The 72,089-nt window shown below is 46.4% G+C and overlaps 1 protein-coding gene across 2 annotated transcripts; it reads left to right on the top strand.

The window, feature by feature from the left end:
- The first annotated feature begins 41,972 nt into the window (after positions 1-41,972).
- CHST13 (carbohydrate sulfotransferase 13) lies at positions 41,973-69,550 on the top strand. 2 transcript variants are annotated; one of them, XM_066597030.1, is made up of 3 exons: positions 41,973-42,136; positions 65,586-65,665; positions 68,219-69,550. In XM_066597030.1, the coding sequence occupies exons 1-3, from the start codon at positions 42,049-42,051 to the stop codon at positions 69,062-69,064; spliced, it is 1,014 nt and encodes a 337-aa protein (XP_066453127.1). In that variant the 5' UTR covers positions 41,973-42,048; the 3' UTR covers positions 69,065-69,550. The 2 variants fall into 2 exon arrangements, with proteins under 2 accessions (XP_066453127.1, XP_066453128.1); XM_066597031.1 differs by lacking the exon at positions 41,973-42,136 and adding an exon at positions 58,830-58,918.
- Positions 69,551-72,089: the final 2,539 nt, after the last annotated feature.

Below are 72,089 nucleotides of genomic sequence, written 5' to 3'. Positions count from 1 at the left end.
TTTACGCTGTATGATCGGCCAAGACAAGTGAGGGCAGGTAGATGACAACTGCTCAGAACAATTCTTGGATTAAAAAGTAAATTTTTGACGACCATATCCAGGAAGGATATTTACACTAATACTGCCAAATCTATGTATAAGAATATAACTACTATAATAGTACTCTCTATGTACAAGAATATATCTACTATAATAGTGCCCCCTATATACAACAATATACTATAATACTGACCCCTATGTACAAGAATAGAACTACTATAATACTGCCTCTATTTACAAGAATGGAGCTGCTATAACACTGCTCCTATGTACAAGAATATATCCGCTATAATACTGCCCCCTATGTACAGGAATAGAACTACTATAATACTGCCCCACTATGCACAAGAATATAACTACTATAATACTGCCCCCTATGTACAAGAATACAACTACTATCATACTGCCCCCTATGTACAAGAATACAACTACTATAATATTGCCCCCTATGTACAAGAATACAACTACTATAATATTGCCCCCTATGTACAAGAATATAACTACTATAATACTGCTCCCCATGTGCAGGAATATAACTACTATAATACTGCCCCTATATGTACAAGAATATAACTACTATAATACAACTCCTATGTACAAGAATATAACTACTATAATACTGCCACCTGCGTACAAGAATATAACTATTATAATACTGCCCCCTATGTACAAGAATATAACTACTATAATACTGCTCCCTATGTACAAGAATATAACTACTATAATATTGCCCCCTATGTACAAGAATATAACTACTATAATACTGCTCCCCATGTACAGGAATATAACTACTATAATACTGCCCCTATATGTACAAGAATATAACTACTATAATACAGCTCCTATGTACAAGAATATAACTACTATAATACTGCCCCCTGTGTACAAGAATATAACTACTATAATACTGCCAACTATGTACAAGAATATAACTACTATAATACTGCCTCCTATGTACAAGAATATAACTACTATAATACTGTCCTCCTATGTACAAGAATATAACTACTACTATATTGCCCCCTATGTACAAGAATATAACTACTATAATACTACCCATATGTACAAGAATATAACTACTATAATACTGCTCCTATGTGCAAGAATATAACTACTATAATACTGTTCCCTATATACAATAATATAACTACTATAATACTACTTCCTATGTACAAGAATATAACTACTATAATACTGTCTCCTATGTACAAGAATATACTGTAACTACTATAATACTGCTCCCTATGTACAAGAATATAACTACTGTAATACTGCTCCCCTGTGTACAAGAATATAACTACTGTAATACTGCCCCCTATGTACAAGAATATAACTACTATAACACTGCTCCTATGTACAAGAATATAACTACTACAATACTGCCCCCTGTGTACAAGAATATAACTACTACAATACTGCTCCTATGTACAAGAATATAACTACTATAATACTGTCTCCTATGTACAAAAATATAACTACTATAATACTGCCCCCTATGTACAAGAATATAACTACTATAATACTGTCCTTTATGAAGACTACATATTCCAATACAGGCATTGTCAGTAACATCCCTCCCCCAGAAGTTGCCAGAATGGAATTAAATTTTCTCTGTATGATTGTAACGTTGATATACATAGCTGATTACAATAGCAGAGCAAAAGGATCATTTATTGTAGAAAACTGACCCCTTGAAGGGAGGCTATAGTACCCTGCTGTACCACCTCTTGCTCAGATAATATGTGATACAGGTGGGCATGGAGGCATAAAGGTTCTGTATAATATCCTGTGGCATATCGCTCCACGTTTGCTATAATTGAGCCTGTAGAGCGTGTAAACTCTCAGGCTATCAAAGTTGGCATCCCACATGCTCCCATAAATGTTCTATTGCCAATAAATCTGGCGACCGGGCAGCCACGGAAATGTGACAATGTTGTGGGGACATTCCTGAACCCCCTTTTGTGTGCGGCCGGGCATTATCCTGCCGGAGAATACCTCTTGGAAGCCGTCATGAGGGGAAAACATGTGACTGCAGGATGTCCTGAACATATCGCTGAGCTGTCATTGTTCCTCGTACCTCGTACCTAGGGGTCACCAACTGTCATATGCGATGGCCCCCCAGACCATCACACCAGCAGAGGGCAGTGTGCCGCTCCACAGCAAAGGCAGGATCGAGGGGCCCACTAATAGGTCTCCAGAGACGAACATGACAGACACAGTGGCCTGTAACGACAAAGCAGTTGGAACTTTTCGTGCTTGTTGGACAATCAGATGATCCGCTCTGCTGCTGGTCTGTTGAGGACATCCTGAGCCCGGTCGCCTTTTGAGCATGCCTTCACTCATCCACTGATCCCAACACCTCCTAACAGTCTGGTCAGAACAGCCCAGATGGGGGGCAATTCATCGATACAACCATCCAGCTTCTCATATCCCAATAATGCGCCCCTCTCAGACTCTGGTAACTGGGTGAGTCATCTAGTGGCCAACAAGCTCTACCCAAGAGGAGGAAGAGGCCACTACACACAAGGAGCCTCTGAGAGCCTTTTATAGGCCAAGGGGGGGAACCACTTTTAGGGCCTCAGGTGACAAAACCGTTCATCTAATCACCCCACATCTCTAAACACTTACATATCAGCCTGAGATGTAACTGCATGCCGAGTTTTGCAGCAAAACAACTTTAGGCTTTATTCCCACGAGTGTATATCGGCCGCGCTGTCACGCCTGGCCAATATATATGCTGCCCATCTAATACATTGGTTTACAATGCATCAGTTTACATGAGCGTATTACCATGGCGTAAAAGCGCCCGGCCGGCCAAGATAGCGCATATGAGCATTTCGGCAGGGCGCTTTCATGACAACCAGGAAAGATAGTTCAGGGACTATCTTCCTGGCCAAAATAAGTCGCCTGCTGCATAGACTCCTGTGGGAGCCAATGATAGCTACCAGAGAAGGGAGGGAGTTTAGCCGCGTGTTTGCTAAACTCCCACCTCATTCTCTCGGCTCCTTGCTGGCTGTTTGCATTGGGAGAGCGCAGAACGGGCGGGAGCTAGTTGCTAAGCTCCCGCCCTGTTCCACCCCTTCATTTTGGTGGCAGCCGAGATGGGCCAGGAGCTTAGTACACCGGCTTCCCCCTTCCTTCCCTTACAGAGAGCCGGTGAGTGAGTGGAAAGGGGGAAGACAGTCTAGCAGAGCTATCTTGACTCTTCTGTCCTCTGCTGGTGAATACAGATATTAGATTTACACTTTAAGAAACCAAAGATACCGTATTTCCTCCTAATACATCAGAAATCCCTATATTGAGTTGTTTATGTCTTTGCTTCAGACATCAGGTGGATTCATATGTGCAGTCCTGTCTCTGGAGATTTACGCTTTCACAACTGCTGGTATATATCACAGATAGCGCCAACGGAACAAAGCGTCTAGTGCCACAAAAAAAAACAATTAAAACAATTCATCTTTGAGGCTGCAAAGAAGGGAGCATTTTCGCCCAAAACATGTAGCTTTTCTCTTCGTGGCATACATCACGTGGCGTACATGCTCAACAGGAGTCCATTGCCCAGGACCTTCGCCAATCAGCGGTTTGCTGGGCTAATGCAGTCTTGCACTGAACTGATTTCTGCAGGAAAAAGACAGCTCCATTCTTATTGCAGTGGCTAGGCTTGGTATTGCAGGAAAAGTTTTCATTAAAAAGAATAGCCTGTAGCACCAAATGTGGCCACCGCCGTGAGAATGTAGCTGTCTGCTTTCTACAGAAACCAGCTCAGTGCACAGGCACACCAGCCCAGAGAACAGCTGATTGGGGAGGATCCCTGGCAATGGAACTTTGCCAGTCTACTGTTGATAACTTATCCTGAAGATAGGCCATCCATAGTTTAAAACCGAATAACCCCTTTAAGGTCATAATTCAAATGCTTTTAATTTATCCTTGCATGACCTTATGCAGGTGAGCTGACTTACACTACCAGTCAAAAGTTTTAGAACATCTCAACTTTTCCAGTTATTTTTTTACCACGGTTCAAGTCCAGCAACTACCATGAAATGATGGTTCAAAAGTAAGTTCAAAACTGGAGGAAACTCTGACAGGAAGAGGTCTGGCAGACCAAAGGCCACTACAATTTGGTGATGGCATCTCACAACACAAAATTTTCAAGCACAGCTTAAGGGCTCTTTCAAAAGAGAGTATATGTTTTTATGTTCACACTGCCGCACCATCTATTTGCATTTTCTGGTCCATTCACACAGCTGGGTGCAATGTTTTTAGCGAAAAAAAAAAAAAGATGCACCCTGGAAAGCCCACACTCGGCATAAATCCACGGAATGACTTCCAATGCCTATATAGAGACACCTGTAAGCTTTTTGCAGCCTTGGATGCTGCTAACCTGCCTCCCCCTCCCTTTTTTCCAGCACCCATAATAATAATAATTTTTATTTAGAAAGCGACAACAAATTCCGCAGCGCTAGGAGTTTATGGGAGCCGCTACAGTATATCAGTCAATAGATAGAACAAGAACTATCTTTTTGCCCACCGTATATTTGCCGGTGCGTATTTCAGTCGCGTATGTTTAATTTTTAACGGTGCAACATTTTTACGCACCGTATATTCATCTGTGTGAACGAATGCATTGGAACCTAATGCCTCAGATGCTCGCATATGTCGGTCGGGCGTGAAAACGTGGCTTGTGTGAATAAAGCCTAAGGTTGCCTTCACACAAGCGTTTTATTGTGACTATTTTGCCGCAATAAAGCACCTGCCAAAAATCACAACCATCTGAAGCATTGGATACCAATGGCATTGTTCAGATAGGCAATTCTTTTCTGCGTAAAATCAGCAGGACGGAAAAGTTAGCGCATACAGAGCGCATTCCAGCCGTCCACTTTTACGCCAGACGGAAAAGATAGGTCTTGACCTATCTTTAACTGGATTCCTATAGACTCCTATGGAAGCTGCCAGAAAAGAGAGTTTGCATTGCTTATGTCCCTCCCTTTGCCAGCAACTCCCATAGGTTGGGGAGGGAGGGAGTTTAGCACACTAGCTCTCCTAAGCTCCCGTCCCTTCCCCTCCTTTTGTTGACAACCAGGAAGGGGCGGAGAGGGGAAGGGAGTTTAGCAGAGCTGAACTCTCTCCCCCCAGTTGAAGGAGGGGAACTCTCTCCTCCCGCAGCCCAGCCATCTGAATGGGCGTGAAAACTTGGTTGCAGCTGCCTCTTGTTCATGCAATTTTCAGTCACGATGCGGGCAGCCGAAGATCGCAGCGCCCATGTGAAAGAGCCCTAATGCAGCAAAAAATAAGTTTCCATTTGAAGACTTCTCTCTGCAGGTCTAGAGTAAAACAAAAAAAAAGACTTGCCTGGGCCAAGTAGCACTTCCAGTGGATTAGTGGATAGTGGAAGAAGGTCTTGTGAACTGATGAATCAGAGTGTGACATCTCTGGTGCATCACGCTGGGTTTTTGTATGCTGTTGAGTAGGTGAAAGGACAGTTCCTGAGTATGTGACACCAACTGTCAAACATGGAGGAGGAAGGTGATAGTCTACGGCTCCTTTGCTGGACCCAGAGTTGGCAACTTGCACAGGGCGACTGGCACACTGGACAAAAAAGGCTATCGCAGCATATTCATATGCCATGCAATACCCTCTGGTGTTCGCCTAGTTGGTCAGGGGTTCATAGTACAACAAGACAATGATCCAAAACATACTTCTAGGTTATGTCAGAACTACTTAAGAAGGAAGAAGCTGATAGGCTTCAAAGAATAGAATGGCCTGCACAGTCTCCAGACTTAAACCCTGTTCAGCTTGTTTTGGATGAACTGGACAGAAGGGTGAAAACTAGAGATGAGCGAACGTACTCGTCCGAGCTTGATGCTCGGGCGAATATTAGGGTGTTCGGGATGCTCGTTACTCGTAACGAGTACCACGCGATGTTCGGGTTACTTTCACTTTCATCTCTGAGACGTTAGCGCGCTTTTCTGGCCAATTGAAAGACAGGGAAGGCATTACAACTTCCCCCTGTGATGTTCCAGCCCTATACCACCCCCCTGCTGTGAGTGGCTGGGGAGATCAGGTGTCACCCGAGTATAAAAGTCGGCTCGCCTCAGATGGGTTGTGACAGAGATCAGGGACAGTGGTATCGTGTTGGAGCTGCTGTAGGGAGAGTGTTAGGAGTTAGTGTAGGCTTCAAGAACCCCAACGGTCCTTCCTAGGGCCACATCTAACCGTGTGCAGGACTGTGGAGGCTGCCTTTTGCAGTGGTGCACATTTTTTTTTTTTCCAAATCGGCAGTGCAGAGCATTGCGCCCTGCAGTAATACTACAGGGACAGAAGTGGTGGTTAGGGAGGGAGAGTGTTAGGAGTTAGTGTAGGCTTCAAGAACCCCAACGGTCCTTCTTAGGGCCACATCTAACCGTGTGCAGTACTGTGGAGGCTGCTGTTAGCAGTGTTGCACTTTTTTTTTCTTTTCCAAATCGGCCGTGCAGAGCATTGCGCCCTGCAGTAATACTCCAGGGACAGAATTGTGTAGGCAGGGCCAGAAGACATATTTTATTGATTGAATATAGTCAGTGAGCCTTTCCTTTAAAAAAAAAAAGGGCAAAAATTCTATTTGGCCTGCAGGCTTGCGCCAATTTATTTCCTGGCTGGGAAATCAATGCTCTGCTGCAGTTAATAACACTGCAACACTGCAGTTCTGTGACACACAGCAGGGCCACACAACACATTTATTATTGATTGAATATGGTCAGTGGGCCTTTCCTTTTAAAAAAAAGGGCAAAAATTCTATTTGGCCTGCCTCTGACAGTCCTCAGCGTTCTGGGTACGTGTGTGCTGGGTGGAGAACGTAAAAAAAATCATACGCAGCCAGTTAAGTTTAACAGCAGGCTTGCGCCAATTTATTTCCTGGCTGGGAAATCACTGCTCTGCTGTAGTTAATAACTGTGCAACACTGCAGTTCTGTGACACACTGCAGGGCCACAACACATTTATTATTGATTGAATATACGTAGTGGGCCTTTCCTTTAAAAAAAAAGGGCAACTTTTCTATTTGGCCTGCCTCTGACAGTCCTCAGCGTTCTGGGTACGTGTGTGCTGGGTGGAGAACGTAACAAAAATCATACGTAGCCAGCTAAGTTTAACAGCAGGCTTGCGCCAATTTATTTCCTGGCTGGGAAATCACCGCTCTGCTGTAGTTAATAACTGTGCAACACTGCAGTTCTGTGACACACTGCAGGGCCACAACACATTTATTATTGATTGAATATACGCAGTGGGCCTTTCCTTTAAAAAAAAAGGGCAACTATTCTATTTGGCCTGCCTCTGACAGTCCTCAGCGTTCTGGGTACGTGTGTGCTGGGTGGAGAACTTAAACAAAAAATCATACGCAGCCAGCTAAGTATAACAGCAGGCTTGCGCCAATTTATTTCCTGGCTGGGAAATCACCGCTCTGCTGCAGTTAATAACAGTGCAACACTGCAGTTCTGTGACACACTGCAGGGCCACAACACATTTATTATTGATTGAATATAGGCAGTGGGCCTTTCCTTTAAAAAAAAAAGGGCAAAAATTCTATTTGGCCTGCAGGCTTGCGCCAATTTATTTCCTGGCTGGGAAATCAAATCACTGGTAATACAGCATGCTGAGGGGTAGGGGTAGGCCTAGAGGACGTGGACGCGGCCGAGGACGCGTAGGCCCAAGTGAGGGTGTGGGCACAGGCCGAACTCCTGATCCAGGTGTATCGCAGCCAACTGCTGCGCGATTAGGAGAGAGGCACGTTTCTGGCGTCCCCACATTCATCGCACAATTAATGGGTCCACGCGGGAGACCTTTATTAGAAAATGAGCAGTGTGAGCAGGTCCTGTCGTGGATGGCAGAAAGTGCTTCGAGCAACCAATCGTCCACCCACAGTTCTGCGCCGTCCACTGCTGCAAATCCGAATCCTCTGGCTGCTGCTCCTCCTTCCTCCCAGCCTCCTCACTCCACTACAATGACACATGCTCAGGAGCGGGAAGACTCCCAGGAACTGTTCTCGGGCCCCTGCTCAGATTGGGCAGCAGAGGTTCCTCTCCCACCAAAGGAGTTTATCGTCACTGATGCCCAACCATTGGAAAGTTCCCGGGGTCCGGGGGATGAGGCTGGGGACTTCCGGCAACTGTCTCAAGACCTTTCAGTGGGTGAGGAGGACGATGACGATGAGACACAGTTGTCTATCGGTCAGGTAGTAGTAAGGGCAGTAAGTCCGAGGGAGGAGCGCACAGAGGATTCGGAGGAAGAGCAGCAGGACGATGAGGTGACTGACCCCACCTGGTTTGCAACGCCTACTCAGGACAGGTCTTCAGAGGGGGAGGCAAGGGCAGCAGCAGAGCAGGTTGCAAGAGGCAGTGCGGTGTCCAGGGGTAGAGGCAGGGCCAGACCGAATAATCCACCAACTGTTTCCCAAAGCGCACCCTCGCGCCATGCCACCCTGCAGAGGCCAAGGTGCTCTAAGGTCTGGCAGTTTTTCACAGAGACGCCTGACGACCGACGAACAGTGGTGTGCAACCTTTGTCGCGCCAAGATCAGCCGGGGAGCCACCACCAACAGCCTCACCACCACCAGCATGCGCAGACATATGATGGCAAAGCACCCCACAAGGTGGGACGAAGGCCGTTCACCGCCTCCGGTTTGCACCGCTGCCTCTCCCCCTGTGCCCCAACCTGCCACTGAGATCCAACCCCCCTCTCAGGACACAGGCACTACCGTCTCCTGGCCTGCACCCACACCCTCACCTCCGCTGTCCTCGGCCGCATCCACCAATGTCTCGCACCGCACCGTCCAGCCGTCGCTAGCGCAAGTGTTTGAGCGCAAGCGCAAGTACGCCGCCACGCACACGCATGCTCAAGCGTTAACCGTCCACATAGCCAAATTTATCAGCCTTGAGATGCTGCCGTATAGGGTTGTGGAAACGGAGTCCTTCAAAAGTATGATGGCGGCGGCGGCGGCCCCGCGCTACTCAGTTCCCAGTCGCCACTACTTTTCCCGATGTGCCATCCCAGCCCTGCACGACCACGTCTCCCACAACATTGTACGCGCCCTCACCAACGCGGTTACTGCCAAGGTCCACTTAACAACGGACACGTGGACAAGCACAGGCGGGCAGGGCCACTACATCTCCCTGACGGCACATTGGGTGAATTTAGTGGAGGCTGGGACAGAGTCAGAGCCTGGGACCGCTCACGTCCTACCCACACCCAGAATTGCGGGCCCCAGCTCGGTGGTGGTATCTTCGGCGGTGTATGCTTCCTCCACTAAAGCACCCTCCTCCTCCGCAACCTCTGTCTCGCAATCTAGATGTGTCAGCAGCAGCAGGACGTCGCCAGCAGTCGGTGTCGCGCGGCGTGGCAGCACAGCGGTGGGCAAGCGTCAGCAGGCCGTGCTGAAACTACTCAGCTTAGGAGATAAGAGGCACACGGCCCACGAACTGCTGCGGGGTCTAACAGAGCAGACCGACCGTTGGCTTGCGCCGCTGAGCCTCCAACCGGGCATGGTCGTGTGTGACAACGGGCGTAACCTGGTGGTGGCTCTGCAGCTCGGCAGCCTTACGCACGTGCCATGCCTGGCCCACGTCTTTAATTTGGTGGTTCAGCGCTTTCTGAAAAGCTACCCACGCTTGTCAGACCTGCTCGTAAAGGTGCGCCGGCTCTGCGCACATTTCCGCAAATCCCACACAGACGCTGCCACCCTGCGCACCCTGCAACATCGGTTTAATCTGCCAGTGCACCGACTGCTGTGCGACGTGCCCACACGGTGGAACTCTACGCTCCACATGTTGGGCAGGCTCTATGAGCAGCGTAGAGCTATAGTGGAATACCAACTCCAACATGGGCGGCGCAGTGGGAGTCAGCCTCCTCAATTATTTTCAGAAGAGTGGGCCTGCTTGGCAGACATCTGCCAGGTCCTTGGAAAGTTTGAGGAGTCTACCCAGGTGGTGAGCGGCGATGCTGCAATCATTAGCGTCACCATTCCTCTGCTATGTCTCTTGAGAAGTTCCCTGCAAAGCATAAAGGCAGATGCTTTGCGCTCGGAAATGAAGGCGGGGGAAGACAGTATGTCGCTGGATAGTCAGAGCACCCTCATGTCTATATCTCAGCGCGTTGAGGAGGAGGAGGAGGAGCATGAGGAGGATGAGGAGGAGGGGGAAGAGACAGCTTGGCCCACTGCTGACGGTACCCATGCTGCTTGCCTGTCATCCTTTCAGCGTGTATGGCCTGAGGAGGAGGAGGATCCTGAAAGTGATCTTCCTAGTGAAGACAGCCATGTGTTGCGTACAGGTACCCTGGCACACATGGCTGACTTCATGTTAGGATGCCTTTCTCGTGACCCTCGCGTTGCACGCATTCTGGCCACTACGGATTACTGGGTGTACACACTGCTCGACCCACGGTATAAGGAGAACCTTTCCACTCTCATTCCCGAAGAGGAAAGGGGTTCGAGAGTGTTGCTATACCACAGGACCCTGGCGGACAAGCTGATGGTAAAATTCCCATCCGACAGCGCTAGTGGCAGAAGGCGCAGTTCCGAGGGCCAGGTAGCAGGGGAGGTGCGGAGATCGAGCAGCATGTACAGCACAGGCAGTGCAACACTCTTTAAGGCCCTGGACAGCTTTATGGCTCCCCACCAAGACTGTGTCACCGCTCCCCAGTCAAGGCTGAGTCGGCGGGAGCACTGTAAAAGGATGGTGAGGGAGTACGTAGCCGATCGCACGACCGTCCTCCGTGACGCCTCTGCCACCTACAACTACTGGGTGTCGAAGCTGGACACGTGGCCTGAACTCGCGCTGTATGCCCTGGAGGTGCTTGCTTGTCCTGCGGCTAGCGTCTTATCAGAGAGGGTGTTTAGTGCGGCTGGGGGAATCATCACAGATAAGCGTACACGCCTGTCAACTGACAGTGCCGACAGGCTAACACTCATCAAGATGAACAAAGCCTGGATTTCCCCAGACTTCTCTTCTCCACCAGCGGACAGCAGCGATACCTAAGCAATACGTAGGCTGCACCCGCAGATGGAAGCATCGTTCTCTATTACCATCCAAAACGGGGACATTTCTTCTTCATCAATCTGTGTATAATATTCATCCTCCTCCTCCTGCTCCTCCTCCTGAAACCTCACGTAATCACGCCGAACGGGCAATTTTTCTTAGGGCCACAAGGCTCACTCATATAATTTTTCTAAACAATTTTTATACGTTTCAATGCTCTTAAAAGCGTTGAAACTTTAACTTGAACCAATTTTTCGTTAAACTGGGCTGCCTCCAGGCCTAGTTACCACTTAAGCCACATTAACCAAAGCGATTAATGGGTTTCACCTGCCCTCTTGGTTGGGCATGGGCAATTTTTCTGACGTACATTAGTACTGTTGGTACACCAATTTTTTTGGGCCCTCACCTACAGTGTAATCATAGTAATTTCTATGTTCTTCGCCTGCACTCATGGTACAGAAAGGTGTGTGGGGTTGGCCTACACTTTAGCTACATAAATGTAACTGGGGCCTTGTCTATACTGCAGCTACTGAAATGTGAAAGAGACTTATCTCCCTAAACTGCTGCATTGGGAATGTTACTGGGGCCTGTCTTGAGTGCTACTATTACTGAAATGGAACTAAGACTGCGCTCCCCCTATACTGCTGCTAGTGATATGTTACTGGGGCCTGTCACTAATGCTACCGCTGAAATGTTAATAATTCTGGGCTCTGCCTATACCGCTGCTAATGGTATGTCACTGGGGTGTGGAAACAGAGGCTTCACAAAGACATGATGGCGGCGAGGCCATTTCCCACCAACGCTGTTACTGTTAAGGTGCATATAACCACGGACACGTGTAGAGGACACATAGTGCCTCCAAAACATCCCCCTCCTCCTCCAACAATGAAAACATTCTTGGCAAATACCTTTGCATTGGTCCGTCTGGTGGCAGTCCAAGAATTTCACCTTTAACGACACAACAAGAGACCACCACCACCATCCCCCCGCCACGGCCCACTTAATCCTGGCCACATTCCGAAAACCAACTACATAAAACCGCGCTACCAGGTCCGCAGTCACCACTACATTACCACCAACGAGGTTACTGTTAAGGTACATATTACCAGTCTGACTGGGGCATGCAGTGTGGGCCGAAGCCCACCTGTATTGTATCTGACGTTAGCTCTGCTGAGTAGGGCACTGCAATGGGATATATTTATGTACCGCCGGTGGGTTCCAGGGAGCCACCCATGCTGTGGGTCCACACGGAGTTGTAACTGCATCTGTCCACTTGTAAAGAACCCCAGTCTGACTGGGGCATGCAGTGTGGGCCGAAGCCCACCTGCATTAACCACGACATTACCTCAGCTGTGATGGGCAATGCAATGGGATATTTTTATGTACCACCGGTGGGTTCCAGGGAGCCACCCATGCTGTAGGTGGACACAGAGTTTAACCTACATCTGTCCACTTGTAAAGAACCCCAGTCAGACTGGGGCATGCAGTGTGGGCCGAAGCCCACCTGCATTAACCACGACATTACCTCAGCTGTGATGGGCAATGCAATGGGATATATTTATGTACCGCCGGTGGCTTCCTGGCACCCACCCATGCTGTGGGTCCACAGGGAGTTGTTACTACATCTGTCCACTTGTAAAGAACCCCAGTCTGACTGGGGCATGCAGTGTGGGCCGAAGCCCACCTGCATTAACCACGACATTACCTCAGCTGTGATGGGCAATGCAATGGGATATTTTTATGTACCACCGGTGGGTTCCAGGGAGCCACCCATGCTGTAGGTGCACACGGAGTTTAACCTACATCTGTCCACTTGTAAAGAACCCCAGTCAGACTGGGGCATGCAGTGTGGGCCGAAGCCCACCTGTATTAAGCACGACATTACCTCAGCTGTGATGCGCAATGCAATGGGATATTTTTATGTACCGCCGGTGGCTTCCTGGCACCCACCCATGCTGTGGGTCCACAGGGAGTTGTTACTACATCTGTCCACTTGTAAAGAACCCCAGTCTGACTGGGGCATGCAGTGTGGGCCGAAGCCCACCTGCATTAACCACGACATTACCTCAGCTGTGATGGGCAATGCAATGGGATATATTTATGTACCGCCGGTGGCTTCCTGGCACCCACCCAAGCTGTGGGTCCACAGGGAGTTGTTACTACATCTGTCCACTTGTAAAGAACCCCAGTCTGACTGGGGCATGCAGTGTGGGCCGAAGCCCACCTGCATTAACCACAACATTACCTCAGCTGTGATGGGCAATGCAATGGGATATTTTTATGTACCACCGGTGGGTTCCAGGGAGCCACCCATGCTGTAGGTGCACACGGAGTTTAACCTACATCTGTCCACTTGTAAAGAACCCCAGTCAGACTGGGGCATGCAGTGTGGGCCGAAGCACACCTGTATTAAGCACGACATTACCTCAGCTGTGATGGGCACTGCAATGGGATACATTTGTGTACAGCGGGTGGGTTCCAGGGAGCCACCCATGCTGTGGGTGCACACGGAATTCCCATTGCGGAGTTGTACCTGCCTGTGACTATTTTTTAAAAACCGCGGTCTGACTGGGGCATGCAGACACCTTGACAGAATGAATAGTGTGTGGCACATAGGTTCCCCATTGCTATGCCCACGTGTCCAGCTCCAGATGGAGGTGGCACAGGATTGGATTTCTCATTGCTTCTGTACAGCATTGTGGACTATCGCCCCGCCCCTTTTATGGGGGGGTCGCTGCCTAGCCATGCCAACCCTCTGCAGTGTGTGCCTGCTTTTCCTCTGGCAGACGCACTTATAAATAGACATGAGGGTGGCGTGGCATGAGGGCAGCTGAAGGCTGGGCAGGGACAATTTGGTGTACTCTGTGGACACTGTCGTGCGGGGGGGGGGGGGGTTGGGCAGCATGTAACCCAGGAGAAGTGGCAGCGGAGTGTCATGCAGGCAGTGATTGTGCTTTGTTGGAGGTAGTGTGGTGCTTAGCTAAGGTATGCATTGCTAATGAGGGTTTTTCAGAAGTAAAAGTTGTTGGGAGGGGGGGGGGGCCACTCTTGCCGGTATTGTGGCTTACTAGTGGGACCTGTGAACTTGAGATGCAGCCCAACATGTAGCCCCTCGCCTGCCCTATCCGTTGCTGTGTCGTTCCCATCACTTTCTTGAATTGTCCAGATTTTCACAAATGAAAACCATAGCGAGCATCGGCGAAATACAAAAATGCTCGGGTCGCCCATTGACTTCAATGGGGTTCGTTACTCGAAACGAACCCTCGAGCATCGCGAAAAGTTCGTCTCGAGTAACGAGCACCCGAGCATTTTGGTGCTCGCTCATCTCTAGTGAAAACAAAGTAACCTACAAGTGCAGCACTTGTGTGAGAATGTCTGTAACAATGTTGGGAAGATGTTTCTGAACAATATCTGAATGCAATTGTAGGAAGAATGCCTCAATGGTGTAAAGCTGTTATATCAGTCAGAGGGGCGACTGTGAAGAGTCACACATCTAGATGTAATTGAGTGAAACAAAGTTACTCCATTATTTTTATTCATCTTAAGGCCCAATGCACACGGCCGGATTTGCATTGCAGAATCCGGAGCGAGCATCCACCTCTGGATTACGCAGCTAATACCTGCCACAGCATGCAATGTAAAAGAATTGTGGAAAGGCCGCGGGATCCGTGTCATCGCCTAGCGACGGCGTGGTATTATCTGTACTGCCAGCGCATCCGCAGCACAGATGAAAAGAATCTGGACAGTTATGCAGGGGTCACCGGCCACGCACAGGGTCTGATTCCGCTTCAGGATCCCACATGCGGAATCTGACCCAGCCGTGTGCATTAGGCCTAAAACGTGTTTATTTGTTCTATGCTTTCATTTCAAAGTACATTTGAGACATTAAACTGTACATATCAATAAAAACTGGAAAAACTGAGCTGTTCTAAAACTTATGATCGGTAGTATATTTTCTTGCGGTTCTATCACAGATAGCACTGATTACTACATTTCTACAACTGCTTCTGTGTTGTTTGCTCTTGTCAGCGCAAGACCTGGAGACCTCAGCTCTAATGCTGCCCTGATTACTCGCCATCTTGAAATCATTAGGCTTTCTAGGAACTCCTCTTCCTTGCTGGAATATTTAATCATCTGAATTTAATATAAATTTTTATTGCACTGAATTAGCCGATAGATGACCCCAATCGGAGTGGAGTAATAGATGCAAAGAGTAAAGGCATCCTGATCAAAGACAGATGTCACAACTTTCTTGCTTCCTTGCATGGGCAACAAGTAATAAATCCTGAGGAAGCCTCAAAAGCCTGGAAGGAGAAAAAAGATACAATGTCACAAGAAGAGACAGGTCTAAGGCCGGCTGCACACGGCCGTGACGGGCTCCGCCGCGGAATTCCACGGCGGAGCCCGTCACGGCGCCCCCAAGAGACCCCAATACTTACCTGCGGATCCAGCGTCCTACGTCCCGCATGACGCTTCGGCGTGACACGCCTCAGTGTCATGTGACACGCCAGCCACGTCACGTGACACGCCCACAGCGTCACATGACGCGGCCGGCCGTGTCATATGGCGCGCCGGCCACGTCATATGGCGCGGCGGCGGTAGGCGGGGAAGCGGTTTCACTCTATCTTCCGCTGTGCTACAGCGGAAGATAGCGTGACGGACGGCTTCCATTGACTGCAATGGAAGCCGTCCGCGCGTACACCCGCGGCAAATAGAACATGCCGCGGGTGAGGTCGGGTGATTTCACGGTGCGGAATTCCGCGATGAAATTCCGCACCGTGAGCATTGAGCTATTAGGTTCAATAGAATCTAATAGCTGCGGGCAACGCAGCAGATTTCCGCCGTGCATCACGCAGCGGAAATCCGTCCGTGGGAAGGAGCCCAAAAGGGAAATTCTGTGGGGATTCCCCATTGCAGGTGAATCAAGACCCAGAATACACATTGTGGTAAACTTTAACAATCACCTTGGCAGCTGAATCAGCGTACAGTCACTTTAACTTGGCACACAATTCCAGAATGTTGCAACACAGTTTCAAATAGTTTGACAATGCTGACTTTACTACTCGGCAACACTGTCTCAGCTTTCAGCCCCTGCAGGATCACATCTCAGTCTCTTTACATATTAATGGTCTCTTAGTTACTCAGCAGGCCTGGAATAGCTCTGTGGACATTCTCATCTGTTCACAATGCTGTGCACTCATGGTTTTATAATCCCTTTCCATCACAGGACATATATTTACACTCTGGCTGGGAAGGGTTTCCAGTGCATAAGTATTAATTTACGTCCTATGGATAGTAAAGGCTCAGAAGCTGAGAACCCGCTATCCATAGCCTCCCCCTGCTACAGCAGAGATCAGTGAGAGCACCAATCCTCACTGTTAACCTCTTACATTCCGAGATCAATGTTGATCATGGCATGTAAAATGTTCACAGGGGGAGGGCTCATGGATTGCCATGGCAACCAGACCCCAGCCAGTAGTGTCTGGGTCTCCCATGGCCTGTAGTCGCTATGATAAGCGATAATACATTGCAGTACAGAAGTACTGCAATTTATTATCAGTGCGATCAGAGCATAGCAGGTTCAAGTCCCCTGCAGGGACATAAAAAATGTGTAAGAAAAAAAACATTAATAAAAGTACATTATATATACCTAAAAAATGGCACCAATAAAAACCACAGCTCGTCACGCAAAAGTAAGCCCTTTTATGGCCATGTCAATAGGAAAATAGAAAAATTATGGCTTTTTAAAACCGGAGATGAAAATTCCCCCAAGAATCATTGTCCTTAGGACCAAAATAGACAACAAGGTCACTAAGGTGTTAAAGGGAATCTCTCAGAGTGCAACATAATGTAGTGATGGAAGTGTTAGGTCTTACTTATGTATCAGTGAAGTAGTTTGTGAAAAACATATACTGTATTTTAATAGTAGGAACACACATAGAGGACTATAGGAAGTAGTCCATATCCATGACTGCAGGCTAGTCCTGCCCACCCTCCAGCCAGTGATTGGCAGCTGTTTCTCTGTGCACAGTAATAGGTAGACAGCTTTCAATCAGTGGCAGTGAGGTGGGCAGGGCTAGCCTGCAGTCATGGCTATTGAGGACTACTTCCTGTAGTCCTCTATGTGTATTGCTACTTAAAAAATGTTTCTGAGAATCTACTTCATAGATAAGACAGACATATCGCTGCCGTCAGCATGCCTGTCTCTACTTTATGCTGCCCCCAGAGAGGTGATGATAGATTCCCTTTTAATGGTGTAAATTCACTCTCTTAGCTATAAAGCAGGTTCATGACTGGAGCTCCTACAGCTTCCATCAGCAGGCTCCCAGGCTTCACATACTTTTAAACTGCACCCAACTTCTTCCCCAGAAAGCTGCAGGGCTTCAATATGGCCAACGGGATCGAGACCACTCCCACAATGTCCACAGGGGCCACAATAGATACTGTTACATGAATCAGTTGTATAATATGCATTAACAGTCTAGGACAACCCTCAGCAACCATTTAACGAACATCAATCGCTATAGCAATTTTTCCTGCTAAACCTCAGCACTTATATTACTTTCCCCGATCAACGTCACCTCCACCTAAACTCCAGTATTAACAGCGCATACATAAAGCACTTCCTAGGGGGCCTTCATAAGAGGCACCAGTGACACCCTTTGAATCTCAGTGTTGTGCATAGGGTTGTCACCCGGACGGTGATCTGTCCAGAGGGCCAGTGCTGGAATTTATATTAGAAGCCAGTAAAAAATAATTACCTGCATTGAGCAGCTCCAACAACCAGACCAACCAGTACGTGTATGAATACAGACACCGCAGGAAGGAGTCCAGTGCCCCGTATCAGTACAGCAGGCAGCGTCCGGAACGCAAATGCCAGGCGGAAGAGTCCAGGGTCCTGTATAGGTTTACAGTTGGCAGCATCCGGACCAGAACTTCAGTTAAGTGTACACGCTGGCTTGTCTAATTGCTGCTCGGCCAGGGCTTTCACTATGGGCGTTACTATCACTACTAGGGCCACTGTGGGGGTCATTATTACTACTGGGGCCACTGTAGGGGACACTATTATTACTGGGGCCACTGTGGAGGTTATTGTTACTACTAGGGCCACTGTGGGGGTCACTATTACTACTGGGGCCACTATGGAGGTCACAGTTGCTACTGGACCTATTGTGGGAGTTCACTATTACTACTGAGGCCACTGTGGGCAGCAGTATTACTATTGGGGCCGTTAACAGATGCACTCTTACTACTGGAACCACTGTGGGGGTCACTATTGCTATTGCGGATACTAAGGGTGATACTATTAATACTAGGGCTACTATGGGGATCATTATAACTACTGAGATCACTAATCTGGGCACTATTACAACTGGAGCCACTAAGGGGGGCACTATTAGTACTGGAGCCACTAAGGGGGACACTATTACTACTGGAGCCACTAATGGGGTCACTAGAATAATGGAATTAAAAACATCTTGTGATAAGCTAAGTCCCCTTTTGCCATGACCAATACTTTTTTGTGACAAAGGTAGCAACCCTAGTCATGCACGACCTTATCCGTTTTGCCTACGGTGTTCCTCCTTAACAAGCTGTTGTAAGAGGACAACTCAGCATGTCGTAAATAGTTTTTTTGCAACAACTGGCTTCTAAAGAATTCAACTTTTCTAAACTGGGAATGGAGCTCTTTTCTGCCTTCTGGACACTATTTTTATTTTCTAGTGTTTACTTGCGGTCTTTCCTCGGAAGCATTTTAATATTTACTGCATGATTTTCCAGCTTGCGGCTCATAAACTAGATCCAGTTTTCACAAATATGTAATTTGTGGCCCCCTGGGCTTCCTTCACAGATACAAAGACACTGTTGTGTGACATCATTCTTCTTCCTAACAATATTTGCCCTTTAAACACCATTCTAGACAGACGTCTGCGGGACGTGCTTGGACGGTGCTGATTTACGGGATTGACTCTGTCTGTACAGATTGTCTCGTATCCCATCATCCTCTATGGCTCAGAATGCAGAGAAATCCTTTAGGTCGTTCTCACATGAGCGGTTTTTACAGCGTTTAGCGCGCGGCATTTGAAATGCCAGCTAAAAACACTGTAAAATGCCTCCATTGATTTCAATGGAGCTTCTCAGACAAGCGGTTTTTTGCAAACGCTGTCTGCTCTATTTTAGAGCATTTCAGCGATTTTTAACGCTTCTCATCCCCCCATTGCAATAATAGGGGCATTAAAAACACAGTAAAACGCTGCATTTTCACTAACGCCTGTGTGAGAGTAACCTGTTATGCAGGGTTTGTTTGTAGCCCATTACCATGGAAACACATAGCTCAACATAGGAGCTGCACACACAAAACAGTTTTTAATCAAGACTATTTCTAAAATTGCTTCATTGTTAAGAGTTGTCAGGGACTTTTGCTATTGATAACCTATTCTCAGGTCCGCCACTTGGGAGCCCCACTGATCAGCTGGTCAACCAGCTTGCTGTGAGAGTGGATGGCGGTGAAAGCAGATAGCGCTGTCAACATTTCAGCAGCCCTGAATGAGACAGGAACAGCTTCCACTGAATGCAGTGGGGGCCATGGCTGCAGTACCAAACCTGACCACTGCAATACAGTGTTGCTAGATCCCCATGGAGTCTGGCTTTGCTTTGATTCTCAGTCATTGTAACAAGGCTTGTATAAAAAGTCTGACTTTGGCTTGAAGGATTGCTGTCTTCCAATAGGTGGCACTGAGGAGGATTTATTCCATCTCCCTTATTTGTATATTACCCAGAGGAGCGTGCGTGGCCATTTGAGTCTCCTCACTTAGTTTATAGTATAGTTGCTCTCCCTAAGGAGAAAAGATAGCGTTTCTGACTCTAGATCCACACTGACAGCAAGCCGGATGATCAGCTCATTGGTGGGGATCCCAAGTGGCAGACCTCCAAAATCAACTATTGATGATAAGTCATTGATAGTAAAAGGTCTAGAGAACACCTTTACCCCTAATGTCACAGGATGTAAGTTTACGTTGTCCTGGCTGCCTGGTACTTAAGGCAACAGGACGTAAACTTACATCATGTGCACGGCAGGAGCTCAGAAGCTGAGACTATGCTATCTGCAGTGGGAGCTGGCTGTGAGTGATAGCTGGCCTCTCGCTGCACCAGCGGGGATCCTTGTTAACCTCTTACATGCCGTAATCAATGTTGATCATGATAACTAAAGGCTTTACAGAGGGTGGGGGGGGGGGTGCTTCCTCTGGGCCTCATCACAGAGGAACGACGGGTTGCATGGCATTCCGGCATGCCATGGCATATGATCACTAGCAATAACGATAATACAATGCAGTACAGATATACTGTAGTGTATTATCATAGCGATCATATGATCACAGCTTTATGTCCCCTACAGGGACATAAAAATGTGTTTAAAAAAATCTAAGTAGTGTAAAAATGTTGTATCAAAAAAAAGCCCACTTTCCCCGCTTTAAAAAATATGAAATGAAAAAATAAAATAAAAAATAACACATTTGGTATCAACGCATCTGCAATGACCCGTACAATAAGTTAAACATGTTCTCTCCTTTTCTACATTTTCGTAATTGTACTGACCTGCAGAAAAATGTATCATGTCATTTATGCTGTATGGTTATTGCTGTAAAGAAGTAATAAAAAAATGAAAAAAACGGTAGAAAAAAAATGGTAGAATTGAGGTGTTTTGTCTCTCCCCTCTGAAAAAAAATGTATAAAAGTTAAACCATACATTATATGCACTCAAAAAATTGTGCCAATAAAAACTACAGCTCGCCGTGCAAAAATCAAATACGCATACGGCCATGTTGGCGAAAAAATATAAAAGTTATGGCTTTTGAAAAGTGGAGATGAAAATCCCCCAAAAATGATCACATCCTTAGGTAAAAAATAGGATATGTCCCTAAGGGGTTATATGAACGGGAGTCATAAGAGAATTTGTCACAAGGGAGGAGTTACCCTTTAAGCATGCCGTGGTCCTTAGTGGTCAGCAGTAGAGGCGGCTTCTATGCCCAGCTCAGTGATATATTCCATATCCGATGCCTGCACAGGAATGCCTCTTCCTTAGGACTTATTCCTTACGATTATTAGGACTAGTTAATCTGTCTGTTGGATTCAAGTTGTCTGAAATAGACTTTGTTTTCTTCAAGTCTACCATGCTTTACACTGCAGCTCTGCATGCTTATATAAACTGCTGGGTACTGTATAATCACACACTTACATACATCAGAAAGCTGATTCCTGTTATATCAAGGACTAAATGAGGGTCCGGCAACTAGATGAGGGGCAATGAGCCTTAATAAGGCTGTGTCCACATCTGCATCGGAGGCTCCGTTCAGACCCCCAGCGCAGATCCGTCCACAAATCCTGGATGAAACACAGCAGCATGCTGCACTATTTCTTCACAGAAAATACTGAAGGGAAGCCATATAGACCCCATGATAGTCAGTGGGGTCCATCCAGTGCCGTTTGGTTTCAGACAGCTTCGTTCACAGCAGGGATTCCGTTTTCCTCCTTCCAGGGTGGAACAAAGAATGGAAACCCTGAACGCAGATGTGAACAGCGCCGAAGGGAGATCTTCTAGGAGGACGGTTACATCTGGGCAGTTTGCTCTTCAGGTTCCGTCCTTCTTCCTCCACTATTTCAGACCAGGTGCGATCCCATTCACTGCAGCGTCACACGGCACATTTCATGCTGCAGTCGTGTTGGGGACGCGTTGGGTCTTATACCGGCCATCCCACTCTCCTGCTCACATTCCAGAGCTCTGCCGACGGCGATGCGTTTCATGAGTAAGAGGATTTTTTGGGTTACCCCTTCTCCGAGCAGCCGGTCATGTGCCCCGGGATGGACAGAGGCAGCTATTGTGTTCAGGTGCTGGAATATTTTACCAAAGTCTATAGGACACCATTTTTCTGGCCACAAAAGTGTAGAATTCGTAGCGGGAGTCCGTGGAGAATGAGCTGAGTGTCATCCCCCTAGTAAATATAGGCGTGCTTAAAGGGGTTGTCCCGCGGCAGCAAGTGGGTCTATACACTTCTATATGGCCATATTAATGCACTTTGTAATGTACATTGTGCATTAATTATGAGCCATACAGAAGTTATCAAAAGTTATTCACTTACCTGTTCCGTTGCTGGCGTCCTCGTCTCCATGGTTGCCGTCTAATTTTCGCCGTCTAATGGCCAAATTAGACGCGCTTGTGCAGTCCGGGTCTTCTGCTTTCTCAATGGGGCTCCGTGTAGCTCCGTGTAGCTCCGCCCCGTCACGTGCCGATTCCAGCCAATCAGGAGGCTGGAATCGGCAATGGACCGCACAGAAGCCCTGCGGTCCACCGAGGGAGAAGATGCCGGCGGCCATCTTCACCGGGTAAGTAAGAAGTCACCGGAGCGCGGAGATTAAGGTAAGCGCTGTCCGGTGTTCTTTTTTAACCCCTGCATCGGGGTTGTCTCGCGCCGAACGGGAAGGGGTTGAAAAAAAAAAAAACCCGTTTCGGCGCGGGACAACCCCTTTAATTATATCTACTGGTGGTAAAACACAATGGAGCCGCTATCACAACTACCAAAGGGGGCACCGCTGGCTTTACCGACTCCTGAGCGGCAATATGGAGGGGGAAGGAGGTGTATCACTGCAGAACGGCGGAGGGATGACTCAGGAGTCCAGGAAAGATGGAGGAACCGTAGCTCTTTGGGGCAGAGCGTCCATGTATTACACGGTCCCCCAATTCATTTCAATAGGTGTCATGCACCCTTTGAAAACAGTCGGTTATTACAACACACATGTTTTGTGCGTCTCGCAACACGTTATTCTTAGCAGTGTAAATAAGGCCTAAGGTTTCCAAGATTTGGTAGTACATCATGTGGCCGTTGTCCCCGTGCGCTGGCAAGGTTTGGCCATATACAACCAGTGTCCTCAGCTTATGGCTGCGTTTACACGGCCAAAAATAATATTGTGAATTTTGTGCGTTGCGGGAAGCACAAAAATGGTACGAAAATACAACCTATGATTTACAATGGGTGAATTTAAATAAGCGATTTCTCTCTCACAGCGATGGAATACGATCTCCCCTCGAAAATTACAGGACAACCAGGCTGATGTGCCCTTCAGGACTCCAGGAAAGCTGGCTGCCACCTCCTGCGGGAGATGCATGAAGAACAGAACCAAACCCTGCCGTAGCTTAAAGGGGTTTTCTGGTTGTAAACTGTTGATGGCCTTTCCTAAAGGCCCATTTACATGGAGTGATGATTGCTCAAAAAAAAAAAAAAAATTGCTAAAAAGTGATTGTTTGAGTGATAATCGTTGCATCTAAATGCGCGGCCATTGTGAACTTTTTGTGCTCTGCTAGCTGATCGTTAAATTCAGTCCAACCTAAAAATCATCGTTCAGCCTTATCAGCAGTTCTCCGTGGGTAGTGCTGATAGCATTGTTTCCCGCTAGAGAACAAAAAAAACTGAAAGCCGATAAGAGCCCTCGGGCTATTAACAGCTTTCAGCTGAGGCTTCATTTGCAGACTTATTTGTTCTTAAGTAGCTACCTAATAGTTTATGTAAAATGATTGCTCAAAGCTGTCACTCAAACTGTCATTTGAGCGATCATTGCTCCATGTAAATGGGCCTTTAAGATAGCTCATCACTAGTAAATTGGTGGGGGTCCATTGCCTGAGACCCCTGGCAATTAGCTGTTTGCCAGGCCAGTGTGCTTGTACACTGAGCTGATTTCTGTAGAAAGCAGACAGCTCCATTCCCACTTCAGTGGCCAAGCTTGGAATTGCAAGCAAAGTTCCCATTCATTTCAATGCCTGCAATACCAAGCCTGGCCACTACAGTAAGAACATAGCTGTCTGCTTCTGTCAGAATTCAGTTTAGTATACCAGTGCATCAGCCTGGCAAACAACTGATTAGCAGGAGTCTAAGGCCGCCTGCAGACGGCCGGGTCGGATCCTGCTGCAAGAATCCTCAGCTGGATGCGGACCCGTGCCCCTGCAGAGAACTGCAGCTCACCTGCTACCAGTGTCTTCTATCTGCCGGCGCATGCGCAGAGCGGAGGCGGCTCGTCACTACTGACATTTCTGTGCAGACCTCTGCAAGACCTGCACAAAAATACAATATGCTGCGATGGGTTTTCCGCACGTGGACAAATCGCGGCTGTGTGCATAGGATTGCATTATCTAATGCGATCCTATGGCAGCGGGCATGGGCGGAAATTCTGTGTAAAATCCCGCTGTGGAATTTCCGCTTGTGTGCAGGGGGCCCTAGGCAACAGATGCCCACCAATCTACTACTGATGACTTATCCTGAGGATATACTATCCAGACGTTTACAAAAGGGGTTGTCCAGGATTAATATACTGCTGATCTTCATTTAGAATAGCTTATCAATATAGATTGCCACTTGGGACCCCTGTCTATCAGCTGATTAAAGAGGCTGAGGCAATTAAGTTAGAACTACAGCCTCTTTTCAGACCTGCAATGTCATGTTCCTCGGTCACATGGCCTGAGAGTAGCTCAGTCCCAATCAAATAAATGGAACAAAGCTGCTACACCAGGCGCAGAGGCTATGAAATGTACGGCGCTGTACCTGGTATGCGGTGAAGTGGCCGCAGCAGCTTCAGATAGGTGAGCAGCAGGGGTCCCGAGTGGCGAATCTGATATCCTGAGGTCAGGTTAGCAATATTTTAGAACCGGAAAAGCCCCTTTTACAGCACAATAATGCTCTATGCTGCTCTCCTGAGATACTCTATGCTGCTGTGAACCCTGTGTTATGATACTGCCCCACCACATGGAGACCTGTCCTTGCTATCACATGAGTGCACAGATCACTTACCCACCTCCACCTCCCTAAAATATCAGCAAACTGACATCCTCTGTGCTGTTGGGTACTCTACTCTTTCCACTATGTAGCTCTGCCTCCTCTCATCATGACACTGTTTATAAAGCACATACGGTATTTCACAAGTCCTAGATTGCAAAATTTGGGGTAAATGTTGTCCTCAATGTGGTGCTCACAGTTTATGGTAAAATGAACTTTGGAAAGGAAAATACTTGAGTTGCCCGCTGACTCCGAGGTTAGCAGTACTTTAGGAGTCTATACAACCACAACCTCTTAAACCTTGTGCCTCCCTATTGGACTGCGTGTCCTTATATGACTGAGATAAAAATGGCCACATTGTCCGAAAAACACAATCCTGTATTTGGAAATACAGTTGAGTCAAACCCGTGCTATAAAATAACTGTCCGGACCGTTGTGCTTATTTCCTCCGAACCCTGCGGTGTGCGGTTACACTTCCATGTGAAATTGCAGGTTTGGTAAGACATGATGGCCGATTTAGTAACAATTAAAATGTTACACTGTGAAGAAATCCGGGATTGGAGAATCGGAGAGCTGGAGAAACCGCTGCCACTTCTCCTGGGAAACATGCTGCCCAACCCCCCCGCACGACCCAGTGTCCACAGCGCACACCAAAGTGTCCCTGCGCAGCCTTCAGATGCACTCATGCCACACGCTGGCCTCATAGCCACACCACCCTCATGTCTATTTATAAGTGCGTCTGCCATGAGGAGGAACCGCAGGCACACACTGCAGAGGGTTGGCACGGCCAGGCAGCGACCCTCTTTAAAAGGGGCGGGGCGATAGCCCACAATGCTGTACAGAAGCAATGAGAAATCCAATCCTGTGCCACCTCCATCAGGAGCTGCACACGTGGACATAGCAATGGGGAACCCATGTGCCACACACTATTCATTCTGTCAAGGTGTCTGCATGCCCCAGTCAGACCAGGGTTTTTTATAAATAGTCACAGGAAGGTACAACTCCGCAATGGGAATTCCGTGTGCACCCACAGCATGGGTGGCTCCCTGGAAGCCACCGGCGGTACATAAATATATCCCATTGCATTGCCCATCACAGCTGAGGTAACGTCCGATTAAATGCAGGTGGTCTTCGGCCCACACTGCATGCCCCAGTCTGACTGGGTTTCTTTAGAAGTGGACACATGCAGTTACAACTCCGTGTGGACCGACAGCATGGGTGGGTCCCAGGAAGCCACCGGCGGTACATAAATATATCCCATTGCATTGCCCATCATAGCTGAGGTAATGTCCGATTAAATGCAGGTGGTCTTCGGCCCACACTGCATGCCTCAGTCTGACCTGGGTTTTTAATACATAGACACTGGCAGGTACAAATCCCTAATGTGAAGTCCCTGTGGACCCACAGCATGGGTGGCTCCCTGGAACCCATCGGCGGTACATAAACGTATCCTATTGCAGTGCCCTGCTCAGCAGAGCTAACGTCACAGACAATACAGGTGTGCTTCGGCCCACAGTGCATGCCCCAGTCAGAGTGGTAATATGTACCTTAACAGTAACCGCGTTGGTGGGAATGTGGTGGCGACTGCGAACCTAGTAGCGCGGTTTTATTTAGTTGGTTTTCGGAATGTGGCCAGGATTAAGTGGGCCGAGGCGGGGGGATGGTGGGGGGCTCTCTTGTTGTGTCGGTAAAGGTGAAATTCTTGGACTGCCACCAGACGGACCAATGCAAAGGTATTTGCCAAGAATGTTCTCATTGTTGGAGGAGGAGGGGGATGTTTTTGAGGCACTACGTGTCCTCTCCACGTGTCCGTGGTTATATGCACCTTAACAGTAACCGCGTTGGTGGGAAATGGCCTCGCCGCCATCATGTCTTTGGGAAGCCTCCGTTTCCACACCCCAGTGACATAGCATTAGCAGCGGTATAGGTAGAGCCCAGAATTAGTAACATTTCAGAGGTAGCATTAGGGACAGGCCCCAGTAACATATCACTAGCAGCATTATAGGGGGAGCACAGTATTAGTTCCATTTCAGTAGTAGTAGCAGTCAAGACAGGCCACAGTAACATTCCTGTTGCAGCAGTTTAGGGAGATAACAGTCTCTTTCACATTTCAGTAGTTGCAGTATAGACAAGGCCCCAGTTACATTTATGTTTATGTAGCAAAAAGTGTAGACCAACCCCACACACCTTGCTGTACCATGAGTGCAGGCGAAGCCCATAAAAATTACTAGGATTACACTGTAGGCGAGGGCCCAAAAAAATTGGTGTACCAACAGTACTAATGTACCTCAGAAAAATTGCCCATGCCCAACCAAGAGGGCAGGTGAAACCCATTAATCGCTTTGGTTAATGTGGCTTAATTTGTAACTAGGCCTGTAGGCAGCCCAGTTAAAATAAAAATTGGTTCAGGTGAAAGTTTCAACGCTTTAATGAGAATTGAAACGTATAAACATTGTTTACAAAAATTATATGACTGAGCCTTGTGGACCTAAGAAAAATTGCCCACAAAGCTCAGAGGAGCAGGAGGAGGAGGAGGATGAATATAATACACAGATTGATGAAGCTAAAAGGTCCCCGTTTTTGATGGTGATAGAGAACAATGCTTCCATCCGCGGGTGCAGCCTACGTATTGTTTAGGTACCGCTGCTGTCCGCTGGTGGAGAAGAGAAGTCTGGGGAAATCCAGGCTTTGTTCATCTTTATGAGTGTAAGCCTGTCGGCACTGTCAGTTGACAGGCGGGTACGCTTATCCGTGATGATTCCCCCAGCCGCACTAAACACCCTCTCTGACAAGACGCTAGCCACAGGACAAGCAAGCACCTCCAGGGCATACAGCGCAAGTTCAGGCCACGTGTTCAGCTTTGACACCCAGTAGTTGTAGGGGGCAGAGGCGTCACGGAGGACGGTCGTGCGATCGGCTACGTACTCCCTCACCATCCTTTTACAGTGCTCCCGCCGACTCAGCCTTGACTGGGGAGCGGTGACACAGTCTTGCTGGGGAGCCATAAAGCTGGCAAAGGCCTTGGAGAGTGTTCCCCTGCCTGTGCTGTACATGCTGCCTGATCTCCGTGCCTCCCCTGCTACCTGGCCCTCGGAACTGCGCCTTCTGCCACTAGCGCTGTCGGATGGGAATTTTACCATCAGTTTGTCCGCCAGGGTCCTGTGGTATAGCATCACTCTCGAACCCCTTTCCTCTTCGGGTATGAGAGTGGAAAGGTTCTCCTTATACCGTGGGTCGAGCAGTGTGTACACCCAGTAATACGTAGTGGCCAGAATGCGTGTAACGCGAGGGTCACGAGAAAGGCATCCTAACATGAAGTCCGCCATGTGTGCCAGGGTACCTGTACGCAACACATGGCTGTCCTCACTAGGAAGATCACTTTCAGGATCCTCCTCCTCCTCTTCTTCAGGCCATACACGCTGAAAGGATGACAGGCAAGCAGCATGGGTACCCTCAGCAGTGGGCCAAGCTGTCTCTTCCCCCTCCTCCTCATGCTCCTCCCCCTCCTCCTCCTCCTCCTCAATGCGCTGAGATATAGACATGAGGGTGCTCTGACTATCCAGCGACATACTGTCATCCCCCGCCTCCATTTCCAAGTGCAAAGCGTCTGCCTTTATGCTTTGCAGGGAACTTCTCAAGAGGCATAGCAGAGGAATGGTGACGCTAATGATTGCAGCATCGCCGCTCACCATCTGGGTAGACTCCTCAAAGTTTCCAAGGACCTGGCAGATGTCTGCCAACCAGGCCCACTCTTCTGTAAAGAATTGAGGAGGCTGACTCCCACTACGCCGCCCATGTTGGAGTTGGTATTCCACTATAGCTCTATGCTGCTCATAGAGCCTGGCCAACATGTGGAGTGTAGAGTTCCACCATGTGGGCACGTCGCACAGCAGTCGGTGCACTGGCAGATTAAACCGATGTTGCAGGGTCCGCAGGGTGGCAGCGTCCGTCTTGGACTTGCGGAAATGTGCGCTGAGCCGGCACACCTTTCCGAGCAGGTCTGACAAGCGTGGGTAGCTTTTCAGAAAGCGCTGAACCACCAAATTAAAGACGTGGGCCAGGCATGGCACGTGCGTGAGGCTGCCGAGCTGCAGAGCCGCCACCAGGTTACGTCCGTTGTCACACACGACCATGCCCTGTTGGAGGCTGAGCGGCGAAACCAGCGGTCAGTCTGCTCTGTCAGACCCTGCAGCAGTTCGTGGGCCGTGGGCCTCCTATCTCCTAAGCTGAGTAGTTTCAGCATGGCCTGCTGGCGCTTGCCCACCGCTGTGCTGCCACCCCACGCGACACCGACTGGTAGCGACGTGCTGCTGCTGACACATCTTGATTGCGAGACAGAGGTTGCGTAGGAGGAGGAGGAGGGTGGTTTAGTGGAGGAAGCATACACTGCCGCAGATACCAGCACCGAGCTGGGGCCCGCAATTCTGGGGTTGGGTAGGACGTGAGCGGTCCCAGGCTCTGACTCGGTCCCAGCCTCCACTAAATTCACCCAATGTGCCATTAGGGAGATATAGTGGCTCTGCCTGCCTGTGCTTGTCCACGTGTCCGTTGTTAAATGGACCTTGGCAGTAACCACGTTGGTGAGGGCGCGTACAATGTTGCGGGAGACGTGGTCGTGCAGGGCTGGGATGGCACATTGGGAAAAGTAACGGTGACTGGGAACCGAGTAGCATGGGGCCACCGCCGCTATCATGTTTTTGAAAGCCTCCGTTTCCACAAGCCTATACGGCAGCATCTCCAGGCTGATCAATTTGGCTATGTGCACGTTTAACGCTTGAGCGTGCGGGTGCGTGGCGGCATACTTGCGCTCAAACAGTTGCGCTAGCGACGGCTGGACGCTGCGCTGAGAGACATTGCTGGATGGGGCCGAGGACAGCAGAGGTGAGGGTGTGGGTGCAGGCCGGGAGACGGTTGTGCCTGTGTCCTGAGAGGGGGGTTGGATCTCAGTGGCAGGTTGGGGCACAGGGGGAGATGCAGTGGTGCAAACCGGAGGCGGTGAACGGCCTTCGTCCCACCTTGTGGGGTGCTTGGCCATCATATGCCTGCGCATGCTGGTGGTGGTGAGGCTGGTGGTGGTGGCTCCCTGGCTGATCTTGCGCGACAAACCTTGCACACCACAGTTCGTCGGTCGTCTGCACTCTCAGTGAAAAACTGCCAGACCTTTGAGCACCTCGGCCTCTGCAGGGTGGCATGGAGCGAGGGGGCGCTTTGGGAAACAGTTGGTGGATTATTCGGTCTGGCCCTGCCTCTACCCCTGGCCACCACACTGCTTCTTCCAACCTGCCCTGCTGCTGCACTTGCCTCCCCCTCTGAAGACCTGTCCTCAGTAGGCTTAGCAAACCAGGTGGGGTCAGTCACCTCATCGTCCAGCTGCTTTTCCTCCGAATCCTCTGTGCGCTCCTCCCTCGGACTTACTACAATTACTACTACCTGAGTGATAGACAACTGTGTCTCATCATCATCGTCCTCCTCACCCACTGAAAGGTCTTGAGACAGTTGCCGGAAGTCCCCAGCCTCATCCCCCGGACCCCGGGAACTTTCCAAAGGTTGGGCATCGGTCACGACAAACTCCTCCGGTGGGAGAGGAACCATTGCTGCCCATTCTGGGCAGGGGCCCAAGAACAGTTCCTGGGAGTCTGCCTGCTCCTCAGAATGTGTCATTGTAATGGAGTGAGGAGGCTGGGAGGAAGGAGGAGCAGCAGCCAGAGGATTCAGAGTTGCAGCAGTGGACGGCGTAGAAGTCTGGGTGGTCGATAGATTGCTGGATGCACTTTCTGCCATCCACAACAGGACCTGCTCACACTGCTCATTTTCTAATAAAGGTCTACCGCGTGGACCCATTAATTGTGAGATGAATCTGGGGACCCCTGAAACTTGCCTCTCTCCTAATCCCGCAGCAGTCGGCTGCGATACACCTGGATCAGGAGCTCGGCCTGTGCCCACACCCTGACTTGGGCCTCCGCGTCCTCGCCCGCGTCCACGTCCTCTAGGCCTACCCCTACCCCTCAGAATGGTGTAATACGAGTAGAGCAGAAACAGAACGCTGTAATTAAATGTGCCGCTTATTGGCCTGTGGTTGGAGGCTGACTTCGCTTACGGAACGCACATCAGAGCCAGGAAACAATTTTGCGCACGCCTGTAGTGAGACGTAGGTGCGTAGGACTGAGCTAGTGGAATTCACAGCGCAGAAGCAGTCAAGTCGCCAAAGGGCAGTGGTACGCCTTAAGTATTTGGCTTCCCTTTTTTTAAATGGTGAGCTGAAACAGCAGACAGATACTGTATGCAGCATATATTATGTTTACTCTTTCCCTCTGGCGCTATAACGGCGGTGATCTAAGAGCCAGGAAACAATTTTGCGCAAGCCTGCTGTAACGCTTAGCTGCATATTAATTAGGACTACTACCCCCAGCAGACACGCAGTACACCGAAGACGGTCACAGGCAGCCCAAATATAGTATTTTTCCCCAATTTTTTTGAAAAAGCCCACTGCCTATATAGACAGTATATCTCTTTCACCTTTCCCTCTTTCCCTGCCTCACCAGTACTGCCCCTATACTCTGTACAATGACTGCAGACTGAGGACGCAATGGTCTGCACGCCCGATATACAAAAAAAAAAAAAATTGTGCAACACTGCTCAAAGCAGCCTCAACAGTACTGCACACGGTCAGATGTGGCCCTAAGAAGGACCGTTGGGGTTCTTCAAGCCTAAAATAACACCTAACGCTCTCCCTATAGCAGCAGCAGCATCACCAGCACTTTCCCTGATCTATGTCAGAATGCATCTGCGGCGAGCCGCTGGCGGGGCAGATTTTAATACTCAGGTGACACCTGATCTCCCCAGCCACTCACTGCAGGGGGGTGGTATAGGGCTGGAACGTCACAGGAGGAAGTTGTAATGCCTTCCATGTCTTTCTATTGGCCAGAAAAGCGCGCTAATGTCTCAGAGATGAAAGTGAAAGTAACTCGAACACCGCGTGGTGCTCGTCTCGAGTAACGAGCATCTCGAACACCCTAATACTCGAACGAGTATCAAGCTCGGACGAGTACGTTCGCTCATCTCTAGTCCTATGGATAGTAAAGGCTCCGAAGCTGAGCACCTGCTATCCATAGTGGGATCCGGCTGTGACTGACAGCCTCCCCCTGCTACAGCAGAGATCAGTGAGAGCACCAATCCTCACTGTTAACCTCTTACATTTCGAGATCAATGTTGACCATGGCATGTAAAAGGTTCACAGAGGGAGGGCTCATGGTTTGCCATGGCAACCAGACACCAACCAGTAGTGTCAGGGTCTCCCATGGCCTGTGGTCGCTATGATAAGCGATAATACATTGCAGTACAGAAGTACTGCAATTTATTATCAGAACGATCGCAGCATCGCAGGTTCAAGTCCCCTACAGGGACATAAAAAATTAAAAATAAATAAATAAAAATTGTCAAGAAAAAAAAGGTAATGGAACTTTGAATGCAGGGATGCAAAAAAAGTGTGTGTGTGTGTATATATATATATATCGTATCAACCTGCAGAAAAAATATTATCATGTAATTTATGCTGCATGATTAATGGTGTTAAAAAAAAAACAGAATAACATTGGCCGTATTGGTGTGTTTTTTTTTCTCCCTGACCTCCAAAAACATTAATAAAAGTACATTATATGTACCTAAAAAATGTTACCAATAAAAAACGCAGCTCGCCACGCAAAAGTAAGCCCTTTTATAGCCATGTCAATAGGAAAATAGAAAAATTATGCCTTTTGAAAACCGGAGATGAAACTTCCCCCAAGAATCATTGTCCTTAGGACCAAAATAGACAACAAGGTCACTAAGGTGTTAAAGGGAATCTCTCAGAGTGCAACATAATGTAGTGATGGAAGTGTTAGGTCTTACTTATGTATCAGTGAAGTAGTTTGTGAGAAACATATACTGTATTTTAATAGTAGGAACACACATAGAGGACTATAGGAAGTAGTCCATATCCATGACTGTAGGCTAGTCCTGCCCACCCTCCAGCCAGTGATTGGCAGCTGTTTCTCTGTGCACAGTAATAGGTAGACAGCTTTCAATCAGTGGCAGTGAGGTGGGCAGGGCTAGCCTGCAGTCATGGCTATTGAGGACTACTTCCTGTAGTCCTCTATGTGTATTGCTACTTAAAAATGTTTCTGAGAATCTACTTCATAGATAAGACAGACATATCGCTGCCGTCAGCATGCCTGTCTCTACTTTATGCTGCCCCCAGAGAGGTGATGACAGATTCCCTTTTAATGGTGTACATTCACTCTCTTAGCTATAAAGCAGGTTCATGACTGGAGCTCCTACAGCTTCCATCAGCAGGCTCCCAGGCTTCACATACTTTTAAACTGCACCCAACTTCTTCCCCAGAAAGCTGCAGGGCTTCAATATGGCCAACGTGATCGAGACCACTCCCACAATGTCCACAGGGGCCACAATAGATACTGTTACATGAATCAGTTGTATAATATGCATTAACAGTCTAGGACAACCCTCAGCAACCATTTAACGAACATCAATCGCTATAGCAATTTTTCCTGCTAAACCTCAGCACTTATATTACTTTCCCCGATCAACGTCACCTCCACCTAAACTCCAGTATTAACAGCGCATACATAAAGCACTTCCTAGGGGGCCTTCATAAGAGGCACCAGTGACACCCTTTGAATCTCAGTGTTGTGCATAGGGTTGTCACCCGGACGGTGATCTGTCCAGAGGGCCAGTGCTGGAATTTATATTAGAAGCCAGTAAAAAATAATTACCTGCATTGAGCAGCTCCAACAACCAGACCAACCAGTAGGTGTATGAATACAGACACCGCAGAAAGGAGTTCAGTGCCCCGTATCAGTACAGCAGGCAGCGTCCGGAACGCAAATGCCAGGCGGAAGAGTCCAGGGTCCTGTATAGGTTTACAGTTGGCAGCATCCGGACCAGAACTTCAGTTAAGTGTACACGCTGGCTTGTCTAATTGCTGCTCGGCCAGGGCTTTCACTATGGGCGTTACTATCACTACTAGGGCCACTGTGGGGGTCATTATTACTACTGGGGCCACTGTAGGGGACACTATTATTACTGGGGCCACTGTGGAGGTTATTGTTACTACTAGGGCCACTGTGGGGGTCACTATTACTACTGGGGCCACTATGGAGGTCACAGTTGCTACTGGACCTATTGTGGGAGTTCACTATTACTACTGAGGCCACTGTGGGCAGCAGTATTACTATTGGGGCCGTTAACAGATGCACTCTTACTACTGGAACCACTGTGGGGGTCACTATTGCTATTGCGGATACTAAGGGTGATACTATTAATACTAGGGCTACTATGGGGATCATTATAACTACTGAGATCACTAATCTGGGCACTATTACAACTGGAGCCACTAAGGGGGGCACTATTAGTACTGGAGCCACTAAGGGGGACACTATTACTACTGGAGCCACTAATGGGGTCACTAGAATAATGGAATTAAAAACATCTTGTGATAAGCTAAGTCCCCTTTTGCCATGACCAATACTTTTTTGTGACAAAGGTAGCAACCCTAGTCATGCACGACCTTATCCGTTTTGCCTACGGTGTTCCTCCTTAACAAGCTGTTGTAAGAGGACAACTCAGCATGTCGTAAATAGTTTTTTTGCAACAACTGGCTTCTAAAGAATTCAACTTTTCTAAACTGGGAATGAAGTGACAGCTTTCTACCCCTAGGTGGTGCTGTGGACTAATGTATAAGTTGATAGGCTAAGACTAAATTAGCCCAGCTTTACGAGCTCTTTTCTGCCTTCTGGACACTATTTTTATTTTCTAGTGTTTACTTGCGGTCTTTCCTCGGAAGCATTTTAATATTTACTGCATGATTTTCCAGCTTGCGGCTCATAAACTAGATCCAGTTTTCACAAATATGTAATTTGTGGCCCCCTGGGCTTCCTTCACAGATACAAAGACACTGTTGTGTGACATCATTCTTCTTCCTAACAATATTTGCCCTTTAAACACCATTCTAGACAGACGTCTGCGGGACGTGCTTGGACGGTGCTGATTTACGGGATTGACTCTGTTTGTACAGATTGTCTCGTATCCCATCATCCTCTGTGGCTCAGAATGCAGAGAAATCCTTTAGGTCGTTCTCACATGAGCGGTTTTTACAGCGTTTAGCGCGCGGTGTTTGAAATGCCAGCTAAAAACGCTGTAAAATGCCTCCATTGATTTCAATGGAGCTTCTCAGACAAGCGTTTTTTTGCAAACGCTGTCTGCTCTATTTTAGAGCATTTCAGCTCTTTTTAACGCTTCTCATCCCCCCATTGCAATAATAGGGGCATTAAAAACACAGTAAAACGCTGCATTTTCACTAACGCCTGTGTGAGAGTAACCTGTTATGCAGGGTTTGTTTGTAGCCCATTACCATGGAAACACATAGCTCAACATAGGAGCTGTACACACAAAACAGTTTTTAATCAAGACTATTTCTAAAATTGCTTCATTGTTAAGAGTTGTCAGGGACTTTTGCTATTGATAGCCTATTCTCAGGTCCGCCACTTGAGAGCCCCATTGATCAGCTGGTCGACCAGCTTGCTGTCAGAGTGGATGGCGGTGAAAGCAGATAGCGCTGTCAACATTTCCGCAGCCCTGAATGGGACAGGAACAGCTTCCACTGAATGCAGTGCGGGCCATGGCTGCAGTACCAAACCTGACCACTTGAATACAGTGTTTCTAGATCCACATGGAGTCTGGCTTTACTTTGATTCCCGGTCACTGTAACAAGGCTTGTATAAAAAGTCTGGCTTTAGCTTGAAGGAATGCTGCCTTTCAATAGGTGGCACTGTGGAGGATTTATTCCATCTCCCTTATTTGCATATTACCCAGAGGAGCGTGCATGGCCATTTGAGTCTCCTCACTTAGTTTATAGTATAGTTGCTCTCCCTAAGGAGAAAAGATAGCGTTTCTGACTCTAGATCCAGACTGACAGCACTGTACTGACCTGCAGAAAAAATGTATCATGTAATTTATGCTGCATGGTTATTGCTGTAAAGAAGTAATAAAAAAACAAAAAAAACTATGGTGGAATTGAGGTGTTTTGTCTCTCCCCTCTGAAAAAAATGTATAAAAGTTAAACCATACATTATATGCACTCAAAAAATTGTGCCAATAAAAACTACAGCTCGCCGCGCAAAAACAAATACTCATACAGCCATGTTGGCGAAAAAATATAAAAGTTATGGCTTTTGAAAAGTGGGGATGAAAATCCCCCCAAAATGATCACATCCTTAGGTCAAAAATAGGTTATGTCCCTAAGGGGTTATATGAACGGGAGTCATAAGAGAATTTGTCACAAGGGAGGAGTTACCCTTTAACCATGACATGGTCCTTAGTGGTCAGCAGTAGAGGCGGCTTCTATGTCCAGCTCAGTGATATATTCCGTATCCGATGCCTGCACAGGAATGCCTCTTCCTTAGGACTTATTCCTTACGATTATTAGGACTAGTTGATCTCTCTGTTGGATTCAAGTTGATGGAGCCGCCATCATAACTACCAAAGGGGGCACCGCCGGCTCTACCGACTCCTGAGCGGCAATATGGAGGGGGAAGGAGGTGTATCACTGCAAAACGGCGGAGGGATGACTTAGGAGTCCGGGATAGATGGAGGAACCGTAGCTCTTTGGGGCAGAGCGTCCATGTATTACACGGTCCCCCAATTCATATCAATAGGTGTCATGCACCCTTTGAAAACAGTCGGTTATTACAACACACATGTTTTGTGCGTCTCGCAACACGTTATTCTTAGCAGTGTAAATAAGGCCTAAGGTTTCCAAGATTTGGTAGTACATCATGTGGCCGTTGTCCCCGTGCGCTGGCAAGGTTTGGCCGTGTACAACCAGTGTCCTCAGCTTATGGCTGCGTTTACACGGCCAAAATAATCTTGTGAATTTTGTGCATTGCAGGAAGCACAAAAATTGTACGAAAATACAACCTATGATTTACAATGGGTGAATTTAAATAAGCGATTTCTCTCTCACAGCGATGGAATACGATCTCCCCTCGAAAATTACAGGACAACCAGGCTGATGTGCCCTTCAGGACTCTAGGAAAGCTGGCTGCCACCTCCTGCGGGAGATGCATGAAGAACAGAACCAAACCCTGCAGTATAAGTTCAGGATGGATCCAGTGTTGGAATCTACTCCAGGCTGCTGATTGGATCCTCTGTAGCGTACATCATATGGGGGGGGCAACAGAATCTACAAGACCCCACAGAAGACATTTCTTTCTCCACGTCATAGCTCGGATTCTATTAAGAAGCGTTCTCGGCTCTGCTTGACATTTGGAAAATTTCTCATATGACGGTGTGGTTTTGGGAATAGCAGAAACTAGACAGAAATGTGAGAAGCCGACCACAACAGAGTGCGAACTGGACGGCGGATTCTACAGCTAATGCAATGGCTGCTCGAAAATGACTTCATACAGAGGAAGATCTGAAATTACAGCTTTTGCAATGCCGTAGCTTAAAGGGGTTTTCTGGTTGTAAACTGTTGATGGCCTTTCCTAAAGGCCCATTTACATGGAGTGATGATTGCTCAAAAAAAAAAAAATTGCTAAAAAGTGATTGAGCGATAATCGTTGCATCTAAATGCGAGGCCATTGTGAACTTTTTGTGCACTGCTAGCTGATCGTTAAATTCAGTCCAACCTAAAAATCATCGTTCAGCCTTATCAGCAGTTCTCCGTGGGTAGTGTTGATAGCATTGTTTCCCGCTAGAGAACAAAAAACACTGAAAGCCGATAAGAGCCCTCGGGCTATTAACAGCTTTCAGCTGAGGCTTCATTTGCAGACTTATTTGTTCTTAAGTAGCTACCTAATAGTTTATGTAAAATGATTGCTCAAAGCTGTCACTCAAACTGTCATTTGAGCGATCATTGCTCCATGTAAATGGGCCTTTAAGATAGCTCATCACTAGTAAATTGGTGGGGGTCCATTGCCTGAGACCCCTGGCAATTAGCTGTTTGCCAGGCCAGTGTGCTTGTACACTGAGCTGATTTCTGTAGAAAGCAGACAGCTCCATTCCCACTTCAGTGGCCAAGCTTGGAATTGCAAGCAAAGTTCCCATTCATTTCAATGCCTGCAATACCAAGCCTGGCCACTACAGTAAGAACATAACTGTCTGCTTCTGTCAGAATTCAGTTTAGTATACAAGTGCATCGGCCTGGCAAACAACTGATTAGCAGGAGTCTAAGGCCGCCTGCAGACGGCCGGGTCGGATCCTGCTGCAAGAATTCTCAGCTGGATGCGGACCCGTGCCCCTGCAGAAAACTGCAGCTCACCTGCTACCAGTGTCTTCTATCTGCCGGCGCATGCGCAGAGCGGAGGCGGCTCGTCACTACTGACATTTCTGTGCAGACCTCTGCAATACCTGCACACAAATAGAACATGCTGCGATGTGTTTTCCGCACGTGTTTCCACGTGGACAAATCGCGGCTGTGTGCATAGGATTGCATTATCTAATGCGAACCTATGGCAGCGGGCATGGGCGGAAATTCTGCGTAAAATCCCGCTGTGGAATTTCCGCTTGTGTGCAGGGGGCCCTAGGCAACAGATGCCCACCAATCTACTACTGATGACTTATCCTGAGGATATACTATCCAGACGTTTACAAAAGGGGTTGTCCAGGATTAATATACTGCTGATCTTCATTTAGAATAGCTTATCAATATAGATTGCCACTTGGGACCCCTGTCTATCAGCTGATTAAAGAGGCTGAGGCAATTAAGTTAGAACTACAGCCTCTTTTCAGACCTGCAATGTCATGTTCCTCGGTCACATGGCCTGAGAGTAGCTCAGTCCCAATCAAATAAATGGAACAAAGCTGCTACACCAGGCGCAGAGGCTATGAAATGTACGGCGCTGTGCCTGGTATGCGGTGAAGTGGCCGCAGCAGCTTCAGATAGGTGAGCAGCAGGGGTCCCGAGTGGCGAATCTGATATCCTGAGGTCAGGTTAGCAATATTTTAGAACCAGAAAAGCCCCTTTTACAGCACAATAATGCTCTATGCTGCTCTCCTGAGATACTCTATGCTGCTGTGAACCCTGTGTTATGATACTGCCCCACCACATGGAGACCTGTCCTTGCTATCACATGAGTGCACAGATCACTTACCCACCTCCACCTCCCTAAAATATCAGCAAACTGACATCCTCTGTGCTGTTGGGTACTCTACTCTTTCCACTATGTAGCTCTGCCTCCTCTCATCATGACACTGTTTATAAAGCACATACGGTATTTCACAAGTCCTAGATTGCAAAATTTGGGGTAAATGTTGTCCTCAATGTGGTGCTCACAGTTTATGGTAAAATGAACTTTGGAAAGGAAAATACTTGAGTTGCCCGCTGACTCCGAGGTTAGCAGTACTTTAGGAGTCTATACAACCACAACCTCTTAAACCTTGTGCCTCCCTATTGGACTGCGTGTCCTTATATGACTGAGATAAAAATGGCCACATTGTCCGAAAAACACAATCCTGTATTTGGAAATACAGTTTAGTCAAACCCGTCCTATAAAATAACTGTCCGGACCGTTGTGCTTATTTCCTCCGAACCCTGCGGTGTGCGGTTACACTTCCATGTGAAATTGCAGGTTTGGTAAGACATGATGGCCGATTTAGTAACAATTAAAATGTTACACTGTGAAGAAATCCGGGATTGGAGAAGTTGGTAACAACAGTTGAGAAATAGATAGATAATGAGATAGATAGGGTATTTAACATTACTCACATTTGTTCTCCACAGACTGCGGCTCCTGATGAATCACACATCTGTCAGACAGTCAGGAACTTTTCAGCACTTTGTTCTGCATCTGTCAGACTGAATATTCATGGTTTAGTCTAGGATACATTTTTCCGGTGTTTTCTCGCCCTTGGACACAGCTACATCATGTGGGATGTCATGTTAATGTCACTCTTCCAGCACAGTTCATTATAACCCCCTTCAATGGTGACCAGAATTGTGCAAAACAAAGCAAAATCTAATAATTCCATGCAAGTCATCCCGCACCCTGGGGAAGGGGCAACTTCCACAATGAAAAACAACTTATAAGACAAACTATAAACTTCCTTGGCGTCTCTTCTGGTCATTGCGCACACAGAGAGGATGTGACCCTGGAGGAAGAACAGCAGAAAAAAAGGAGTGGTCCTGAAAGGGTTAAACTCATAAAATAGTGGCTAATCTGTCCTGACCAATGCTTGGCTATTGGCACTTTGGCTGTAGAAGGCATGTTAACCATCCATATCTATGCAGGGATTAGATTACAAGCTCTTAACCCTTACTGACCCACAGTAATCATCTCCTATCTGTGAAGGAAACTGCCACCACAGAAAAGCTTGGTTTCCATTGGAATCAGTAGATGGGAGAAGTTCTGTGTTGGCTTGTTTTATTTTGGTCAAGAAATGAGGGTCTTGACTGGGAGACCCCCTCTATGAGCTCAGATTTACTGGCCTGGAAATGTGACGGACTCTTCTGTAGACTTGTCATTCTGAAGGGATTTTGAAATTCAAATAGTTCTTTGAAGGGTTCACATAATTGTAGCAGTGAATGTGAACAACTAGATGATTGCCGTTTACACGCAGCAACGAGCAAACAACTATCTTTATACCTGCATGAAAGAACGACGAGGGAGAAGCAACAAATTTGCATTCGTTGGCCGTGTTTATACAGTAAATGAACATTCAAATTCACGTGATCCAACGATTTTTTTTTGAACGACCATCGTTCCATGTAAAAGGGCCCTAAGGAAAACAAAGGTGGCAGACCAACCGATTTATGTAGTGCACCCAACCCTTGCAATATGTGGTCGGTGTGCCGGTGGGTGCTCATCCGTATTTTGCCCCCTGTATAACACTCCCCGATCTAGAAATCTCGCGGTCTGCACACTGAGGGATGTGGTTCTACACCTGAACTTGTATTTTGTATCAGTAAGTATGGGATTTTTGGGTTGATTTGTCATATTACATACAGGACTGTACTACAAATTTACTACATTGTAAATTTGGGTTCACACAATTGTAGCAGTATCTATTGGAATGTACCATATTGTAACAATGTATTACAATCTGGACTGTATCACAGTTACAATGTATCACATACATTGTAGCAATATGGTACATTCCTGTATCACACACAAGATCATATTACACAGTTACAATTTATCACAGTTATGGTTTGGGAATGGATATAGTTTGTGCTTGTGAAGAATGCCTACTAGGCATGAGGAGACTTAAAAGGCCATGCAATGCTCCTCTGGGAAATGTGGTATGCAAATGGAAGACGGTCAAATGCCCCCCCGCAGCATCACCTATTAGAAGGCAGCCATTGACTTGTAGGAAAGCTGCCTTCTAGGTGGTGCTGCAGAAACATTGTACCATACAGCAACAATGTATTACATGCAGGACTGTACCACAATGTTACAATATATCACACAGGACTGTATCATATAGCAACAATGTATCATGTTGAGAAATGTATCACATGGTAACAATGTATCACATACAGGACTGTACCATATGGTAACAATGTATCACATACAGGACTGTACCATATGGTAACAATGTATCACATACAGGACTGTACCATATGGTAACAATGTATCATATACAGGACTGTACCACAAAGTTAGAATCTATCACACAGGACTGTATCATATAGTAACAATGTATCATTTTCAGAAATGTACCACATGGTAACAATGTATCATATACAGGACTGTACCATATGGAAACAGTGTATCATATGTAGGACTGTTCCATTGTATCATATAGTAACAATGTATCACACTTCTCTTTATTTGCACTCACTATCAAACTTTGCAGATCCAGCAGACTGTGTGAGAACAGAAGCTCCCAGGACGGTCTATACCATGTCTCACATAGGAGGGGGGGGACACAAAAGGGTAGTTCTTTTTGGCTTGAGAAAAATCCTTAAATCATGTGATCACATATAAAGAGGTAAAAAGCTGAGGAAGAAGACTGAAATTACAGAGCAGGCTTACAAAAAGTTTTTTGAGGCTTACTGGTGTGATCCACCCCCAAGAAGGTAGGGGCAGGTGGTACACTCCTCTGTGGGTTCTCTGGCTGTGCAGGGGCTGCCTGGATCTGTGCTCACTTTGCAGGCAATGAGCACCCAGGGCTGGACCCCTGTGCAGCATGAGGAGAGGCAAAGTGATGGTCCTGGCTACCTGTCTAGGATCCTTCATACTGATCATCTTCTACTTCCAGAGCGGCCTGAGCTCAGGTAAGTGAGGACAGCGCCTCCGGGAAGGTTGGAAATGGAGGGTCTGGGAGGAGGGATGCACAATCCAGAACTTATACTTTGCTGTCAAGCTTAAAATGCAAGCTTAGGGGGCAGTAACTAACTTTGGTCGTAGACCCCTCAGTAGTTGATCAGAAGGGTTATTCGCACTAAGAATGACCATTGCTGCGTCTAACGTTACACAATTTAGTGCTGTTGACCAAAGATCAATTCTCCTAATGTATTGGATGCAACCGCTCTTTGTTACTTATCATCATTGTGAATGCAGCTACACGTGAATATTGGACACGATCGCAGCCATCGCTCTATAGCCGCAGTCCGTAGGTATACGCTGTACTACAGATGCAAGAAAAAAAGTTATGGGGTGAAAGAAAAGTTGCAAGCAAGTTACAGTTGCTATCTGTGAGCTCGGTGGGTCCAGAATCTTAACCTACAAAGAAGGAGAGTGACCTATCCTTTAAGAAAGCGGGACCAAGTGAAGATCATGTCCCCCAGGACACAAATGTATATGTCCATTGCCAGGATTCTTAGTGATGCCTAAATTGATTGATGTACATAAAAAGAATGGGAAAGGTTATGTGAGTGCTCAGCCGCCATTCACTCCTACCGGACAGTAGAAGGTGAGGAGCTAAAGGGCGGAATCGCAGCCAGACGGATGACTGGAGTTACTGTCCAAATCAGTGTGATCTTCCAAGTACAGAAGGAAGTAGACCTGCATAGACAAGGAGATGCCTGTACCTCACCACTGCGCTATTCACTGTTTCCTCCAACACTGAGGGAACTACAAAAACTCCAAAGTGGCAACAACCTCCCCAGGGCCATGCCATTAAATTGGCAACCTCAAGTGTGATGGCATCCAGTAATCACATTGTACATGGAGAAAGTGATGCAAAAATGTAGAGAATGACCCCCGAACACCCTGCAGAATCAAGAGCTTTTTGGGGCTGGACCTTGTGGCCCCTAGTTCTGCAGCAGCACCTCCCAGGTAATAACTCCTCCCCAGGATCCAGCACTCTAGAGGTCGCTAGATGTGCAACTTTTCAAAGAAAGAGCCCTTTCAATCAGGGGGGACGTGATCTTCTCTTGATCCACAATTTGCAAACTCTATGTCTATTCGTGTACAATCTACAGTTACAGCAAACTTTAACTTGCCTTTTTCAATGGCTTTTGTGGCGTTAGTTTCGTAGGATTTGCAAGGATGACACATACAGGCACCTCAGAGCTTCCTGATTGCAAGCTCTTTGACCCAAATCAAACTGTATGTCGTCCTTATGACTATTAGGAGAGGCTTTGTAACACTTCTCTTCTTCTAATGACTTTAATCATTGATATACATTAATTTGATACTGTATGGCAAGCACAGTGTTAACTCCTGTAGGCACCCTATAAATAAGTGCCCCCCTCAGTGTTGTGCGTATGAAATATTCCCTTTCTTCGTGCGTCACCTCCCAGGACTCGACTTAGGAATGTTCCTGTGTTGAGTTTGCAGTTTAATGAATGGAACCTCTCAGCAAGTCTCTTTATGTTTCCACTTAGGCGGCAAGTTGATTCTGCGCCTCGTGGGGTTAAAGCATATGCCCATTACCCATCTTTTAACCCTTATGGGGAAGATAGCGTAGATTGGTCCCTCTACTATTCTGTCTGCACCCAGAGGGTGGTCGTGATGTAGCACAACTGAGTTTGTCATGTGGCATAGCTCATTGTAGAACCAATATCGTTCAGGACTGTAGGGCTCATTCACATAGGCGTAGGCAGTTTCATCTGTGAAACACTTAGCGTTTTCATGGACTGAAACTGTGCGTATTTACTGCATACTTGGTCCTTCTTGCATTGTGTTATTTTTTAAATTTTTTTTGGGCGTGCGTATTCAATGTGATTATTTATATTTTATTTTTTTACACGTGTCAAAAAAAAAAGCAAAACGCAAGAAAGCCACCAAGACTTCTGCCTTCATACATAAATACCTGTGTATTTATGCTGTCCCATTAAGGGCTTAAACAGACAGCGTTTTGCGAGCACATGACGAAACTAAGCCATTGACTTCAATGGTTTCATTCTCCCGAATTACCACTCGTCAGCAAACATAGTACTTGTCCTATCTCTCTCATGTATGTTTTAGATGCGCAATCAAAGATAGGTTCTAACTTATCTTCGACCTATCTTTTGGCTTTTGTTTTTTTTTTACGAGCGCAATAGCACAGAGTTTGAACTGCAAAAAAAAAAAGACTTTGGACTTGTTAATGCGCAAATACGTTCTGTAGCGACAAGCGTAAATGTGTGCCCATCTGCACTTACCGTACACTTTTCGTCCATCATTGACTTCAGCTCAGCTTAAAATCCGTTGTCCCTGATAAGAGGGACCTCACACTGAGTTCTATGCAGCAGTGCTGATAACATTCTTTCAGCTGCTGTCCAGCTGGAGAATAATAGGGATGTATTTGGAGAACAGACGCCCGCTGTTCTCTAAATGCATGCAAGTGAAACTAGTTAGATACTAATGGGCTGATTAACCCATTAGTACCTATGCTAAATGATTGCTCAAAACTGTCAGTTTCTGACAAAATTTTCAGCGATTATCTGTGTGTGTAAATGGAGGGTAAGGCCTAAAGGTCCTATTACTGCATGTAACCTGCTGCTGCTTGCAAGTATTGATTAACGAGATAGGCAATCATCTGCTGGAACTTTAGGCCTCATGTCCACGAACGTATCGGTAAAATGCAGCATTTTACTCATCTTGTAAATGCCGTCAGAGACGGCGTATGGCTGCGAGTGCACTGCGCATGCGCAGTGTGACTTTTTTTTTTTCTTCCCTGCTCTGTTTCGTAGCGGGATTGCGTATGAAAACGCTGCCCATACTCAATGTATTGTGTATGGACAAGTCTTTCATGCACAACCTATACAAATGTATAGGGCTTGTGCTGCGTCATACGCAAAGAGATAGAACATGCTGTGATATATCTCTTGTCCATATATACATGCAGTATCTACATGCACATGGATCAATGAAAGTCCATTGGCTCCATTCACTGTGTATCATGCTGCCATTACACACGTGTAATATGCGGTGAAAACCCGGTCGTGAACATGAGCCCTTACACAGACTCTGGTTCTACAAGGGACAAACAGTCGCTCGTAGGATTGTTTGTCTCCTTATAGAGTTTGATCAGTTTGCAGCACATCTCTTCCCCCTGCCTTTTTACACTGGCAGCAACTTCACACTACCCGGCGACCTGGTAAAGAAATGTTTTTTGCCTAATCACCGTATAAAAAGCCCATAAATCTTCCGCATTGCATTTATTACAGTACATGAATTCAAGAGTTGACAAACTCGGCTCTGCTACATCTGTAGAATGGCTTACGGAAATATTTATTCATTCTGCACTCCAAACTTTATAAATACCATAGACTGCAGCGACTCTAACTGGCAGTGACTGGGTTAATTGTTTAGGTTTTGTTCGCCCCTCCCTTAGTCTCTGCCAATGTGGCAGATCAAAATAAACACCTCCATGCCCCCCCCAACACATGCTCCATGTCTGGCCGCATGGTGGAGGTTTCTCTGGCCTTGCAATCTACTTTAGACCCCTGGAGGTGGTGGGCTTCTACGAACATGGAAATATTTTACAGCTGACATCACCCTGAACCGCCGTCACCGACTGTAATTTTTATTACATTTATGCACAATGTTTAAAGGGGAGAAAAAATTCCTCCTTGAAGTCTCCCTGCCAAAAATCTTAAAGGGATACTAACCATAAATCAGCAGCGGCTGATGTCTTCGGAGGTTATACCAGTGCTGGAGCTTTATAAGAGCAGTTGATATCTGTCACATATGCAATGTTTTTGGAGGTTATAGCAGTACTGGAGTGTTATAAGAGCGGCTGATATACCCGTCACATATATACTGGTCACGTAAGGGGTAAAACTGCCAGGATCTGAGATTTCTCCAGTTAGAGCAGGAGCCGGGCTGTCAGTAGTCAGCCAAGCCACCGCCTTAAAAGGATATGCACGAGTTTAAAGCCATTTACTGAGGTCTGTAAAAAGGTGTATTGTCACTAAGGGGTTAAACCTGACCGTAGACATCACATGGCTGAACCTCTTTAACTTGGAGGTGGATGTAAGATGAGCAATAGACTAACTGATAAAAGGGTCACAGCCGCTGGATCTACAGTGAGAGCAGCTGCTATAGGCCTAAGTAGTATTTGCATGTAGTGGTCTCGACATGCTCTGAGTGTCTCTGGGGCAAAGTGAGTTCAAATGTACAGGGCTTGCAAAATTGCAATTTTTATGAACTTTTTTCTTGAAATCCCATCCCGGAGCAATCCGGTCAGAGTGATACATGTGATCTTGAGGAATGTGACTCAGAAGTGACTAATTATTTACAGCAGAACTATGACTTGAACTACAAGCTCCAGCAAGCAGCAACATGCAGAGATTGATAAAATTCACATTGCTTGATTCTGTCTTCAAGGAATGTTCAGTTATAGCTTCTATACTCTATGTTGACAAAAGTAAGGTATTAGGTATTAAGAGAGGATCACACAGGTATATCCTAGTACAGAAACCATCAGATGAACCCAGGTGTAGAGCTGACAAGAGGGTCTGGTGGTGGGATGTCACCAATCAATCAGTACGGGACATCACAGCACTTTTGGACCTTCCAGAGTCCACTGTTGGCCATGTTATTGGGAGATGGAAGCCATCTGGTGTGTGCGGTGCAGCCACGTTCAGGGAGACCTCGTGGACAATGAAGCCTTGTACCAGCTGTCAGGGCATCACGCACATCGCCTGCCCTCGTCAGGAGAACTCACAGGCCGTTGGAACATCCATTAGCACCAGAACCATCCGTAGGGGCCTGCATGTGAAGGGGTTACCATGGATGAGCGGCTGCACACAGCATCACAGCAGTGACTGCACAGTGGCGCCTGCGATGGCGCTCGGAGCGTCGGACTGTAAGTGAGTGGAAGAAAGTGTTGTGGACGGCTACTGTATATTATGGGCTTTTTGTTGCACTTTTGTGCACAAAGAAAAAAATAGCTACAAAATCCCAGCATTTTAGTGTGCAGTTGGGGAGGCTTGGTATCATAAGACCCCCATGATTTCACACGACAGACACCAGCGCCACCTGACAGACGACTTCAACTTATAATGGGGTCCATGGAGTTCCACTGAAGTGCTTATTGTCTTTACAGTCACAATAGTGCTGTTGGCAGCAGTGGGGTAGACCCCCAGGAGAGTCAAAACAGGTTACAGATATGCCCATGAGGGAAACCAAAGAAATTCTCTAGGTGACATTGACTGCACCGTGAAATCCTCACCAACAACAATATTGAGAGAGTTTCTTTTAAAAAATGGCACAGTGGTGTAGCAATAGGGGTCACAGTTGTGACCGGGCCCTTAAATTAGGGGGAAGGAGGGTGCCCAAAGGCTTCCATTAACATTGCTGGGTTTGTCTAATTCCCCCTCCCCATTCCTAATCCAGCCAAACTGTGTGAACACTGACACTTCCTGTTCCATCAAGCCACAGCAGAGCTGCACTCACGTTGCCTGGTATGCAGCCAGAACACAGAACGGCTCCTTCCATTTCTTTTGATGTCTGGTGCTTAGAAGTTCCTAGTGAACTTTAAAGCTATGACACTATATTGACAGCCTACAGAATGCCACAGGCTACTGCAGCCAATCGCAGATCATAGCATTCGAGCGTTGATATTTTTGAGTGGATGCATCAGTTTGTTAACCCATAAATGGGCTGCTGCAGCCTGTCATCTCAGACCTGATGCGAGTATTTTTGATTAGCATTTTTTATTTTTTACACATGGGGAGGAAAAATGGAAAAATAATTAACTCTGACAACCCCTACAAGGGAAACAGAGGGACCATTATTACTTTGTGAGCAGTAGGGAGTACTATTACTATGTGGGGCGCACAGATGGGAACTATTACTATGTGGGGGCACAAAGCAGGCTCTTATTTATTGTGGTGGTCACTATCAGGAAATTATTACGGTGTGAGAGATGTATTACTTTGTGGGGCACTTTTATGTGGGTGGCATTGGGGTTAGCAACAGAATGGGAGAGTGTGCAGAGATGAGTCATAGCTTTAAGAAATCTTTATGGTCCGATGGCAAAGAAAAGAGAGGGTGGCCACCCCAATCAGAGATGTCCCTCCCTTGTGATCACTGGAGGTAATTGCACTGTAATCACTATCTTTGAGTAGAGCTGGTATCTGACTGTTTTATATGCATTATACAGATGTTCTTAGAACTGGGCCGCTGTAGCTAAGCTGTCATGTTATAATGGTTCTCTTATAGATATGCTGTCTGATTATATATAATGTGTGTATGTGGATTTCGGGCTAAACCATGTATGTAGCCATGCAAAGTAGCTTGGGGGGGGCACAAGATGAACTCTTGCCCATGAGTGTACAGTTACGCCCTGTAGGGGTAGATGCAATGGTGGGTCTCCTATTTGGTTGTCCTATTACCATCACTAATAACTCCTGGTGGGACCTGCGGGTAACGACCAGGCAGCGCTGTGGAGTAAAGGGTTACAGCAGTAGGGAATGTCCGGAAGGGAGATGTTTACTCAGACTGGTCAGTATTCTGTGTGATATTTACCAACTGTACAAAAAGGGTGAAAGTTGCTGCAGATCAGCGTTGCCAACATCTGTAAATTCCTGGACAGCCTGTAAAGATTGGGGGAGGGTTGTCTTACTTTTTTCAATGTGTCCATATAAAAAGTAGAGAATTTTTGTTCTGAAAAAATCAAGTGTGCCACCCCACTGCAGACATCACCCCACTCCCCCTCTACGAATACGGCAGGTGTGAAAAGCTTGGGGGTCAATGTGGACCCAGAAACACCAAGACCTCTGTGGGGTAATTTGTTGCACTTTGGCGACACCATATTTAGTTTGCAAGATCTTCCACCTGTTCTTAACCACTTCGGGATTTCAATTATTTTGGTCCTAAGAATGCAACCATTATTTTGAGGGGAAGATTTCTATGCCCACATTTCAAAAGCCTTCTTTTTCTCTCTTGAATGGCCGTATGAGGGCTTGTTTATTTTGCGTAGCGAACTGTAGATTATACTGGTATAATTTCAGGGTACATATGGTGTGCGCGTGTCTGTATTTTTTGTTTTGAGGGGAAATTAACAAAAATTTTTTTTTTTTTTTTTTAAATGGTGTTTGCCCTGTGGGCTAAATGGCATATTCAATTTATTGCACAGACTCTCACTGATCGGATTTATCACCTAACCCATAGATAGGTCTGTTTTGCCAACTTGGAAAACAACAAGTTTGGATACGGCTTTAAAGAAGGACAAGTGGGTTTATGCAACAAAATTTATTAATACAAATGAATAAATGATAAAAATAAAAAAGTGACATAAAAATAGGTGATATTGCGTAGATGTATTCTCTACAAGTAAAATACATACAGCAAGTGATAAGACATAAACACACTTTACAATACAAAAGACTTACAGGGACATACTTACAACATACAAACTGCATCCGTTAATAGGAGCCTTCCTTAAACAAATCTGCCTGGAGTTCATCTTTTCACTGGAGAAGTCACAGTGAAGAGCAGACAGGTTTCATGGAGAGATCGTCTTCTCATTACAGGTACAAGATGCTTCTGGATCTGCATTACAATTTGTCTCCTATCACTATAACTGCTGACGCTCCAAGCTTTGCATCAATGATGTTATCAAACTCTAGAATTAACCAGTTTCTGTAGAGTGATAAGATCTATTCAGACAAGGTCTACCTCCCAGACAATAGATATGTATATGGCAGTCTCCTACGAATACAGACAGATTGGTATCATTTGTGGTTACAACCAACATCAAAACCATTCTCTTAAGGCCCATTTAGACACAATGAATAATCGTTGTGTCTAACTGCACTGACCTTGTGCAGTATTCATTAAGCCATTGCTCATCATTGTCTTTCAGCATGCTAAAAGACAATAATGAGCCTTATCAGGGATTCACAGCGAGATACAGTTGATACTATTGTTTCAGCTGTATACCGCTCCCTGATGACAGGCTGGGTATGAAGAACACAGCTGTCCAGCTGCGTTCTCCATACCCTATTCGGAGCGCTCAGCTGTATAATAGCCGGACGCTCCGTGCAGAAAACAGCTGGCTGCAGAAGACAAGCGGGGCCACCCTGCTTGTCTTCTGCATCCTCCACTGGGAGCGCTCGGCTGTATGACAGCCGGGCACTACCAGCGGGGAACAGCTGGATGCAGAGAACAAGCGGCTCCCCGATTTGTCCTCTGCATCCTCCACTGGAAGTGCAAGGTGATCGCTCAACGCTTGAGTGGTCATCTTGTGCTTAACTGACACAACCATAATCGCTCAAAAGACCTCTTTTGAGCGATAATCGTTGTCTAAATGGGCCTTTACTTACACACAATAAACATGTAGAACAGGTCTGGGGTTAGGTCATTAGAATGCAGGGCCTAGTCTATGTATTAAAGCCTGTTCAGATATCTAATCTATCTATTTTCAAGGATTAATGGCTACAAAATAGCCACAAAAAATATTTCCATTACATAGGTCCTAAAAATCAATTGTGGTGAAACCCCTTTAAAGGTGTTAACTCGAAGCAATTTATCCTCTATCCAGAGGATGGTGGATAAATGTATGATCGCTGGGGGTCTGACCTTTGGTGCGCAGATTGATCACAAGAACTGTGCACCCCAAGTCATCTTAGTGAATGAAGCGGCAATATGTATGTACAACCACTACTCCATTCGTGGTCTATACTGAGAGCCAAGCAATGCACTTGGTAATCTCCAATGGTTCCATAGAATTGAATTGTCTAGTTGTCACCCAAGGAACTTGAGATGCTTCATTCTTGAGATCCCTATGCAGTAAGCTCCTGAGCAATCATACATTTATCACTAATCCTGTAAATGGGTAATAAATGATTTGGGAGTTAAAGGGGTTGTCCCGCGGCAGCAAGTGGGTCTATACACTTCTGTATGGCCATATTAATGCACTTTGTAATGTACATTGTGCATTAATTATGAGCCATACAGAAGTTATCAAAAGTTATTCACTTACCTGTTCCGTTGCTGGCGTCCTCGTCTCCATGGTTGCCGTCTAATTTTCGCCGTCTAATGGCCAAATTAGACGCGCTTGCGCAGTCCGGGTCTTCTTATCTTCTCAATGGGGCTCCGTGTAGCTCCGCCCCGTCACGTGCCGATTCCAGCCAATCAGGAGGCTGGAATCGGCAATGGACCGCACAGAAGCCCTGCGGTTCACGGAGGGAGAAGATGCCGGCGGCCATCTTCACCGGGTAAGTAAGAAGTCACCGGAGCGCGGAGATTCAGGTAAGCGCTGTCCGGTGTTCTTTTTTAACCCCTGCATCGGGGTTGTCTCAATTGTGACAACCCCTTTAATCCCTTTAAAATACAGGCTGGTAGCAAATAAAACAAGAGTCCTTCAACTTTATCTTGAACTGGAGTAGAAACCTAGGTGAAGGGAGCTAAGTTTGCTAGGCTACAGAGCAGAGGAGGGAGGTTACTGTAGCAAGCTCCGATACTAGTGTAGTATGTCTCCCCCAGAAGTGGGCTCAGCTCCAGGTAATGCCCAGGCGCGGTAATGCCTCGGGCGTTAGCTACAGCTGAGCCCATTTCCCAAAAGCTCTAAAGCTCAGCGGGACGCGGCTGTTACTGATAGCCGTCCGCTTGCTGCATCAGCAGGTAAAGGCTTCACAGAGGGAGGGAGCTCCCTCTGCTTTGTCATCAGATCCCCGCAATGTAATCGTGGAGGGCCGATGGGTTGTTATGGCAACAGGACGCCAGATACAGGCGTCCTGCTTTGCTATCACCCCCAAGATTCACTGGCTCCAGCAACGGGAGCCGGCTGTTACTGATAGCCAGCCAACTGGCTGCATCAGTGGGGGTGCATTGGAGCAGCTACCCCCGCTGTTAACCCCTTACAGGCCACGATCTATGTAGATTGCGGCGTGTAAAGGGCTTACAGAGGAAGCTAAGATGGGAGGCCGGCGAGGAGATGTGCAAGCTGTCAGGGGGATGGCTGGGGAGGTGTGTGTGCAGCAGCCAATCTGCAGCTGTGGCCGTGACCTGGGCGTTCCCTGTAACTCAGTCCGGCCAACCTGTGTTTCCACCCATACTTCTAGTGGAGACATACTGCACTAGTACCGCAAGCTTCCTCCCAGCCTAAGGCCGGCTGCACACGAGCGTGACGGGCTCCGCCGCGGAATATTCTGCGGCGAAGCCCGTCACGGTGCCCCCCAGAGACCCCATACTTATCAGCGGATCCGGCGTTTTCGCTCCCGCATGACGCTTCCCCGCCCACCGCCGCCGCGTCACGTGACGCGCCGGCTGCGTCATATGACGCAGCGGCGGTAGGCGGGAAAGCGTTTTCACGCTGTCTTCCGCTGTGTTACAGCGGGAGATAGCATGAACGGACGGCTTCCATTGACTGCAATGGAAGCCGTCAGCGCGTACACCCGCGGCAAATAGAGCATGCCACGGGTGAGGACGGGAGATTTCACGGTGCGCAATTCAGCGGTGGGATTCCGCACCGTGAGCACTGAGCTATTAGGTTCAATAGAACCTAATAGCTGTGGGCAACGCAGCGGATTTTTGCCGCGAATTACGCGGCGAAAATCCGTTCGTGGGAAGGAGGCGTAAGAAAGCAATCTAAGCCCCTTCTCTTCTCTAAATATCTGCACCAGCACTGGGAGGTTAATTGAGCTTCTCCTGGGGCATTTAAAGAACATTGGTTGAGTTGTATGTAAACTCTATCCCAGCCTTCACTTTCCTCTTATCTTACTTCTGACTCTGGTATTTTGTGTGGGAATGTGGTTAATATTGAATGAGAAAGGTCAGGTCACCAGAAACTGGAGCAGAGTGCCTGAGTGTAAATGGAGAACATTAGGTATCTGGCATTAGATCATCGACTTTCTAGGAGCTTGTATTGTAATGGTATCTGAAGGATGAGCAGATCTGGACTGAAGTTACGCTTGTGAATTCTGGGATGCCATGTTATTGGGAGACTACTAGGTTCTCCTGGAGAGACTTTACATTGCTAAATGGACTGTACATTATTGAAGAGGCAATTGCTGGCTGGGGTGGCTCCCTATCTATCAGGGGGGTCTTTGTGATCACCAGTCATTCTTATGCTGGTATATTGGGGCTAGTGCCCCTGACCTGGTCCCAGGACCTTATGGGAGGCAGAGGGCTACAGGGACATACTCTGTGTAAGAATAGTCATCATATATCTTTGCTGTGTAAACTTGAACAGTTGATTAACAACTTCTGGCTGATCCAGCCATACAACACTTTTAGTCTGTGCAAGGACTAGACAGAGTCATGTCACATGATTACGAGCACCAACTAATATCTGCAGTGTGCCGCTTGACAGTAGCTAGATGGGCTGGGAGTGACTTGGTAAGGTGATGGTAGCCATGCTGACTGCTGTACATTCCACAGTTGCACGTCTGGTAGCCTTCTGGTTCATATCAGTCGGCCCTCTTGCACCTTTTGTAGCCAACGTTCACCTCTTGCATCAATGGCATGTGGTGTGCCGCAGTTTCCACTTCAGTTATTCCCAGTGGTTCCATTTCTCTGCTCATGATAGACTTTTACCCAAGCAGCAACAGTTCACAAAATACACTGTTTGAGAAATATTGTCACCTTTGGCCTGAAAAACAATAATTTGCTCTTTTTGCAACTTTGATAAATCATTTACTTTACCCATGATGAGTGATATGTGAGCAGACAGTCTATCGCACACCTTATATGCCCACCATACCAGCCCATCACACGTCACTTATCATGGGTTACTCGCTCCTGACGTCAAAAGATGAAGGTGGTCTTAAAGGGGTTGTCCCGCGAAACAAAGTGGGGTTATACACTTCTGTATGGCCATATTAATGCACTTTGTAATGTACATTGTGCATTAATTATGAGCCATACAGAAGTTATTCACTTACCTGTTCCGTTGCTAGCGTCCTCGTCTCCATGGTGCCGTCTAATCTTCAGCGTCTAATCGCCCGATTAGACGCGCTTGCGCAGTCCGGTCTTCTCCCTTCTGAATGGGGCCGCTCGTGCCAGAGAGCGGCTTCTCGTAGTTCCGCCCCGTCACGTGTGCCGATTCCAGCCAATCAGGAGGCTGGAATCGGCAATGGACCGCACAGAAGACCTGCGGTCCACCGAGGGTGAAGATCCCGGCGGCCATCTTCACAAGGTAAGTAAGAAGTCACCGGAGCGCGGGAATTCGGGTAAGTACTACCCCTTTTTTTTTATCCCTGCATCGGGTTTGTCTCGCGCCGAACAGGGGGCTATTGAAAAAAAAAAACCACGTTTCGGCGCGGGACAACCCCTTTAATACAATGACTCAACTGTGTGTCAGCAAGAACAATGGGGCCATGTCCGTTGTGGTTGCCTCTTCTATCCCTGGAGGGCGCGTTGGTGCTGCTCACCCGTTGGGTCCTGCACTTCCTTCTCTTACTGAAGCCCTCCAAATCTGTTCTTGGCCTAAAAACCGACCAGAGAATAGAGGAACAGCAGACCCGTCCAGAGCCCCCCTCTCCGCTATGTGCTTTACACCCAGAAACCCCGTTATATGCTTCAGTCCTCTGAGCTCTTTATTAAAAGCGCAATTGCCCAAATGTTATGTTGTTTCAGCATAGTGCAACATCATGGATTCACCCTACATTGTAGCCACAGATGCATCAGGGACGTTATTACAATTATTCAGTTTGCCATTCAAGTTCACTCCTAGGAATGTTCATCCTGGTCTACTTGGTTCATGAATGTAATACCAGAGAAAGGAGCGGGGGAGGGTTCGGATGTAATGCCATCCATGTTTCGTTGATAGCTAGTAGTTGATGACGAATGGGGGCCCTTTATAATAGCCATTTTTCATGTTTGGGACAGCTGGATATACATACAGTAACTTTATTAAATGCAAATTAGACCGGAACTCAATATAATTCTCAACATTATTGCAGTAAGGCACGCCACTGAAGTCTGTAGAGTCTTAAAATGCAGCAAGGAAAGTGTTGGCAGGAGACTAGAATAATAATGTGTCCGGTAAACCTTCTGTGGCTGTCCGATGATAGGACTCTATTGAGTGTCTCTAAATCCGGCCCTCAGGATAACTGGGGATTCTGAATTTATGATCCCAGGAGAAATATCAGCTGGTAATTTTCCACAGCGCTTTTATGATGTTTTAGTGGGATGTGCTGGCCACAGTATGGAGAGCGAGCCGTAATATCTGCAAAAACGTCTGGAGAATCAGAAGACTATTGTAACCTTGTTTGTCAGGTTATATATAGTGACCCTTCCCAACAGGCCTTGGCACTAACCCGTATGGCACACAGAGACCTGGCACTTTCGCTAATTTGAAGAATGGGCATAATAGTAAGTTTTCTGTAGTCAGTGCCTCCACTCAGGATAGAGCCTTAGACTAACAAGGATCTCTTCCTGAGAATTACCTATCCATTTATGATCGCTCACTGAATGGAGGCGGAGCATGCGGGGCATAAATGAACTATTATCTAGTTACACGGACCGATGGCTGATTTTTCCTTTTTTTTTTTTTTCTTTTTGGGTCAGCTGAAGATGGAGTGAGTCTTAACAGACCCCCCCCCACCCCCACCCAATTAGTAGTGCATTGGATCTCCTTTGGCCTTCAGAACTGCTCAAATTCATCATGGTGTAGATTCCACTAGATGATGAAATCATTCTGCAGGAATATCTGCCCCTGCAGACAGGAAGCTTCTTGTAGTCACTGCAGATTAGATGGAGGTGCTGACATGTTCTGAGCAACTGACAGGAAGGGGTCATCGATTCATGCTGCTTGTGCCAAATTCTGACCTTCCTATCAGCACAGTGCAACAGAAATCTGGATCCATCTGACCAAGAGATGTTTAGCACAGGTCAGTGATACAAGTTTTGTGCTTTTTTACCCGCCGGAGTCTTGCCTTTCTGTTTCTCTTAGACACAATGGCGCTGGAACTGGTTGTCTGCTGTTGTAGCCCATCCACACTAAGAAAGGTTGAGTTGTGCATTCAGGCACGTTTGTTGGAGCACCAGAATTGTATTCAGCTGACTCTGCAGTGCCTGTTGGTCAGAACGATTCTTGACATACTCCTTTGACCCCTTTTGGTAACAGCTGTTTCCGTCCACTTTTGTTGGATGTTTGTCCTCAATCACGCCATTCTCTGTATACTCTTCACACCGTTACAAGAACCCCACGCGGTTGGCAGATAAATCCTGGCCTCGGCTAGTCTAGCACCAATGATCAGGATGGAAGTCTCTTAAATCGCTGGATTTTCCCATCTAATGTAGATTTACACTGAAACTGATCCATGGAAAACTTGTCATGTGATTTTATGCTGTACTCCGGGGTCACGGGGATAAGTTCCATATGGGAAACACCAATCTTGAGATAGCCAGGGGCCCTAATAAAAGAGCCGTTCAGTGTACATTGCTCATTGACAATAGGCAGTCTGCGTAATACATGAATGTATCAGCTCCTCAAAAGTCACTAAATGGGGAGCTCTATGTAATAGTGGCTAAAGATAACCTTGACCAAACCGCCTCTTTAATGACGTATACCCCTCTATTGTTCCGCTGGGTACTGAACCTTTTGACTATCAGCTCTGCTCTTTTCTCTTGGTTTCTTTACCGTGTTGCCTAAACAATGATTTCAATACTTCCTGTGATAGATGACTGGGCAAAAGAATGACCATTAATAAGCCAAACCACAGGGTTAAGCAAAAAAACCCTGATGCTCGGGAATTTTCATAACGTGGATGTTATTGCACAATGGCCATCGTTATAAAGATTTCCTCAGAACAAGAATGACACCAATGTTCCTAAAAGAGGAGAGCGAGTCTTACTGCATCTTCCAGGTGGAGATACTTTCCTTTAAATAGTTTCCCACTGTAATTATTAGGTAGCATCATCCTGCCGTGTGCCAAGCAGCAGCCCAATTATGTTCTGGCTATAGCACTGTAATGCCAGGCGTGGCATGAAGGTAACACTTGAAGATGTCTCTACTCTGCTAAACCTCTGTATGTCACCCTCAAGTGGTGGCGATGATTATTTATGCAGGTCGACAGAACTCTCGCTCCAGAGAAAGCTAATAGATGTTTGTTTTCTGCAGTCTAGCCTGATAGTTTTCAGTACTTCTGAGGGTTGGCACCTCCTCCAAAGGGGGAGAAGTGGATCCAGCGGAAGAAGAGAATGCCTGCTGCTGACGCCAGACCTAGGTGCAGCCATGGACTTGTCACAGTGGTTCATAATCACAGAATCTGTCCTCCACCCTTCTCTTATCCAATGATTTATAACCTAAATGAACACTTTGGCCAATCAAAGACTGTATTGTCCTGGGACATCTCATTTATTACACTATGCTGACAGAAGTATTGGGACACACATAGAAGATGATGAAATTGGATTTTATTACCATTTTTTTCTTACAGTGTTGACTCACCTAGGCTGCTTTCCACCAAATTCCCATAGAGGTGTGGAGTGATTTGTATATAATGTATGTGCAAAAGCAGATCTGTAAGAAGCCGTCTAATAATAAAAATAATATTGAATTTTTTTTTTTTTTTTTTTTTTTTTTTTACAAACTGTCTTCAATCTCATTGATTCTGCTCTTTGGTAGACATCTAAAGAAGGTCTTGTCTCCTCCAGATGTGGACCTGCTGATGGATTCTACTCGTGATTTTGAAAACTAAGTTTATAGCTAATCATAGACTGGAGCCTTCAGGGTGACTGCTAGCCATATTATGAAGATTTGGAGGTGAAGAAAGCTCCAAAATATCAAATCGAAGTCAGCTCACCCATTCTTCTTAATTCAATTCAACTGGTTCAATTCACAAGAGTACAAGTAAAACCCAGTGGACTGCTGGTAGTTGTGGTACTCCAGAAGTAATGCATCAAAATTCTAGCACTTCCTTTAATAATGTAGTTTTATTTCTTAATCCATAAACTATTTCTATTATGTGTATGATATAGCGCTATGGTATACACAGAGTGGTATAGGGATTGATGCAGTATCAACCAGCTGCCATTCAGGATACTGGGAAAGCTGAACTCCTCATATTTTTAATCTCCTTTTCCTCTCTCACATCTAAGAGGTCTCTGATATGCATTTGGCTTCGGGAAGTCTTTGATCATGATGGCAATAAAATTAACCAGGGACAGGGGGATATTAATTGCTCCCTACCAGGGAGGTTTGACACCTCGAATGGTTCCCACAGACTCCCTGGCTCCAAAGATTTTTATTAAGGGAAAATCTTTTAATAAGGATTATTAGTTGTGTGAAGGTCATAGCCCGCCCGATTCCAAAAATATAATTCATATCAGACCAGATGATTAAAGCACATCTACACACATTGAGGTGCGGGCCCCAGAACACCCCCAAATAGCATATCCGCGTACCTGGTTATAATTTATTTGTCATGCTTGATATCGCTGAACAGATGACCAAAAATGTGTCGGGCATATATTCCTAATTGGAGAATCTCTTGCGGAGATATAGCCAAAATGGGGAATTATAGTTTTTCCAGGTAACTACTGCTCTACCCCCCCCCCCCCAACCCCAACCCCTCCCTCCCTGAATGACCTCAGAGAGGGCAGGGGGCGGTGTGTTCTGGGAAAACCTTTAAGAACCTGTGGCTCACAGAGATATACTACGGCGTAAGGCTTTCTCATTGCTTCAGTGACTCTGCACAAACAAGAACTTTGGCCCGAATATCCCAAATTTGGTATTGTTTCTTTATTTTCTTCTTTTATTTTAAAATGGTGTCTGTTGTGTATGCCTGTAAACCTTATCTCTATTGTAACATCTTTTTCTGTATACTTATACATATTTAGCATTGCTAGACTTTTTAGAATAAACTTTCAATTTATTAGTCAAGCCTTGTCCGTTTTTAAATGAACCATAACTCCGAAAAATTGTGTTCATAATCCATAGTCCAAGTTCCAGCTTCCCTGTGATAGAAACTAGCGGTGGCAGCGAGTATGTGCGGGTATTGTAGAGCACTGGAAACGTTAGACCGACCATGGGGTGATTTGAGCTTTTGTTCTGCATGCGTTCTGCTGGAGAATTCTCTGGTGGATCAGTACAACCCCAGTTGCAAAGTAACAACAGAATGGTAGAATTTTTTTATTTTTTTTTTGTAATTAAAAAAAATAAATAAAATTACCATTTTTACAGTAACCTAAGTATTCACAACCTGTACTTGCACAGTTGAAGCACCTTTGGTAGAAATTCCAGTCGTCTTCTGCCCTCTGTCAGGTTGGATGAGGGCCGTCTGTGGACGGCCATTTTCAGGTCTCTCCAAAGATGTTCTAATTGGTTAAGGGCTTTGGCTGGGCTACACAAGGGCATTCGGAGTTGTCTCTAAGCCACTCCTGTGTTGTGCTTAAGGCCAAAAAGTTCAATCTTGTGTCATCAGAATAAAGATTCTTGTTTCTCACAGTCTGAGGGTCCTCTTAGGCTCTTAAGGTGCTTTCATATCTGTGCTGGGGATTCCACTTTCCTGCTCCGTTTGGGGAGCAAGAAAGCGCAGTCCTTGTGGCCAACATATATTGGGTTACATATAGCTTTTTTATCACTTTTATTGCATTTTTTTTTGCTTTTTTTTTTTTTTTTTGGGGGGGGGGAATGAACAAAATAATAATTTTGCCTTTAGTTTTTTTTGTGTATAGTGTGCTCAATTTCATTGTACAGGTCATTACAGATATAATGATACCAAACAATATGTGAGATTTTTTTTATTTTTTTATTTTATGTCCCTGTAGAGGACTTGACCCATAAAAACTCTTATTGCTATGATCATGCATTGTAGTACTTCTGGACTGTACTGCAATGCATTATTTCTCACATAAGCGATCACAGGCCATTGCAGCCCCGTGTATGGTGTCCCATTGCCATGGCAACGTATCAGCCTTCTGCAATTACATTGTGGAGTGCTGATTGCGTCCGAGGGAGCGTGCTCCTTCTGTGAATCCTTTACTTGCCGCCATGTACATCGATTGCGGCATTTAAGGTATTAAGAGCTGACACAATCTACAGGGCGTAAATTAATGTCCTGTTGCATTAAGTGCCTCCCAGCCAGAAGGTAAACTTACTTCCTGTAGTGTTAAGGGGTTAACTAACTGGACAACTGAAAGTACTTGACCACCGATGCCTATCATGTGATATTGTCTGTTCAGGCCAGTTGCTTGTTCCATGTACAAGTACTTTTCCATTTCCCCACAGTACTCTGTGTTCCTATGGAAGATTCTCATTGCAGCCTCTGTCTACCGTTGTCTGCTACAACGGACTGACTCCTTGGTCCTTTATGTTGTCTGGAGTTGGTCCCGCGCCTCTCGGCTAATGCTGTGTTTTAAGCATTAAAGGGAAAAGAAATCTACATGAGAACTTTTTTAGCAACCGCACACCTACAGGTCATACTTTCCATACATCGTCGGAACATGTTGTATTTAGTTCGTCTCTGAAAATCTGTTGATGTTTTAAAAATGTGGTGACTACAATGGAAACAAAATCCACTTGTCAGGCTCATTTAGCAAGCAGAAAGATCTCACTACTAGAGATGAGCGAACACGTTCGGCTCCGCCCCTTTTTCGCCCGAACACCGAACTTTGCGAACACTTCAGTGTTCGGGCGAAAAAGTTCGGGGGCCGCCGTGGCAGCGCGGGGGGGTGCGGCGGGGAGTGGGGGGGAGAGGGAGAGGGCTCCCCCCTGTTCCCCGCTACTGCTGCCCGCGCCGCCGCGCATCTCCCCGCCCCCCGGCGGCACCCGGACACTTACGCGCGAACACTGCAGTGTTCGGCAAAGCCGGTGTCCGGGTGCGGATGTGTCCGTAACGGACATGTTCGCTCATCTCTACTCACTACAGATCGCTGCCAAAGCATGAAACTTAATGTCACCTGTAGCTCCCCACTCTTCCCCGAAGAGTCTCCTAATTCAATACTCTAACTTAATGCTCTGCTATCGCTGAAGCTGCCATTCAGGATTCCAGAAAAGCTGGATAAGGGCTTCCTAGTGAGGTTTAATTTTGAAGACCTCGCATGAGAAGCTGCACCACTCATGGTCTTGGGCGGTCCAATATTGCAGCTTGTATATACTTCAAAGAGACCAGTGTCGGATTGGGTTACTTGGGTCCACCACAGGAAATGTTATGCTTCCATCTATACAGAATGAAGGGTCTCCAGGATCCATCCAACTCCCAGTCAGATGTAGTATGTTTTGTCTTCTACTCCCAGGGCCCTGTATATAGAACTCCTATAAAACAAGTTGTATAATGTGGCAGGCCTAGATACAGCAGTTTAGCCCTGTTTGGTACATCTAACATAGTAGCTAAACATACTGGTAACCGTTCTACACAGAGAAGTGATTACAGTGCATTATCCAGTCAAGTGACATCTCTGATTAGAGTTATTTACTTTCCGTTCTCTAGTTCGGCCCAGACCGCTGTGAAGACTTCTTCCAGCCACGACTTATCTCTGCGCACACTCCCCATCCTGCCACAGCCCCAAAACTCTGCCCAACAATGTTTTAACAAGTTCAGGGTCAGCAGGAACTGTACCTATAGTAGGCATAAGATGAGGGACTTTCATACGAGTTATCCTTCCTGTGGTGGAGTTGTCTGCAGTCCCAGCTTGAGCTGGTCTGGGCCGTGACCCTGATGCAGGGGTTCTCCTCACCAGTGTCCAAACCTTGCCCTGCAGCGCATTCGCCTAGAACGGTGCCTGTGGAGGAGGTGTCCCCAGGTCACTTTAATTAGGTCCTTATTTGTTTTCTATAACTGTCCCTTTTGTTCAAGTATACTGTGCCTTTAATGGGGGAGCATTCAGTGGCACTGGTGTGGACCGTTCCTGTTAAGTGGGTTCTGGAAATGGGAATTGACTAGTTTGTCACAAGAGTAACTCAATGCGGCTTCAAGTTCGTAGTGTCCCTGACACCTTGGCTATTGAGGTTCCACTTAGGAGCTCTGTACCGGACTTTTGTCTTGAGCTGAGCCCTTGCTGAGGGAGTAATATTGAATATCAAAATTGCCCAAAGGGCCAAAAACTCTCTGGTTGAAGACTCTCATTGAAATCTTTTATTGTAAAATGCTAAGAGGCATAGGGTTTAAAACATACTAACTCCTGCCCAGCAAACCTGGGAGCGCTGAGCCACCTCTAATATATATCATACAATGCTTTATAGAGCTCTCCTAAATAGCTGGTAGCTATAGAAGATATTAAGCAGGTTATTGCTGCAGACTAATGGCTCTGCCTAAATAGTATCACCAGGGTCTAGGTGTTTTGAGCTAAAAGAAACATAGAACCCACCCAATGTTTCACCAACGTAGTGGCGTCCTCAGGGGTCTGCTGTTACTAGAGGCGCACCCACCTAAATGACAGCTGTCCTATAACATGAGAGAGGGATTCTCCCATTTGACCAGTGAGAGAAGAGGCTTTCTCTTCACTGACCACTCAGCATGCAAATGATTCAGGACTGTCCCTTAAAGGAGATGTCCCGCGCCGAAACGGTTTTTTTTTTTTTTAAACCCCCCCCCCGTTCGGCGCGAGACAACCCCGATGCAGGGGTTAAAAAAACCACCCGCACAGCGCTTACCTGAATCCCGGCGGTCCGGTGACTTCAATACTTACCGCTGAAGATGGCCGCCGGGATCCTCCGTCTTCGTGGACCGCAGCTCTTCTGTGCGGTCCACTGCCGATTCCAGCCTCCTGATTGGCTGGAATCGGCACGTGACGGGGCGGAGCTACACGGAGCCGCTCTCTGGCACGAGCGGCTCCATAGAAGACTGCTGAAGACCCGGACTGCGCAAGCGCGGCTAATTTGGCCATCGGAGGCCAAAAATTAGTCGGCTCCATGGGAACGAGGACGCTAGCAACGGAGCAGGTAAGTAAAAAACTTTTTATAACTTCTGTATGGCTCATAATTAATGCACAATGTACATTACAAAGTGCATTATTATGGCCATACAGAAGTGTATAGACCCACTTGCTGCCTCGGGACAACCCCTTTAAGCCAATCGTACAGATTGCCTCCCTCATATACATGGCTAATCCCGATGTGTGATGATGTAATCAGCCTAGCAAATGGCATTTCGGCTTTTTTTCAGCATGTTCAGTGTGTTTCCTCTTTTTTTCATATTTTTCACTTCATTTTGTGGTGCATACTCAGTACGTAAAAGCTCATACTTGGGCTTATTGTTAATAAGGCAGGTGTAAACCCGAGGCACTTTTTGTATTCTTTCTGAGGGAACGACACCCCTTCTGCAGCGAGTACAAAAGGAATCTGCACCGGAATCCGCTTGTCGGAGCGTCGCTGCCGGTCCTACTGCTTGTTCTACCGCTTTGAGCCTGGCCTGAATTATCCATCTTGTGATGTAGCAAATGAGAGATTGATAGCTGTTTCTATTAAACATGTTGAGAAACGCACGATGTGGTCGCGTCCTGTTTGCCCATTTACAACACTGCTCTATGCTCCGTATCTGGACAGCTATTGGCAGGGACCTGCTTCCCAACTTTACCCATGACCTATCGGCTGCTGTCCTCACTTCCACCCATACCCGCCCAGCCCATTGGACTCTTCACCTGCACAGACAGTGGCGCAAGGTGTGCATTATTGAAACATACTACAAACCTGAATAGATTGATTGGTTTGGAAGGAGAACCTGCACACACAGTCTTTTGGATATTCTATGAAGCAGCAAGTGGCTTGGAAGGAAGATCAAGACTCTGATCCGGTCCATGCACCAGTACTGTAAAGCTACCTTCACCAGGAACTGTTGCGACTCGGTCTGATAGCCTGTAGTGGCAACATAACTGTAATTACCTCCTTCTACCCAGGAGTGAACCCCAACATGTTTGCTACTACAGCACCGAAAGAAGGATTCCTACAACTTCCATCTTCTGGTCTTTTGTGCCAACCCACCCGCACATCAACCACAGTAGTGTGTTGGGTTTTGTATGTGTTTGTTTGGTTTTTTTGAGAGAAGAGAAAATGACTCCCAAAAATTAGAGCCCCCTCCACCCCTTACATTTTAAGTATCTTTACTCACACAAAACTGACTGATGCCACTTGCTATGTGCTACCCAACTCCTCTCCTGTCTTGCGCTCTCACAGTACGGTCAGTCCTAAGTGAGTAAAGCTAATTGTACTATCAGACAGGGTTTTGGAAGCAGGGCCTGATGAATGAGAAGGGGCTACTTGCTACACTCCCAACTCTACAGCCTTCATAGCAGCTGACCCGAGCCCAATGGAGGGTTCTCTGGTGGGCCAGTCTCATGTTGGCTGGATTGAGTTCTGGTACAGGACATCGCCCGTGTACAGGAGGAGTTTATATAAAGGTCTTTAATTGATTAGAAACAAACTCTTTTTCTTTTACTATCTGGAAGCGTTGTTACTTGAACTAATAAGATCTATTCACTTTCTACATACGTGATGTCATCATTTTTCAGTGCTGTGGTGCCATCTCATACCAAGGCTTTTCAGTTTTGTCTAAAATATATATATATATATATATATATATATATATATATCTTATTTTAATTTCTTTCTATTCTGCTTTGCCGAAAGAATGGAAAACAGATGTGATCTGGGATTCCTAAGGGGGGACAGGGGAGATTACTTTCCAGACGTCACACCCTCCCCTCTATTTTGAGATTAAATCCTGATGATGAGAGCTCAAAGCAAAATGCTCTCATGCAAGGCTAACTGACGTCCCCCACATGGACACTGGGTTATGGTGACAGATGTGATTATTGCACATCTGCTATGGCCGAAGAACAATCTGTTGACCGGTAGATTTCAAAATTCTAGAACAGGAAATTTTTATTTTATTTTTTTTGAAGGCTTGGGGGTGGAGGAGGGTTAAAAGCATAAAATATTTTTGTGTGCAATCCGTGTCTTGAGAGAAGAGAGTGATGGAGAAATATGGCTAGAAACCAATGCAAGAGAAAAAAAGTTCTATGTAACTTTTTGGTTTTTTTACCCATTAGGTCACTGGCAGAGAATATCTAAATGTCGGAGATCAATTGATGTCACTTAACTGGGGGTATAAGAGGTTGTTGGAGAGGCTCCAGGTGATGAGCTAACCCACGGCGCTCACTAGAATTAGATGCTACTAAATATTTGGAGAATCCCTTGAGTCACATTTTTGAAGAAGCTCAGGCGTTTCATTGGTAGCTCGTAAAATTTTCTTAGGAATGTCACTGCGTCCTCTGTCTCTGTAAACTAAACTATCGGCATTCATGTAAGCTGCCAGAAGCTCTATTAAACCATTATGTGAATGACAGGCGTTTAGGGACATTCTCTGCGTTTTTGGCACTTTCCTTTCTTCCTCTCATCAGTGTCCTAGAAGATCTAACTGGTTAAATTCTTATACATGTTTTTTTCTTTAACTCCTAAAGGTGAGGATCATTTTTCGGTGGGCCACTGGAATGGAAAGCAAAGGCGAAACCCCTTGCAAGCCTTGTACGATAGTGAACAGGTGAGTAGGTGCCCCTTTACCTTGACCACTCAATAGGTTCTTCAACTTTTTAAGGGCATCTCTCATGAGAGGTTCTAACATAGCGGAGTCTTGGCAATCAATGTTCTCACAGCATACTTGCCAACTGTTAGAAACTGCCATTGGAGAAATAGAAGAGAGAAGCGCGTGAAGTCTGCCAAAAAATAGGTGTGGGTTTTTTGGTCATGCCCCTTGCAGATCACACTTTTTTTTTTGCCCTTGCATGTGAGATGTAGTTTTATGACCATTTTTTAATTACCATCTTCTGATAACTTTTTATTGGGAGCTGAAATTTTTTTTTTTTTTTAAAGCACAATTCTGCATTTGCAGGATACACATTGTGATATTTTAATAGTTTGGACTTTTACGTACACGGTAATACCAAATTATGTTTTTTTTTTTCTATATGGAAACTTTTTAATGGTTAAAAAAAAAATATTACAAGTTTCATTTAGTCCCCACAGGGGATTTGAACTTGCGATTATTTGACTGATTCTACTTTTATAGTGTAACACTTCAGTATTGCATTATGTAGTGATTTTTTGATGTTTCCTTTCAAGCCTCTTCACTGTTAATGTTTGTTGGGCATCCTATGTGTGGAAGCTTTCAGAAAGCTCAGAGTTGCCATGCTAGCCCTTGGGCATCCTCCAATTGTGCTGCGGGAGTTGCCGATAGTATCTGGGGAGGAGTTTCCCTTCCATATCCTGCTGTCTGTTTATGTGCTGTGGCCAAAGTATGTAAAACAGTTAACTGCTGCTAGAAGAGCAAAGTCTGATCGTGGCAGTTACTGCTGGCTGTCAGAAATGTCTGATAGCGGCCAGGTATGCAGTGGCTCCGACTCCCGTGCCTGCTCCATACACCCTTCAGGACCTCAGAACGTTTATAGTCGTTTGGCGGTCCTGGATAGGTTAATGAGGTTACCTGGTAACTCCTCATTTTGCTGCCATCTTCACCTTTCTCAAAGCACCAAACACCGTAAAAACTTCCTCTCTCCCCCACAAAGTGATTGTGCCGTCTTTGTGCCCCACAAGTCCCTCACTCTCTGGACCAAACTACTTGCTTTAGATGTGGCTTCCTTTCCTCCGGACGCTGTACCGCATCTTCAATCCTCCTCTTTAGGCCCTATCTTCTCCCTCCTCATGATTTGTGCGCCAGAGGGGAGAAGACTGAACCAAGAGGAGGATCAGTGAAGATGCCACATAACGTGCAGAGGAATGGAGACCACTTATAAAGCAAGTACTGAGCTCCAGTGCCCAGGAAATTTCCCAAGTCATCTGCAATGTCTCCCCATTTTCCCGACCCCTCTGAAGTATTGGATAGGGTATGCATTTGTGACATCCTGGCCAAATGGTTTGTAACTTGCAGCTTGCTGCGAAGATGTCCCCATCCCCCGTTGCTATGGAAACATCCTTGTTACTACAGAAGCTCTGTACCTAAGGACAGAGTGAATTGCAGAGGAACTGGAAGGGAGACCTCCTAGTGGCAACCACTTCAAATGTGATTTACAGCAGTAAAGCAACACTATTTTTAATGCAAGTATATTACAGAAATAATGAGACTAGCACGATCCAGTAATTGAAACGTTAGTGCCCCTTTAAGTTTTTAAGTCATGCTAGTTTGTGATTCAGGATGGGGCTTTACAGCTGGGATTTGGCAGAGTCTGCTCATGGTGTTGGGTACTTAATAGTTCTTGGAAACAGAACAAGTACACGTTCTACCTAGCCAAAGCCCTACTCCTCTACTGCAAAGACGTCATTAACGGCTCACTCTTTTACATAAACAATCTGTTTTCTTAAAAACAAGAGTTTCAGGACTGATTATTTTAAGGCAGTTTAGGACAAGAGTGGGAATTTGCCAGCAGAAATGACATGGGGTGCCCCAAGCCTTTTATGCTTTCGGAGGTAAACTGTGAAATGGTAACCTTTCTCCCCCCACATGAAAAACCCCACTCATTTTAAGGACAATGAAAGTGCCAATACACATATTTGAACTATTTAGAGTTGTCTGAGGTGAAAGAGTGTCACTCACTAGTGGCCCCAATAGTAAAAGTAACCCCCTTAATGGTGCCAATAGTAATAGTGGTCCCAGTGGTAAAGGTTTCCCTCATAGTGGCCCCAATAGTAATAGTATCCCCCTTATTGGTCTCCCAACCTGGCAGCAACCCAACAAGCTTTGAATTCACCCAACCTGCAGCTCTGATCTGCTGGCAGCTGCTGTGACCCCCCTGGAATCTGCATGGAATGGGGGAAGGAGTCAGCGGCTGCCACCACTGGATGAAAGCTCAGTGAGTGCACTGCTTGTCGGGTTACTGTCTGGCTTGCTCGCAGCTGGAAGTTATTTTTTACAGGCCATTAATGGTCGGGTCAAAAATAATTACCAGCTGGGGTGGCGACTCGATGCCTCTCTGAGGTCCTGCAGTCTTGGGTTGCCTCATAGTAGGGGTGCCCCACCATAAAACGATAAGACCTTTAAAGATGGGAGGTTGTTAATCTGTTTTGGTCTTTATGACAATTTTTTTTCTCTCTTTACCGCTAGTTTGAGCCTTCATCAATCCAAGCTAAACACCAGATGCGTCGGGAGCTGCTGGCCAGCGCCTGCAAGACCTACACAAGGAAACGCCGTGTCCTCACTACCGATGACCTCAAACACTTGATTGTGGATGACACGCATGGGTTACTGTATTGTTATGTACCGAAGGTGGCATGCACCAACTGGAAAAGGGTTATGATGGTTCTCACTGGCCAAGGCAAGTATAAGGACCCTATACACATTCCAGCCAATGAGGCCCACGTTCCAGGTAACCTTCGCACCCTCTCAGAGTTCAGCACATCCGAGATCAATTACCGGCTCCGGAATTACCTCAAGTTCATCTTTGTAAGGGAGCCTTTTGAGAGGCTGGTCTCTGCTTACAGGAACAAATTTACTCGCACGTACAATACGGCCTTTCACAAGCGATACGGCACCAAAATAATAGAGCGACATCGCAGAGACCCTTCTCTTGAAGCACTTGAACATGGAGATGATGTCACATTTGAGGAATTCCTATATTACCTGGTAGACCCACAAACACAACGAGAAGAGCCATTCAATGAACACTGGGAGCGAGTACATTCCTTATGCCACCCATGCATTGTCCAGTATGACGTCGTGGGCAAATACGAAACTCTAGAAGAGGATGCCAACTACCTCCTGCAGCTGATGGGTGTAGGAGATTCCATTAAGTTTCCGACTTCTTCCAAAACCACAAGAACCACCGATGGGATGGCAGCAGAGTTCTTCAAGGGTATCAACCGCTTCTACCAACGCCGTCTGTTCAATCTCTATAAAATGGACTTTTTGCTCTTCAATTACAGTATTCCACATTACTTGCAGATACATTGAGTGTTGGACCGGGAGGAAGGTGCAGTGGCCTGGTGCTCTCTAGCGCTTTTCCAGTGGAGGGATAATATACAATGGAGCCAAATTTATTTATTGTGATGTGAACTTTTTTAAGACATTTTTTTGCCTTGGCTGTGAATGCAGAGAAGACGGTGCCAGCGCTTATATATTTTTATAGTTGACCATTTCGTAGCTACCGGGACTTGAATGCTGTAGTGTTGCGTATCTTGCAAGTCGCTATCTTTATGAGCGAGATAAGGCTGCTGGAATCGGCCATTTTGCTAGTCTCAGCTGAGGCAGCTTGAGTGCTTATCAGTATGAAATAGATTTGTGAATTGGAAGTTTTTTTTTTTTTTTAAACATATTTTGTCATGTACATCTGTTGAACTTGATAGCGAAGTGATGGTTGGCCAAGAAGACGTTTACAGACTATAGTTTTGTGATGGATGTATTTCCAAATATGTTCATTATTAAATATGATGTAATTGAGTTGCTTTTGTTCCCCATCCCGTGTGTTTAGGGGTTAATCTTGCATGTTTTGTGTTGGCTTTATTTCCATCTTTACAGCCTGTTTTTGTTGGTTTGATATAAGGGAGTTGGGACAACTTCTCCTATACAAGCCTATATGTTTCCATGCTGGCAGACTGCGAACAACGATGCAGAACATTATGGGCATCATGTATTAAATTCTAATGCAGGTAAATATGGAGCCCTCAATAGCATTACTACTTTAACCCCTTAGTGACACGGCTATTTGGATCCTAAGTACGCAACAGTATTTTGGGGATTTTCCTCTCCACTTTTCAAAACCTGTAATTTTTATTTTTTTTTTCCCTCGAAATGGCCGTATGAGGGCTTGTTTTTTGCACTGCGAGCTGTAGTTTTTATTGGAACCTTTTTTGGGGGGTACATATGATATATAACGTTTATTAATTTGTCTTGGAGGTCATGGAAAAAGACGCAACAATTCTGTGGTTGTTTTTTGGGTTTTTTACAGCATCAATCAGGCAGAATAAATGACGTGATTTTTTTCCCCCCGCAGATTGTTATGAATACGTCAAAAAATATATTATATAAATACATAATTTTGGTTTTAAGTGTTTTTTTCGCACTTTTTTTTTTGGAAAATGTACACTATTTTTTTGAGCCAGGCTGGGTTCACACAGGGCGGATTTGCCGCGCGGCAAATCCGCCCGCGGCCGCTAAACTCGGGATTAGCCAGCCATGTGGACGAGATTTCTCAGAAACCTCGTCCACACGGGACGGCCAATCCGCTGCGGTAAATCCGGCTGAAACTGCGGCTGCGGTTTCAGAAGATGCAGCATGTCTATTTACTTTTTTTGTTTGTTTATTTTCGTCGCGCCCGCGCTCACCTCTATGGGAGCGCCGGCCGCAACGGAAAAGCAAGCGGCCGGGCCGCTTCAAAGCCGCCGCAGCTTAAACCGCGGCAGTTCTCCCGGTGGTAATCTCGCGGTTTTTGCTGCGGCCAAACCGCGAGATTTCTGACGGGAATCCGCCCTGTGTGAACCCAGCCTAAGATGCACCTAAGTTTTATTTTATTTTTTTATTGGAATTAGGTAAGAAAATAGCAGTTTTGCATATAACAAAGTTACATTGTTAGGGGAACAGCTGCAGCTGACACACTGATCTAGGGACATGGTGGTCTTTACTATAATACAGAATACATGTAGATATTAAGGAGGGGGCAGAAGGAGACGAGTATTTGTACCTTGAATATTATAATGGATAATGGATCACTCAGCCATAAAACCTCTTCTGCACTCCTCAAAGAGACAGATAAACAACTATTTAAAGGTACATTCACAAGACTAGCCTAATTTCACACTGACTAGCGCGATATCGGCCCGTGAACCTCGATCCGATATCGCGCTCAGGAACCGTGTAATTTCTCCGCAGATGCGAGGCATTTTTGTGTAAAAACCCCTTGCATTACTTAAGGAAAGTAGTGATCCTACGAAAAAAATCGGACATGCACTGTTTTTTGGGGGGTTTTTTGGTTTTTTTTTTTAAACCTCGCAGCATCTCTGTAAGGGAAAACCCCATTCATGTGTAGGACTCCAGCTAAAATGGGCATCTTATAGTCAGATAAATACAGTATAGATTGATCGCGGCAAGTCAACGATTAACAGTGGGAGACCATCAGTCAATTGGTCACAGCTGGCTCCCACTATGGATGGTGTGGGCTGAGTTTCTGAGCCTGCGCCAGCAATAGGATGTAACTGTACAGCCATTCGCATAAACCCCTTCTCACAGAAAAGGGGTTAAATATCCCAATATGTAAATTTGTTTTCCTTTAACTGGATTATGAGCTTTGCTGTGTAGACTGGGGCCATATAAGCAGAGTCATATCCTTTAGAGGCTGGGCTCATTTAATAACATTTCTACTGTACTGTATGAAGCCTAGGTAAGACAAGATCATAAAGCCTATATACTTTCAACTGTTACACGAATAATTGATCGGCTTCCCCATAAGCATGAATGCTCAGACCAAACGTTCGTGTGCTTAGAGAGGTAAGCCACAGACAGGCTGCTCTCTTAGGGAACGAGGGAATGGGGTGCTTGAAATTCAACGTCCCCAATCCCTCTGTCAGGAGAAAGTTAAAGGGCCCCCACCCACATAAGAGAGTCAGTGAGCTGTACGGTTATCATTGGCTTTGGACAAGTAAAGGCTACTGAATATGGAAGCCTTTTCGCTATAAACCTAAAAAGGCTCTGTATGTAGCTCCCCTGTCAATCTCTGATTTTTGAGAGCCTGTACTGGTCTTAGTCTATTGACCTTTCTCCATTCATGAATTTCCATTTGTTGCAGCTACCATAAAGTGTACGCTCTCTGCTGCACTCCTTAGACATGAGGCAAGTCTCCAATATGGCCGCCCCACAGCCGTTTCACTGTAACACTTGAAAAAAGCATTTCTTTTTCGGTCTTGCATCTAATTAATAACCCGAAATTACATATATGACACATTACTTTTCATTCTTGTGGTCACGTTACTAGTCAAAAAGCTGG

The sequence above is a fragment of the Eleutherodactylus coqui genome, chromosome 3, assembly GCF_035609145.1.
Source record: "Eleutherodactylus coqui strain aEleCoq1 chromosome 3, aEleCoq1.hap1, whole genome shotgun sequence".
NCBI lineage: Eukaryota > Metazoa > Chordata > Amphibia > Anura > Eleutherodactylidae > Eleutherodactylus > Eleutherodactylus coqui.
The sequence above is the reverse complement of the archived record's forward strand: the minus strand, read 5'-3'. Positions and strand labels throughout refer to the sequence as shown.

What these genes read in the sequence shown, in the direction of transcription:
- CHST13 (XM_066597030.1), top strand. Translation starts at nt 42,049, where the DNA reads ATGAGGAGAGGCAAAGTGATGGTCCTGGCTACCTGTCTAGGATCCTTC. An exon ending in CCAGAGCGGCCTGAGCTCAG is followed by an intron (nt 42,137 to 65,585) that starts GTAAGTGAGGAC and finishes TAACTCCTAAAG; the next exon opens with GTGAGGATCATTTTTCGGTG. An exon ending in CCTTGTACGATAGTGAACAG is followed by an intron (nt 65,666 to 68,218) that starts GTGAGTAGGTGC and finishes CTTTACCGCTAG; the next exon opens with TTTGAGCCTTCATCAATCCA.